Genomic DNA, 69,842 nt, shown 5'->3' on the forward strand with positions numbered 1-69,842 from the left:
GAGTTTCTGAGTAGGTGAACACAGCTATGTGCCAGGAGGGTGGTACACACCAATTCCACAGAGATAGAAGCTCCTGTGCTTAGGACACTTCCAGACCATCTATGTATCTCTTCATATGGCTGTTCATATTTATCCTTTAACATATCTCTTATTATACAATAAGCTGGTAAACATAAGTGTTTCCCTGAGTCCTGTGAGTTGTTCTAGCAAATGATCAAATCCAAGAAGGGGGTCATGTGAACATTTGATTTGCAGCTAAGCCAGACAGACTTTGTGGATAATGCTGTGATACTGTGCTTTACAATAAGAAATACATAATTGATCTTTGTCCATTGTTCCTGGCACATTGCTTGTAAAACCTTGCAATTCCCTGTATAAGATCTGTAGGGGCATCTTTTGCTATAATATTTGGCCTTTTGTCATCGGTTCCTGAAATAGCTCCAGAGCCATAAAGGTGAAAGAAGTGTCTTGTTATTCACAAGCCCCTTTCAACTTCATCTGAATTTGTGTTAATTAGGTGACTTTTGGAAATCCCCTAAGGATGGGGACTAGTTGTGAGGGGAACTAACCATGATTAGGCAGTTGGAAGTTTCAATCCTACTGCCTGAGCTCTGGAGAGGGCAGAGGGGCTGGACTTTGGATCAATCACCAATGGCCAATGATATAATCAATTGTGCCTGTTTAATGGAGTCTCTCAGAAACTCCGCAAGCCAAGAGCATGGAAGCTCAGTACCCTTCCCGCATACCTTGTCCTATGCCTCTCTTCTTTCTGGCTGTTCCTGGGTTATATCCTTTTGTAATAATCCAGTAATCTAGTAAGTTCTATGAGCTACTCTAGCAAATTAATCAAGCCCAAAGACAAGGTGGTGATACTCTCCAACCTACAGCCACTTGGCCAGCAGCACAGGTAACAACCTGGACTTATGATTGGCATCTGAAGTGGGGGCAGTCTTGTGGGACTGAGCCCTTAACCTGTGGGTTCTGACACTATCTCCAGGTAGATAATGTCAGAACTGAGTTAAATTTGTGGGACACCTGGTAAGTATCTGCTGAGAAATGGAGAATTGTTTGGTGTTGGAAAAAACACACCAAACAGTAACCTGGAGACCTACTACTTGTCATTGGCATCTGAAGTTGGGGGCAGTCTCATGAGACTGAGCCCTTAACCTGTGGAGTCTGTGCTAACTCTGGTTAGTTTCAGAATTGAATTGAATTGTACAACACTGAGCTGGTGTTGGAGAATTTGTTGCTGTGGGAAAACTCCACACGTCTAGTGACAGAAGTAGTGTGGTTGTATTGTAAGAGCAAAGTAGAAACAGGGAGTTTCACCTCTTTGCAGGATTTATTTATCCAGATGTATGTATTTTGAATGTCTTCTCTCAATCTGTGACTTCACTTTTCATTTTCTTAATGATGTCTTTGGATGAGCAGAAGATTTTAATTTTGAAGTTTACATTTATTAATTGCTTTTAGGTTAGGGTTAGTGCTTTGGGGGACTTTTATAAGAAATTATTTTCCTGATTTGTTCTTTAGTTTAAAAAATTAACAGTTAATAAATGAGAATATATTTCAATTTTAAAGATATTAAAATTCAGTAAGATATTATTTCTCATAGTTTGCACAGTTTCATTAAGTTTCAAATGTAAACCAAAGTGGTCACAAAAAATGGCAGAGCTGAAGTAATTTAAGTTCTATTTCTTTGACTTCAAATCACTATTTCTTTTAATTCTGTTATTTAAAGGACTATGTAGTATCACATGGGTTATGAGTTGCACCTGAAGAAAGCTCGAATGATTTCTAATCATAAATCCTAAACCAAGGGTTGACAAGCTTTTTCTGTAAAACTCCAGATAGTAAATACTTTAGGCTTTGCAGGCCATGCATAGTCTCTACTGCAATTGCTTAACTCAGCTGTCCCAGTGCAAAAGCAGCCACAGACAATATGTACATGAATGAGCATGGCTGTGTTCCAATAAAACTTTATAGACACTGAAATTTGAATTTCATGTATAATTTTCACATCATGAAATATGGTTCTCCTTTTGATTTTTTTCAACCATTTAAAAATATAAAAATCATTCTTTGCTCACAGGCTATACAAAAACAGGCAGCAGGCAGATTTGTCTTGAGATATACAGTTTGCTGATCCCTAACCAAGGGAATTAATATTCCTTGCTGTTCCCTTTTGTGGGACAGGTTTACATCTAGGCTCACCCTTACACTGAAGGTATAGCCCTTTGAGGACAGCTCTGTTTACAGCAGAGGTTTCTTATTGCTTTACTTTGGTAGGCTGCAGAGTTTGTCTGCTGCACTCAATAGTCCGAGTTGTGCAGATGAAGCTCAGGGTCAAAATGCTTTTGCATAAATCCCTGGGACAAAAGGTAGCTTGAGCACTACTTTAGCTCTCTGGGCTTCTGTATTCATTTTGCTTTTGTCCTGTGAATTTTTAAAATTTGTCAACTCAGTTATACATTTACCAATCATTTATTGCTGTTATCAGTAGGAGGGCTAGTCAGAATATTTTGCCATTCTGCAGAAACAGAGATCCTCTTCCTAGGGGTTATACTTCACTCCAGGCTAACAGCTCTTAAGAAAGAGTGTCAATACTGGTAAAATAGATTTAATGTTGTTTGGTTACTTAAGGTATCTCTAATGTAGGCAGAAACCTTAATCAAGATTTAATTCCTGTTTATAAACAAAATTTTGATGTATTATATATGGTAAAAATATTAAATTCAATCAGTAAGAAATACCAAATGGAGGAAATAAATCTTTTTCAGGGAAGATTTCTTTGTCTATTCTATCTAGTTTGTTTGATGCAGAACCTAACAAGATTTCACAGACCATCAGCTTTATAAGAAGGATCATTCAAGTTTTATTCTCTTTATACGCTCTTAACGTACACATTAGCACAATTTCTGAAACATATTCTCTAAACAAGGTGTAATCTAATTACACCTTGTGTAATCTAATTCAGAAGTAGCTCCTAATTCTGATAAATTTTTCTTGTATGGACAGCTTCTAACAGACTTTGCCAAATAGAAATTTATGCTATCACTTCAGTTTTTAAGTGACATTAAGACTTTTAACCTGTACATGAATGCCAAATTCCTTGCCCCACCCCCTTTTAAAGAACATTTAAGTTTACTCTCTTAGCAAATTTTAATTATACAATACAGTGTTATCAACTATAGTCGCCATGTTATATATTAGATCCTCAGATGTTATTATCTTATAGCTGAAAGTTTGTAACCTTTTACAACCTCTCCCTATTTCCTGCCATCCCCAGACCCTGGAAACCATTTTTCTACTCTGTTTCTATGAGTATAACTTTTTAAAAGATTATACATAAATGATACCATGTAGTATCTGTCTGTCTCCATCTGACTTATTTCATGTAGCCTAATGCCCTCAAGGTCCATCAATGTTGTCACAAATGGCAGGATTTCCTTCTTTCTCATGCCTCAATAATATTCCATTGTGTGGAATATATTCATATACACGCACACACATACACTGCATCTTCTTTATCCATTCATCTGTTGATGGACACTTAGGTTGTTTCCATATCTTGGCTATTATGAATAATGTTACAATAAACACAGGAGTGCAAATATCTGTTCAGTATTCTGTTTTCATTTCCTTCAGACCATGGTCCTTTCCTGGTATGATTAAAAGGACAGATGAATACAAATTCTAGATTATCAATATAATTTAGGTTTTGCACAAGCTTCATTTCTGGTGGCCAGACTTGTTTTAATTTTAGATGGTCTAAGACTATTGGCTAGAGAATGTGGCTGGCCTTTGTCCCCAGTTTCTGTGAGGTAGCCTCTAAATCCTTGGAATTTTTGATTGGAGTGGCTTTCTTATTCACGGTGGCTTCTAGAGTTTATACTAATGAGATGACTCAGGATGGGAGAGAGACATGCTAGAAAGAGCAATCATGTGATTAGAAAACTGGGACCTTGAGCCATATAATATCAGCACAACCTCTGGGAAGGGGTGGGGGGGATGGAGACTGAGTTCAACCTTATAGCCAACGATTTAGTCAATCATGCTCACGTAATGAAACCCCAGTAAAAATTCTGGACACTGAAGCTCAGATGCACTTCCCTGGTTAGTGATACACTAAGCATTGTCACACATCGGTGTAAGGTGGGTAGCTAACTCCATGGGGAAAGGACACGGAAACTTCACACTTTGGGCCCTCCCAGACATCACCTTATGAGTCTCTTCTTTTGGCTGGTTCTGGTTTGAATCTTCTTTGCTATAATAAAACTATAATTTACATTTGGTGCCTTCCTGAATTCTGTGAATTGTTCTAGTGAATAATCAAACCTGAGCGGGTCATGTGAACCTCCCAAATTTGTAATCAGTTGGTCAGAAGTGAGGGTAGCTGTGGGAGTTCACAAGCTTGCAGCTGGTGAATGAAATGAGGGCAGTCTTGTGGAAGATTGTGCCCTTAACCTATGAAATTTGGCCTAACTATGGGTAGAGTCAGAATTGCATTGCAAAGGCTCTACCATATTTATTGCCACTTGTATTCCTGAGCTACTTTCCCTTATCTCTAAGTTCTTTGGTTCAGAGAGGAACTGTGACCATTTTTAAAGAGTAAACTTGTTATGCATTATGTAATTTTTAAAAAAAGAACTGTAATTGTAGATAGCAGTGATTATTTCTGAAGTAAATCAGACATCAGACATTTTTATCCAACAAGCTTTTATTAAGTATATTCCATAGGTACATTCTAGTTAGCAGGATACAAAGATAATACATAATTCCTGCTGCTAGGGAGTGTAGGTCTAGGAAAGACTCAGACAAACCATTACAGTAGAATTAATCAGTGTGATAAAAGAAACATGAATAGGGAACATGGCAATGCCAAATGAGTAGGTGAGAAAGAAAAGCAGAGGCCTGGAAGAAGTGCTGTTAGGATTGAAGTTTGAGAGCTGGGCAGGGAATGGCCAGAAGGAAGGGTAAAAAGGGGAAAGAGGACAGCGTGGAAGGTGGAGAGTGGAGTGACCTCTGGGACCGGACACAAAGTTGAACTGCACATAGCAGAGGTAAGAGTTGCAGCTAGAGAGAAACACTGGGCCCAGAACATAAAATGCCTTATATGTACTACGCTAAGAAGTTTGGAGTTTATCTTAAATGTAATGGGGAAGCACTGAAGGATTTCAAGAAGGGGAATAAAATAATAAAAGATGTGTTTCAGAAAAAAAAAATTGAAGCAGTGTTATAAATAGAATAAATATCAGATGAGATTGGAATCAGTCTTAAGAAGTGATGAGGTAATTCTGGCCAAAAACAGTAGGCTTTGGAATTAGGATAGAAAGATGGAATTAGAATCAAGAGACAGTAAGCAGGTAAACTTGGCTTAGCCTCATTTGATTTTGAGGGGGGAAGCACTTAGGGAGGCATCAGGGTTTGGTCTGGATGGTGCTTCTCTTCATTAAAGGGAATCCAGGAAGAAAAGCATCCATGGTGGGAAGAGTAGGGTTCAGTTCTGTACATACTGAGATACTGTGAAACAAGTAAGTATAGCAGATATATGGCTGAATATATGAGATGGCAGCTCAGGAAGGTTACTGCAAGTGAAAATACAACCACTGTTAAAGGTTATAACTTTAACAATGATTTTGGAACTACAGGAATGAATAAGATCATCAAATTGGAGTCTGTAGAGCAAGGAAAGAATAAGATCAAGATAAGAATCCCAAGAACACCAACATTTGAGGAGTAGATGGAATCAGAATATAGAAATTGAAGAGAAATGGTGTCACAAACCAAGGAAGGATCAACAGAGCTACAGAGATCCAGCAGCAGAAGGTAACACAGGTCATTAAAGACCATGGTTTCATTGTAGAAGGGATGAAAAATCAGATAAAATGGATTAAGAAAATAGCAGGAATGAGGAATTTGAGATGACCTCTGGCTATTTTTTCAAAACATGGTGTGTGAAGGGAAGAAGTATTGGATAATAGCTAGATGGGGCAACAATTAGAGGAAGGTTGTTCTGATTATTTTTAAGATGGGTACACTCTAATATGCTGAAGGGAAAAAGCAAGCAGTGAAATTAGGAAAGAGCATAATGGATGAAGCAAGGGCTCTGTGAATGTGGGAGAAGAGATTAAGAGAAGGGGTAGAGGGATACATGTTCAACAAACAATATGAGGAATACTGTATTGAGTAGGAAAAAAAAAACAATGGTAGGGATGGCACTACAAAGAGAAAACTTAAGTTACAACTCAAACTACTTACAAGGACAGGAAATTCACTAACAATGGCTCCTATTGAGCCTGCTAATCTTTCAAAATGATACAAAATAGGCAACAATTTACATACATTCTCTACAGAGGAATGCTATGCATAATATCAGCCTCAAAGAATAAGAAGTATGTTGTGCCATGTTTCATTTTCTTGAGGAAGCCAGGAATTAACTATTTTTTAATTAATTAATTTTTGGCTGTGTTGGGTTTTGTTGCTGCGCACAGGCTTTCTCTAGCTGCAGTGAGCTGGGGCTACTCTTCGTTGCGGTGCGTGGGCTTCTCATTGTGGTGGCTTCTCTTGCTGCAGAGCACGGGCTCTAGGCGCACGGGCTTCAGTAGTTGTGGCTCACAGTCTCTAGAGCACAGGCTCAGTAGTTGTGGTGCATGGTCTTAGTTGCTCCGCAGCATGTGGGATCTTCCCGGACCAGGGCTCGAACCCGTGTCCCCTGTATTGGCAGGTGGATTTTTAACCACTGTGCCACCAGGGAAGCCCAGGAATTAACTATTGAAATAGATACATAAGTGGATATTCTGTTTCTGCTGAGTATGCAGAATGGATGGCCATATTGTTGAGGTGTATTTACAACACTTTAAACTAGTAATCACTAGTACTCATTTTTCTATGAAAAGATTCATAAAAATAGCCCACAAAAACTGACTGAACTCATCCTATAACTGAAATTTTTCAATAGGATTTTGGCAGTTTTCATGCAAACAACAACAACAAAACACTCTGAAATGATGGTGGTACTTAGCTGTTTGGAATCCTCACAAGGTGAGTCACTCATTTCTGCATACCAACCCCTCAGGGCAACTGATTCAAATTTATGTCCTGGAAACAGGCTTCAGACTGGGAACTTATAAAAATGGGACTCACAAGAATCCCATTATGCCTGTATACTGTGTGGAAGATTGCTACTTCCTTACGTCTTCCCGGAATCTAGGTAAATAATACTCACTTTCCTGTATGGATTGTATGGTCATCAAGTAACCTTCAAGATGGTATCCAAAAGAAGGAATGTCCAAATTAGGAATATACATCCCCTACCTCTCCCCAAACACTAACAAAGTTGACAAAATGACACCCATATTTTTGTATGTCCGAAACAGATAAATGTAGTTAGTTTTAGCCCACTGCTAAGAAACTGGTATTCTGGGTAACCTGGAAAATCCAGTTAATATGTTTGCAAGGCTGAAGTTCATCTGCAACTAGCTGGGCTCCCTGGACAACACCCACCAATACAGTCTCCCCGAAACTGTGACATAAATAAACTCTGCTTACCTGGAGACCCGTCAAGGATCCAGAAAGAGCTTCCTTGTGTTACCTAGATATTATAAAAAGAACAGAATTAGACCAAGCTATTAGAGCAGTATCCAGTTTAATTAATCCCTTCTTCCCTCTGTTCTCCCACTGTACACTGCCTGTGCCTTTATTATAGCATGTGTATCACTGCCTATTATCATGTTATCACTATGGAACATAGCTATTTATGCTGTTTTTCCCACCTGAATATAATTTCTAGAGAGCATGGATAGTAACTTATGCTTTTCTTTTTCCCTAAGAATACAGGACACATAGCCTTACACACAACAGACACTCAATAAATATTTGCTATATTGAACCAGGCACAATTAAGGTCAATTAGGTATTATAGGGCTTCAAATTAGTTGTGAAAGGAATTAAGCTAAATCTCTGCATGTGATGGACACTCATGAATGTGCAAGAATCTGTCAAAAATGTGATCCTCCAGATATGAGTAAGTCTAGCTCTTGGGGGCTTTTGGGGAGAAAGGCATAAAAGTATTCCAAATAATTTGCCAAAATGAGTAATAATCTCAACTCTCACTATGCCTATTTATTTCTGTGTCCAGCTGGTTACAAGTGGGAAAAAAAATCCCACAGCACATTCTGGTTTTGTTGAATTTCACAAAAAACTGGATTTCATATTTAAAATAATCAAATGTTAAGACAGCCTTAGAAAGATTAAACAAAAGTTTTTTAAGGATACATTTCTCGGTGGTTTTAACCATTACTAAAGTGAATGCAGAGTACTGTTAACTTAGATCTGAATTTATTTTTATTCTCCTGACATCTGACATAAACTTCTAAACATAAGAAACAGGTTCCAATTTGCATCAACAACAGATTTTAATCAATCCCTGTCCTCCCCTCCCTCATTTAATTATGTTCATGGTCATCCACATTGATTTATATAATCAGTGCATCTCAACTTATTTTGCCATTGAGTAGACTCAAGATTGATTATCACCTCACATACAAATCACTACAAGAGTTTACCAAATCACTTCCCTGCTTCTAGCCTCTCCCCTCTCAGTTCCATTAAGCATATCTACTTGATGGCTCTTGTTAAGTGGCAGTCTCACCAAGACACTCTACAAATATTCATTGAGCACCTGTTATGAGCAAAGCACTGATATAGGTGTTATAGAGCAGATAAAGACCAGTAAAACACTGTGCTTGCCCTTCAAATCTACAGTCTAACTAGAGAAGTAACATGCAATCGTAATAAAACATTAAAGGAAATCAGAAGAGGAAGAAAGGAAAAATTGCAGCTCAGGTGAGATACTATAGATGAGCAGCTTCTAAACTACAATTTAAAGGATGAGATTCCTATGGGATAAAGGAGAGGAGTGTTCCAGGTGGATGCAACAGCACTGAGCAATGAGTGGCTGTGAAAGTTGAGGCAAGTTAACCAGAAGCAATATACAAAGCAGATGAGATCAAATAATTAAAGACTACAAACACTGGGCAGGAAAATCAGCACATGCTATCTAATGAAGACCACTCTTTAAAAGTGCTATTCTATCTAGTACATAATGATATGGCATATAATATTACTTTAAAACAAAAACAAACAAAGAAATCACATAATGCAAGATTCAGGGTACCTACCCAGGCAGGGGCATAGCAGGTGAACAATAGTTTAAGAAATAGAAAACTGGTCACTGGGCCACCATGTGCAGTTGTACAGTTGTATGTAGTCTATGTGAATGGCACTTTCTAAAGTTGTTCAGTGCACGACCTGTTCAAAAGTACTCAGTAACCCTGATGGTTTCAGACAGGTGAGTAATTAACTTTGCCGGAGTCTAGCTTTGCAAAAGGGAACTCATTAATGTAGAGATGGGTCAGAGGGCAAGAAATCAAGTCTCTCAGAAGACTGAAATCAGTTGTACGGTTCAAAGTCTTGAAACAACAAGATAGAGATGCAGGTCCTTATACCTTAGGAACAAGATATAAGCAATGTATCAAGACAGTATGACTCTGAGTGTAATTTCTATGTAAGAATTCTTATAGCTTCTTTAAGAAAAGGATTGGCTCCAGAGTCTCGCACCACAATACCCCCAAACACCCCCAACTTACTGATGGAGTTTAATTGGCCATAGAACAAAGTTATTAGGAAGGAAAATATGTCATCACATCATTATTTAAGAAAAAAATGTTTAAGCCTTTATTTATTTTTATGGTTATTAATACCATGTTTGCTTCCTTTCATTACAAATCATATTTCAGCTATGTTATAATTTTTAAAAACTTTGAGCTTTAGCCTAGAAATCTGTATGTTTTCAGAGTATAAATATATTAATGGCACATTCACTTTTTGGGTGGGGGGAGGGGAGAGAACGGTCCTAAAGTGCAGTTTTACTTGGACACATAGAAACTGTGTAAAATCGGGCTTCCCTGGTGGCACAGTGGTTAAGAATCTGCCCGCCAGTGCAGAGGACACGGGTTCGAGCCCTGGTCCACGAAGATCCCACATGCCACGGAGCAACTAAACCCGTGCACCACAACTACTGAGCCTACACTCTAGGGTTTGCGAGCCACAACTACTGGGCCTGCGTGCCACAACTACTGAAGCCCACGCGCCTAGAGCCTGTGCTCCCCAACAAGAGAAGCCACCACAATGAGAAGCCCGTGCACCGCAACGAAGAGTAGCCCCCACTCTAGTAGTCTAGTAGTCTAGTAGTCTCACTTCAAAGCCCAAGCTCTTTCTTACTCACAGCTTTCTACTGCTTCTACAACTGGTATTCAAGGAGTAAATAATATCTTTGATACTACTGTTAGAATTTCATCAAGTGCATATTATTTAATGAATGTCCAAAGAGGAGCAACAACCAGAAGCAAAGGTAAGATTAAAATAGATCTTACTTGAGTCTGGATCCCAATAAGCAAATTATTTTCAGAAAATTTAATGGGCTTTGATAGTGAGGTGATGAAATTGCTGAAAAGAAACAATGATACTCAGCTACAGCAGAAAACTACTGTAAAACAAGCAAAAAAACAAATAAAATAAAGTAAAATGCAAGGAAATAAGGTTAGGGTGAATCATGTCCTATGCCTGCCTAGGATCTAGAAAATGCAAACCAAATCTATTCCAAGAAAATTAATTTTGTGGAAATTCTGCAACTTGATATAGACAGGGGTTTAATTTTGTTTTTTTTTCTTTTTGTTTATTTTGCGGTACGCGGGCCTCTCACTGCCGTGGCCTCTCCCGTTGCGGAGCACAGGGTCAGGACGCACAGGCTCAGCGGCCATGGCTCACGGGCCCAGCCGCTCTGTGGCATGTGGGATCTTCCCAGACCGGTGCACGAACCCGTGTCCCCTGCATCGGCAGGCAGACTCCCAACCACTGCGCCACCAGGGAAGCCCCAGGGGTTTAATTTTGGTTCAAAAAGTTTCTAGATTTATCATAGGAAATAAAAACACTCTAAGTATCATAAGTGACCGTATTACTAAATTTGAATAACTCAATGTCTACATAGTTTATTAGTGTACACATTTAATAACAACTTATATGGTTTTTAAAAAATTTATATTCTGGTTATGCTAATTTCCAGGCTTAAGGAATTACTGCATTGCTCACTGTTTTATATCAGAATCTGTTAAAGGAGGGAAGGTAGGAAAAGAGTACGATGACAAAGAAACTTACTGGGGTTTAGAACCATGAAATGAAGCAAAGGCCCACAGGTGCAGAGCCCAGGTTGATTCCTGGTCTAGTATTCTTTCCATTCTAACCTGCTTATTCTACAAAAGGAAGTTTCTGAATCCTGGAGTGTGTCTTAGAAATCATCTAGCTAAAAACATCAATTTCACTGAGAGCAAAACCAGTCCAGGGCTTCCCTGGTGGCGCAGTGGTTGAGAGTCCACCTGCCGATGCAGGGGACACGGGTTCGTGCCCCGGTCCGGGAGGATCCCACATGCCGCGGAGTGGCTGGGCCTGTGGGCCATGGCCGCTGAGTCTGTGCGTCCGGAGCCTGTGCTCCACAGCGGGAGAGGCCACAACAGTGAGAGGCCCACGTACCGCAAAAAAAAAAAAAAAAAAACAGTCCAAACTCACATAGTGACTGGCAACAGAGCCAGAGTGAATGGGCATCCTGACCACAGGTATTCTCTCTGGGAATAATTATATTTAGGCACGCACAGTCATTGGTGCACACATATTCCCACTGAAAAAAAGTATCTTAGTTTATAATTGGTTTACTAACTTACAAGTACAGATTCACCACTTAAATAACATTGTGATGGGGGAAATAAATACTTATGCTTTAAAACAACAAGTAAATTTATTGTACACAAATTTACACAATGTTATATCTCAACTATACCTCAATGAGCTAGAAAAAATATTGCTTGTTTAAGTATAGCAAGGAGATTAAAAAAATGACAGTGTTTATCTTTAAAAATAAATAAACTTGCTTAGAAATGTTTTCAATTAATACTGTCTTTAAAAATACTTTCATCCAAGGTGAATTCCACACTGAGTCTTCAAGGGTAGGTAGGAGTTAGCCAGGTGAGGGAGAGAGGAAGTGGGAGTCTCAGGGGAGGACAAGAGAGGAAGCTGTTCCAGGCAAGTGTTCAGTATAAGCCAATGACAGCAAAGAAAGAAACAATATAGTGTGCATGGAGGACTTCTTACCAAGTTTGGTATCACTAGAGACTAATGTTCAGCACAAGAGATGAGGCTGGAAAATTGACTATTTAAAAGCTGAAGGTGAAATATATAAACTATAAAGAGGATCTATTTTGATTTGTAATACAATGTTCCTCCTTTCTCTTTCAAGATCACATTTTCTATTTTTTCATGAGCAAACTATATTTACCTACTTCAGTTTTTAAATCAGCTTTTTACTGAAGTATAATTTACATACAATAAAACTGATCAATTTTCAGTATACAATTCAATGAGTTTTGACAAATATACAACCACCACCACAATCAAGATATAGAGTATTTTCATCACTTCAAAAAGTTCCCTCATGCCTCTTGCAGTCAATCCTTTCTCCCATCTTTGGCCCACTGATCTTTCTGCCACTAACCTTTTACCTCTTATAGAATTTTATATAAATGGAATCATATAGTAAACAAACAAAAAACCACTTTCATCCAATACAAAAATTGATATTGTTTTAATATTAAAAAATAAACAGGGAAACAGGGACTTGCCTGGTGGTACACCTGCCAATGCAGGGGACACAGGTTTGATCCCTGGTCTGGGAAGATCCCACATGCCATGGAGCAACTAAGCCCGTGTGCCACAACTACTGAGCCTGCACTCTAGAGCCCACAAGCCACAACTACTGAGCCCATGTGCCACATCTACTGAAGCCTGCACACCTAGAGTCCATGCTCCACAACAAGAGAAGCCACTGCAATGAGAAGCCCGCGCACCACAACGAAGAGTAGCCCCTGCTCACTGCAACTAGAGAAAGTCTGTGCTCAGCAATGAAGACCCAATGCAGCCAAAAATAAATAAATAAATACATTTATTTAAAACTATTAAAGAATAAAGAAATTAAAGAATGACTCAAGAAAAAAATTACATATGAGGTGATAAACATCTTAATTATCAAGGAACTGCACACTAAAACCACAATGAGATAACAATACACACTCACCAAAATTCGAAGGACTCACCATACCAAGTATTGGCAAGGAAATGGGGGAACAGGAACTCTCATCTCTTGCTGGTGAGAATGTAAATTGTACAAACACTTTGGAAAACTGTTTGGCACCATCTACTGAAGTAAAAACACATGCATCCTATAACCTAGCAATTCCAATTCCTGGGTATATACCAAGAGAAATGAGTGCTTATGTCCAACAAAAGTCAGATACAATGATCAGAGCAGACTTATCAAACTGTACACTTAAGATTTTGTGGACTTTGCTGTATGTAAGCTATATCCCATTTCCAAGGTACTCTTTTACTTATCCATGTTGAGATCCTGAGATTCATCCATGTTGTTTTATGTAACAGTAGTTCATTTTTTTCATTGCTGTATAGTATTGTATGAATGTACCACAATTACTTTTTTAATTGTTGTTGAGTATCTAAAATTTTTAAAAATTGTTTCAAACCCAAGTGAACATCTTCTCTGCTCACCAGTAGATTTTGTTTACTATAATACTAAGAAACAAAGTCCATCTGCATGCTAGCCATCTTCTATTTTAAGTATTAACATATTGCCAAGCAACATTTATTTGGTGCCAATCAAGTTTACAGTGCTAAACTCAATTAAATGATAGAAACAAAGTTTTTCTCAGAAAGCACCTCAGAGTATAATAATAATGTTTGCTTAAGATGACCCTTTGTGAATCAATAAAATAGTCCATCTAGAGGACTGGTCTATAATGAACTATGTAATGATTTCAGAGAACTATTGTGAATGAGGAAAAGAATGAGAACCAATCTAGGTGGGAGATAAGGGCTGATTCTCATAATCTGATGGACACTGTAGATTACTATAAAATTAATTTCAAACTCCATATCTGCCAGTGTTGATTGAATCTTTACTAATTGCCTGACACTATGCTAAGTCCTTAATATGTATTCTTTCATTTATCTTCACAATAATCCTATGAGGGATGGTATTATTATCACTATTTCCACAGATGAGAAAACTGAGGTTTAGAAAGGGAATGAACTACTGAAACCACATACAAGCCCCTGTGTCCCTGTCCTTTGAAGTAAAAGGCTTTTGCTTTAGTTTCCCAGGCCTCCCTTGAGTCTCAAAAGGCTGACTCAAGAGTTAATGATTAGGAAATGTGAAGATGTGGAGACAAATAGCCATTGGGCTGGGAAACTGGTAACAGTTTAGACTATAAATCTGCCACATGGCAGAATCACCGAACTCCAAGTTCCCTAAAATATATAAAGGCCTGACACACATTCCTAAGTTGTTTTTAGAGGAAGCAGACCCCCATCAGATGTAAAAACACTGACCACACGCACATAGACCCTAGACCCATTGAAACCCAAAGGTTGATGATGCTTGAAACTTTACCTTGATGCCAACAAATCTGAGAACTATGCATGAGCTGATCATGTACCCTGCAGTCCCCTCCCTCACAGTGCCTTTAAACCCCTTCCTTGAAAGCCATTGGGGAGTTTGGGTCTTTTGAGCATGAGCTGCCTGTTCTCCTTGCTTGGCACCCTGCAATAAATGCTGCACTTCCCATCACCACAATTCATTGTCAGTAGATTGTCTTTATCGTGCGCAGGTAAGCAGACCTAAGTTTGGTTCAGTAACACTACTGAACAGAAAACACCTAAACTTAAACCAAGGTCTGAGTGACACGAAAACCTGAGTTCTTAATAATTATGCAAACTTCTCTCTGCACAGTTCTTCCCTTATGAATAAAAAATGTATTTATAATATATTACCATATGTAGATATGCACTCATTCATTCTACATACATCTATTGAGCATATGTGCCAAACACTGTTCTAGGTATTTCCTTCACATTAGTAAATCAAATGGAACAACAAATCCCTGCCCTTGTGGTGCTTATATTCTATGACAACATGGACAATAAACATAATAAGTAAGTAAATTATACAGTTATGTTAGAAGATGAATATGTGCTCTGGGGGAAAAGAGCAGATGAAGTGATTGGAAGTATCAGTTTTATACAGATTAGGCCTCACTGAGGAGGTAAATTTGGGGCAAAGACTTCAAGGAAGTGGAGCCAGAGCCACACAGATATCTGTGGAAGGGATGGTGGTGGTGGTAGGGAGAATAGCAGGAAGTGAGGTCAGAGAAATACAAGAGTAGTAGAGTGAGGGTGTGTGGGGGGGTTGATAGACTACTTTTAAGAACTTTGGCTTTTGAGTGAAGGGGAAACCACCCTCCTTCTCCCACCAAATCTTGGCTAATTGAGATATGTTTCCCTAAATAAATCTTAAAAGGGCAGGATGTAGTTTTTTAAGCGTAGAAAGAGTGAAACTATGTATCCCTGATTCTACCTTTTTAGCAATATTCTTTGGAGGAAGGAATTGCCAAGTATAAAAATGGGTTAGAAACGAAGAAAAAAAGTTTACACACACAAGGAAACATCTTGGGGAGTTACTTTACACAAAAATATAGGGTTGTAAGTGATTTTCTTACAATCAGTCCACATGGTTACTCTTTCAATCTATTAAGTTAGGGTTAAAAATAACAGTAAAAATTCCATATTTTTCACAGAAAATCACTATGGATATGGAGGTTTTTTTAAAAAAATATTATTGTGCATTTTACATGATCACATCATGTAAAATGTGTAGATGAGCAAGATCACTGAATAAACAATTACCTTTTTTCCCCCTGAGTAAGCAAATGCACAATAATGTAACTTCAAAACTTTTCTTGATCTTAGTAAATATAACTCTGTCTTCTGAAGCAATGCTATCTTTAATTATAACTTATTTGTGAATTGTTAGAAAATAATGACAATCAATTCAGGGTTTCTAAGCTCTACGAATATTAATCAAAATTTCCTCTAACAAAGAGGCAATCTCTGGGAACAGCTTCAGAGTAAAATAATACTCTCTATTCACAATAAGGTCAGATGGAGTTTACTCAGTAGCCCTGATATCTTCTTTTCAAAAGACACACAATGAACTCAAATAGGAAAATTGATGGATGAGTCCTTTCAGATGTAAGGTAATTACAATTTGTTCATAATGTAATGCAGTGTCTCAACTATGTGTTATCACTTTAATATAAAACTACTATATGATGTGTTTATGACAATGGAATGGAAAACCCATCAGTATTAACTTCTTATGACTATCTGCATCTCTTTTTCACATTTTATGACTACTGCTTGAAGGTCTTAGATTAGCTATAAGAAGAATTTCTGACAGTGAAGGTACTAAAAATGAGTTACTAACAAAGGTTACGAAAGCATCTTAAAGACCTTTCAGGAAAGACCTGAATGTTTACCCTCAGGGATGATTTGCTATTGTCCTACATGAAAGCAGAAATAGAAAGCAGAAAACTCTTCAGGCCCCCCATGATCCTTGTTATTCTTTACACTAAAAAGGCTTTTATCCCCCCCTTTTTTCCCCTAGAATAATGGTTCTCTATAACCATGCCCCTGTCTTCTGCTACGTATGAAATTTCATATTTGCTATGACGTTAGAAATAAATATTCTATTTGCTTTCATTATCATCAAAATAATGTTACAGTGTTGATTAAAAACTAAACTGTTTTAAAGCAAAATTCTCAAGGCCCTGCTGAAATTAGATGAAGAAATGGTATCATTTAATCAGCTATATGCTTAGATATGTATGTTTTGTTAATCTGTTACCTAGATGAGGGGTTTATCTTTCACGCAAAATGCAATCATATGCGTGCTTATGTCTGTTACTCCCTTGGAAATGCAACAAAATAATAACATGGGCTGATGGCTGAGTGGGTGGATAAATGTATGATTGAAAAAATACAGCAAAATGTTAAAACTGTAGAACCTAGGAGGTCACTGTATGGACACTTACTGTAAAATTGTGTTAACTTTTCTATATATTTGAAATTTTTAACGATAAATTGTTGGGGAAAATGCAATCATACTTGAAACCTGTTTTACGTGGCAAGGGAGAAACCAAATCACACAGAATAATTCTGCAAAAAAAGATGAGACCAGTTTTGCCGCTTATATTGAGTTGAGGAGGAAAATGACTGCCATAACACCTTCATCAATCTACCTCCAGAAAAGTCATCCAAATTCACACTGTTATTGAGAAATGAAGGCAGGCAGAAAGCCTGGTTTGTTCAAGAATTCTATAGTGAAAGTAAGTTCCTTTAACTGAATTTTGAAAAGTAAGACTTGAAATTATTTGTGTATCTAAAAATACAATATTTCTTTACCTACTCAGAATAACTTCATTTTCAATATAGATTTCCTGAAAGGAGATAAAGTATACCTTCCTTTGGATTACTAATTATTCTTTTTTGTCAATGCCCTTTCCCTATGAAGCTGTTTGAAATCACTCAAAGAAAATAAAAACAAAAACATGTTAAAAAATGACCAGTAGATTGGAAAATTTACATACTAAATATGATATCATTTAATCAGCTATATGCTTAGGTATGTATGTTTTGTGCATATAAAGTATATATGATATGTGTCATAAGCCTTTCAACATAAATGACTTTCTAAAGTGTCATAAGCAAGGCATCTTTATGTTTGATAATTCTATCAATGATTTTTTGGTAGTCATCAAAAGCATATCACTCCCTGCATTTCGTAAAGACAGAAAAAGACATCATCTCAAAGAAATTGCTCAGCTAGTAGTGGATAATGACCTATTTAATAAAGATTTATTGAATACCTACCATGTGCCAGACACTGGGCTAAGGCTTAGGGATGAGAATATAAATAAAATACAGTCCCTGACTTCATGAAATTTACGGTTTGGTAAAGAAGATACACAATTACAAAACATTTAAATTGACCAATAAGTATATGTGTGGAGTGTTACTGTAAGAAAAAGGAGATACCTAACATAGTTGGGGGATCTCTGGGACTGCTTGCTGAGTTTAGTCTTAAAGAATGGGTAGCAGTGATTTAGGCAGGAGAAAATGGGAGAGGGTATTCTATGCTGAGGTGGCCGCCTGACTAAAGGCACAGAGCAGCATGTTGTGGGCACAGAACTGTACTGCTAGAGAAAAAGCTCATGGTATGTAATGGAGACAGATGAAGCTGTGGAGGTAGGCAGTTGTCATATCATGGATGATCTTGTGGGATATATAAAGGAGCCTGGACTTTCTCTTGGCCTGATAAGGATTTAGAAGTGGAGTGACATTTTCAGATTGTATCTTAGCTAGATCTCCCTGGCTCCTGAGAGAAGGATGAATGTGAGGGAGACATGGTGACCAGCTGCAGGAGTGACATAATGAGGACCTGAATCAAGATTGTGATGGTAGGTATGGTTTCTACTGAGAAAGACCAGCAGATTGTCAGATTAAAATGTGAGGTGATTTCCAGGTGTCTGGATTGGATAAGAGTCAATAGATAACAAAGTCTTCCCATCAAAGTAGATAACACAGAAGGAAAAGCCAAGTTGAAAGCTGATGGATTCAGCTTTGGATGTGTTGGATTTGACATGCCTCTGGGTTATCTAGGTGATTTCCAGAAGGAAGTTAAATACAGGATGCTGAGGAGGAGGTCTGAATGGGAGGTTGAAATTTGAGTCAGCAAAACATAGAGATATTTGAAATCGTGAGACTGAATATTCAGGATTTTGTTTTTGTTTTTGATTTTAGCCATTCTAATAGGTGTGTAGTAGTAGCTCCTGGTGGTTTTATTTTTTATTTCCCTAATGATGTTTTGCATCTTTTCAAATGTTTATTTGCTATTCATATAACTTCTCTGGGGATGTGTCTGCTCGTAATATTTCCCCATTTAAAAAATTAATTTGTTTTCTTATTATTGTGTTTTGAGAGTTCTTTGTATGTTCTCAATATAAGTCTTCTACCAGATATATGCTTTGCAAATATTTTCTCCCTGTGTGTGGTTTCAGTGTTTTCTGAAGACCATAGTTATTATTTTGTTTACGTATAATTTTTTCATTTTATCTTCTCTGCATCATGCTTTTGGTGTTGCACCTAAGAAATCTTTGCCTAAGTAAGGTCACAAATATTTTCTCCTGTTTTCCTTTGGAAGTTTCAAGTTTTTCACTTACATCTATGAGACATTTTGAGTTTATTTTTGTTTATTAGGGAATGGATTGATATAATGTGAGTGGATAGAACCAACCACTAAGAGTGTACACAATAAGAAGGCCAAAAGGTGGATGAAATTCGGGGAGAAAAGATAAGCCTAGGCTAAAGGAAGTAGAGTTGAGCAAAAAAGACACAAGGCATTGTCAGAGAAGCACAAGGAAAACTGAATAATCAACACTGTCTACTAAGATAAGCAATGGAACTTGTCTTCTGAACTTGGATGAGGTCATTAGTGACCTTAGGAAGAGCATATTCAGTCAAAACAAATCATTTCGACACTGGAACTTCATTTAACCAACCACTTTAAGAATTCCCCCTGTGGAAGCATTGGGACGAGGTCTGAAATGCCTGAGCATTCTTAAAGGTCACTTCTCGGGGCACAGGAGGGTTCTGGCCTTCCCGACACTGACGATGACTGAGACAGATTCCCGTCACGCCCCTTGGGGCAGTCCAGAATGAGGTCTTGGGGACAAGCCCAAGGAATCACCGCCCCGCTGGGAAATCTGAACTAACACTCACCAACGGGTTCGCCAAGCTGGCAGCTCACGAGGAAGGCAGCTGGTGAAACTACGGCCGAATGAAAAGGCGAGGATGGGAACGTGCGCACTTGGGCAGACTAGGGAAACCCCTTCCACCCGCCACCCCCTAGCGCGTCTGGAGGAGGAGAGGGGGAGGGCACGGGGCTCCTCGGGCCAACTTCGCCGCCGGCTCTCCTCGCGGGCGAAGAGCTCAGGCACTTAGCCGGTCCCAGGCTGGGGGCTTAAACATAGGGGGTCGCGGGCAGGCCTCGTCCGTTCCCAAAGATCATGCTGTGGGCACTGGTCAGACTCCCTCCGACTTGCTGACCTTTCGCCTCTCCGCCCCAGCAGCCTGGGTATCATTCTTAGTCGCGGTGGGACAAGGGCGCCCAGCCAGGTGCCGGACCGAGCCATCACTTCCAGCTAGTCGTGAAGTGCCGCAAAGCTCAGCGCCGGCGCTTTACGGCACCGTAGGTGAGGCTGCAGCGTGGATCCTCGCTCCGCGCAAATTCTCCGGGTGGGCAGCTTCTTCTGGGAAACCGCGGCAGATAGGAGTTTGGGGAGGACGGTGACCCAGCTACGATTCTCTCAAAGGGTAATTGATCCTAGGTTTGTGTAACAAGAGAGAAAGTGGATAGGGTTGTTTATAAACAGTACAGTCCTTATTTAAAAGCCTTGAAGTAAGGTTCTTAAACCTCCCTCCTTGTGACATGCCGTCCCTCCTCGTGCTATTTTGGTTTTCGTCTAAGTGTTCATCACTAGATTTTAGGCATCCTCCATGTAGCTGACACTTGATTTTCTTATTCATTTCGTCCTGCAGTCGCCCTCCCCCTGGACTTTGAAATGCTTTACATGATCGGTTTGGGCCTGGGAGATGCCAAGGACATCACAGTCAAGGGGCTGGAAGTTCTAAGACGCTGCAGTCGAGTGTATCTGGAAGCCTATACCTCAGTCCTGACTGTAGGGAAGGAAGTTCTGGTAGGTGCTTAAGGCTTTCCAGCCTCCTGGGAAGAACGATATTTAACAGCTGATTTTTATTACACCAAGCTGAGCCGAATTTTTCAGGTCTGTTGGTTCAAATCTTTTAAAACATATGCCCTGCTTATTATTAAGAATCTGAGGAGTACAAGAATGGAAATAACACACTAACCAAGTGACTTGGAAAATGAAAGGGTGCTTTTTCTTACTTTACAAGTCTAATTGTGTAGCTTTCTCCATTAAATAGGAAAGTTATTTTACACTCCTGGGGATAATTATCAGAATCCCGTATTTCATGAGATAGACAAGAAATCCTTTCTGACACAGCCTTAATGAGTTGGTAATGTATTCAGGAACCAAGCTGAAAACCTCCCCCCTTTGAAGTATTTCCATAGGGAATGGTAATCGCCTTTCTGTCTGTATCATATCCAGAGAGATCTAACCTTTGAATAGACATCTCCCAGTAAGGCTTATACCTATACACTTGGATGTGTTGAGTGAGCCTGGAACTTAGTAACCGTAGAATTTGCTAGTATATCATACATTTACCTGGCTTTGGTTAAGGGCTCAGTAAATTTTGGAGGAGGGGTCAAATTCAGGTTCATTGTCAAATTTCAAATACAATGTAAATTAAGATGAAAAGATTCATGGACATGTTATAGGAAGAGGGAGAACATTTTAGGATTGTCTGGTCTATCAAGTCTTCCAGAGAAAAAGGTGACCTAGAGAATTTCAGGTCTTCTGGCCTCTCAGATTCACAGCCCAGAGAATTCTGAAGGTCTCAGAGTTTCTTTAAAATCTTAAAGAAGGGCTGCTACTTGATTGGCCATGTGTTGAAATAAAAGTTGTGTCTAATGAACAGCTTTGATTTGTTGGCTCCAGTTTATTAAGATGGAGCCAGAATATCCAAGCTCAAGATGATAGAAATGTTCCTCTGTAATTAGTGATAAAGGGCAATTAGAATGAACTTAAAATCTTTTTAGAGAATATAGACAAATCAGTAGTTTTATAGAATTGGACGTGGTTTTATGTCTTTGCTCTGTCACATGTTAACATGTGACCTTGGACAAGCCCTTTAACTGTAGTTTCTTACTTTGTAAAAAGAGGACAGAAATGCCTACCTTATAGGATTTTAGCATAGCGTCTGGCACAAAAGCGTTCAGAAAACATGAGTTGTTAACAGATACATTTCCAAACGTCTCTAAACCTCAATTTCTTCATTTGTCAAATGGAGATAATAATCAGTTGGAAGGCTATTAAGATTATATCATTTATTAAGATGATGTATTTGAAAGTGCTTTGCAAATTTAAGTGCTAGCTAAATGTTAATTTTGGCTGCTATGTTTTTTTTAGGTATTATTTTTTTTTTCCAAAAACATATTTGTAGAGTTACTACATACAGGGTCAAGATCTGGGGCTGAACTCAACCTCACAGGTAAATTATATGTACTTTGTTAAGGTACTAGAATTCTATTCCTCAACAATTAAAAGTGCTAATATTTTTAGAACACTTATTATGCACTGTTTTAAACACTTTACATGTAGAACAGGATTATTACTCTTTAATTACTGTTCGCAGTTTTAGAGGCACAGAGAAACTTGTCCAGGGTCATACAGATAGTGAATGATAGAGCCAGAATATGGGCCAAAGCAGTCCTCAGTTGAGATCCACCACTTTTGACCATACTGTGTCTCTGTACTCTTAGGGATAGATAATAGCTTCACAAAATATAACGTCACAGAACACCTACAGAGAAGTTAGAATTCAAGTAAAGTGGTCAATCCTGGATCCCACCCGTCACAAAATTCTACTGATCTGCTCTCCGTGAGCCCCTCTGGGTCTTCAATTCATGTTCTTCCCTGAACAACTTTCCATACATCAGCCACCTTAAATGAATCCTTTCTGGAATAAAGTAAGGTATGAATAAATACAATCATGCCTTATATTGCCCAGTAAAATTTTAGAACCACTTTATCTTCAGCCGCTTTCTTCCTTTAATTTCTACCTTTTCTTTCTTTTTTAAACAAATTACTTGAAAAGTTGTTAAGATGTGATCGTACAATCTGGTCTCAATAACTGTAGATAGTTATTATACAGTGGAAAAAAGATGGGAAAATTCTGTTTTCTGCAATGAATATATGCTTCCTTTTATCACTAATTACACAAAATAATTTTTTTTTAAAAAGGGCCACATGGATGTTGCTAAAGAAATCTAGAATTTATCTGTTCTTACACTGAAAGCTATTATTTTCAAATTGCCAGATGGGTAGTATCGTTTATATATTCCCTATTATTCAGAAGTTAATTAAACTAGAGACAGTGAATCCAGGAAAGACTTTTAGTTTTGGTATATACAGTTTGGATTTCTTTAGGCACTTTCTGTGGCTAAATTATTATCTTATGTGCTGATTTGATATAACGCACCTATATACGTTATACAACGAGATATAAGCTATGATCTTTGTTCTTAAGTGGGTCATGATTCATCTGTGTTTACCCAGGAAAACTTAAACAATACTGGAAGATGTAAATAACAATTCATGACAGTAGTGGAAGAGAGAAACTATAAAATTATATTGCTGACAAGAACTTGATTATTTTATTTAAGCCAAAACTTTTTCACCAATTAAGTAGTAGAAGCTATCTCAAATAGCTACTAGGTATTAATTACAATTGAGGTACATGTAAGAGAGAAGGTCACTTCAGGCTGTGCTGGTCAGGGAATACTGTGGAACAGATGGAATTTGAGCTATGTTTTCAAACGACACATCTCAATTGTTTTATTTTGTTTCTTTTGTTTAAATCATGGTCCAAATACAAAATGGTAATATTTGTATAGTTCTTCAGGATAAATGGAGGAAGCTGCTCATGGCCTGCGAGGACTAACTTTGGGGCCCTAGCTACCCTGCATAAAGCAGAGATCATTCATCTCTGCTTGTCTATGCCCCATTTGCAGTTCTGTGAAGTCCTGCAGTCAACTAATGTTCTGTGTCCTTGGGCAGTCATTTAAATTTTCTTTGCTCTTTTTCTTATCTGTAAAACAGGAATAAAAATAGTGCCTATGTCATAAATTGTGGTAAAGATTAAACGAATTCATATGCACAAGTTCTTAGAAGAGTGCCTGACCACAGAGTAAGCCCATTGTAAATGTATTATTACAGATATTGTTATTATAGATGATATTTGATAAGGGGAAGAGCAAGAGACAGTTATTACTATAGATAAGATTTGGTAAGGGGAAGAGAAAGAACATTCCTTGCTGAAGAAAAAATAATAGTGAGCAAAAGCAGGGAGGAGAAAAACAAATATTTGCTATAACTTGTTCTTGGGCAACACCAAAATAACTTTCATTTTCCTCTGGTGTATCTTTTCCCTCTTTTTTTCCTTCCAGTTTTATTGAGATATAATTGATATACAGCACTGTAAAAGTTTAAAGTGTATAAGTGACATAATGATTTGACTTTCTCACATCATGAAATGATTACAATAACTTTAGTGAACATTCATCATGTCATATAGATACAAAGTAAAAGAAAAAGAATTGTTTTCCTTGTGATGAGAACTCTTCGGATTTACTCTCTTAACAACTTTCATACGTAGAGTACGGCAGTGTTAATTATATTTATCATTGTTCCTTCTCCTTTCTTCCTAACATATTTCACCTCTGTATACCAGCCAACTCTGTTTCCTTGTCCTCCTATCTAACTGCTGTGGATTGAGATTGGAGGGATAGGAAAGAACAGTAAAGAACTTTGCACTGAGAAAAATGAGGCCATCATCTATGACCTTTATTAGCTTCCTATTTATCCTTACCCTAAATCCAAATATGCCCTCCCTCCAGTCTTAGAAAATGACTTGTAAGATGAGGTTCTCTTCCTGTTCAAGTCTAATGCCATCTAGATGGGTTTTCTTTCAAACTTCTCTCCATTCCTTTGGAACCTTACTCCTGTCAATTATTCTTTCTTCTTTATGTTCGATCTATATTAATATCCTTTTGTCCTCTCAAGGGTCAAATACAGTTGACCCTTGAACAACTTGAGTTTGAACTGCACAGATCCACTTATATTTGGGGTTTTTTTTCCATAGTAAATACTACTGTACTACTTGATTCGAGGTTGGTTGAATCCACGGTTATGGAGGAACGACGGATATGGAGGGCTGACTATAGGTTATACTCAGATTTTTGACTTTATGAAGGGTCGGCACCCCTAACCCCTGCATTCTTCAAGGATCAAGTGTATTTTCCATTCCGAAAACTCTCCTTTTTTAAACCTCTTTTCCCCATAGTTATTATTCTGTTTCTCTCTCCTTTTTCCAAAGCTTTTTGAAAAAGCAGTATACTTCTCTTGTCCCCCCACGTCCCCTTATGTCTCAAGACTCCTACAAGCTGAATTCCATTTCTCTGAAGTACTTCTCTGTTTATTGAACAATTATTTAGTACCTGAGAACTCCAGAGGATAGTTTTGAATTTTTGTCTGTTTTACTTCTTTTGACATAGTTGACTATTCCTTGAAACCGACTTTCAAGACATGGCTCTCTATTGGTTTTATTCCTGCTTTTTCATTTTTCTCAGTCCCCTTTGTAAGCTCCTTATTTTTCCATTCCTACTTTAAATGTTAGTGTTTTTGTTTTCTTTTTAAGATTTTGTTCTTGCATTTGTTTCCATATGCTACTTTGAGCCTTTACTCTTCTACTTTTTGACTAAGTAATATGTTAAATAGTTTGAAACTCAAAGATACTAAAAGGTATATATACATCAAAAGATTTCTATCACAGTTCTTCCTTCTGGAGGCAATCATTACTAATTTCTTGTGTATCCTTCCAGAAATACCCAAAAGTAATTTTAGCTGTTAGTTTTTACTTTCTTCCCTATATACAAAACCCACCAATGGAAAACTAAGAACTAATTTTGAGTTTTACCTTCATTTTCACGAGTGGAGAAGATTAGGGCTGAGATACGAAAACTGTCTAATCAATCATTGGATAATATATAGTATAAATTTAAAATCATTTGTTAAATGGTGCTGCTTGTTTTTTAAATTTTCCTTTCCTGACCCTGACTAGCTTTGATGTTCCTATAGCACATATAATGTGGTAGTTAATTCCCCGCTAGACATTATGCTCCATAGGGCAGAGGTCATGTGTATCTCATTCACACTGTTTCCCAACATCATGCATAGAGCTCGGCATGGAGGTCGTACACAGAAATATTTTTCAAATGAGTGGTTGAACGAATACATAAATAAGTGGTTAAGATAAAAATAATGTAGTACCAGTCTATTTCTGCTTTAGCAATCTCTTTCTTTTTTTAAACATTCTTTTTAAAGAGGATCAACCTTTGATTATATTGAGGTGTTAATGTGTGTTTCTCTTTAAGGAGGATGTTTTAAAAAAATAAATAATCTGTTGTTTCAATTAGATAATGAAATATTTCTTGGGTTAGGGTAAGTGATAAATATGAAGTGATCATGATAAAAGTCTTGAGGAGAGAGTGGGTTTTCTGTTGTTAAGTCATTTATAAAATATTGGATAGGATTACTGCCAGCATTAACCTAGTAACATGTGACTCCTTGATTTTTAAGAAATGTTAGAAGTTCAGAAAAGAACATTGTTTCCTTCAGTTTTCAATAATCATATGTGTGTTCTCTTACATATGTGAATATAAATGTTCCACAGCTGTTTTTTGTTTGTTTTGTTTTGTTTTTTGGCTGCATTGGGTCTTTGTTGCTGCACACGGGCTTTCTCTACTTGCGGCGAGCAGGGGCTCTTGGTTGCAGTGTGCGGGCTTCTCATTGCGGTGGCTTCTCGTTGCAGAGCACAGTCTCTAGGCGCGCAGGCTTCAGTAGTTGTGGCACGTGGACTCAGTAGTTGTGGCTTGCAGGCTCTAGAGCACAGGCTCAGTAGTTGTGGCGCATGGGCTTAGTTGCTCCACAGCATGTGGGATCTTCCCTGACCAGGGATCGAACCCGTGTCCCCTGCATTGGCAGGTGGATTCTTAACCACTGCACCACCAGGGAAGTCCCCTCTACAACTGTTAAGTTTATTGGGCTTACAAAATAAAAGTAAGTTGTATAAAAATGAAGGATTTAGAAAAAATATGTGGTACAAATGAAAATAAAACATTTTCATCTCTGAAAACATCAGTGTCATTGGGAACTTCTGGAACGTTATCTCTAAGAAGATATTCAGAGAAAAGGAAATAATCTTTTTTCACATTTGAGGAACAGATTCTAGTTAAGTATTAGGAAGTAATTATCACAGTTGAAACTGTAGCCTTTATCTTCAAATGCTTAATCATTTGTTCATTTACTCATTTGCTTGACAAATATTACTGAGTAGCAGATACTCTTCCATTACAGCAATCTTATAACTTTTGACATATGATATAATCCTTATGACAAAAATAAACTTCTCAGCATGTAAGAAATAGTATTATTTATCTGTGCATCCACTTTTACTATATTTGAGTTATATTCAATATATTACGCCACAGGAAATCTGTTATAAGATTCATGATCTTGCATAATAGGTTGTAACCACTACCCCATGACAACTAGCACACTCTTACTTCCATGCTGCCATTCCAGTTAAGGTCACCCTCCTGGGTTTGTGCTTTAGAGTTGAACTTCTGCGGATTCGTTCACAAAGCAGTTTGTATGGAGAATTCTTATATATTTAGAATTCTTTTCTTGCTCCTGCAACTCTGCCTTTTTTAGCAGGAACTAGGAAATACAGTTTTAAATTAGTCTTTCCTGCAATTATGCAGGAATGTTTGCTGGTTCTGTAAACAACTAAATCTTAATTTTCTACTGTTTCTCATTGAAATTATCTTCTTTTTTAGTCAAGGTCTCATAGATTTCCCAAGGAAAATTTAATCAAACCCAGCTACCATGTATGTGTATAATTAGTGTTTAATATATTTATTCTGCAGTACTGTGTTTCTGAAGTCAGGCTCATGCATACATGTTCTCTATTCATCCTACAATGTTTGGCCTGGTCTATTAGACCCAAATTTAGAGGTTAATTTAAAATGCAAAGAGCCTGAGGTGTAAGGAGGTCTACCTCCTCTTGGGATATTAAGATAGCCCCAAAGACAGAGTTTAATTGCAACATGATACAGAGGCCTAGCTCATTGAAGTGTTGTAGTCAATGATCTGTTTGGATGGCTGCCAAGATTTGCACAGGCGCCAGACAAAGACTGTTTTGTGTGTGTGAGAGAGGGTGTGTGTGTGTGTGTGTGTTGAAATGGTCACCTGTGTCTCATTTTTATATTGGACTTAAATCTATAGGAAGAGTTTTATGGAAGAAAATTGATTCTCGCTGATAGAGAAGAAGTGGAACAGGAAGCAAATAATATTTTAAAGGATGCTGATATCAGTGATGTCGCATTCCTTGTAGTTGGTGATCCATTTGGGTAAGTCAAAGGAGATATTTTGAGTTTTAATTTATTTACTTTTTTAATCATTAAGAATTCTTTTATTACATTTAAAACTTTATCTTCCAGGTCCTGATAGGGGACTGTTTACCTAGGCTCTGTCTAAAATTTTGTAGTTTAAACTTTCATTGTCTTTGAGATTAATGAAGAAAATTTATTGGGGAAGGATGTCATCATGTATCGCTTACATTGATTATCAAGTGTCAACTCTAAAGTTTATATCGTTGCTTCAGCTATTTTTTTAGAAAGTCACTTAGGGCATCAAATAACCTAAACTAGTATATCATTATTAAATAAGTATATTACATTATCAAGAGTTGTACCTGCCATTTATTTTGCAGGTAAGTGCAAGTATCTTCTGCTTGCTTTGTCCTCGGCTTTTTTTTTCTTTTTTAATCATCTACTATTTAGCAATACTGTTGTCACTTTACTTGCCTTGAATTTATCGTTTATCAAGCCTCAGATTTCAATTTCTTATACCCACTGGGAGCTCTGTTCTTCCCCATTACTAAAAAGATGGGCTTATACTTGTCTAGTCAAGCATCATCAATCTCTAATGTCAAGCCAAACAGAACAGTTCTTTTTCTCCAGCTGGTGACCCAGGATTTATGTCACAGGTTTAAGGAACATAAGGACAATTAAATCACTGTGAACCCACCACCAAGGATATTTTTCAAAACAATTACATGTGCATGTAATTGTTTTGTGCATGTTAGTTACATGTGCATGTGTCTGTCAAAAAGAAAGTAATTTATATCAATATGAGGTGCCAGAGATTATGTATCATTATGATACTTAGTTGCAAATGGTATCCGGTCACTGATGAAGTCCAGTAAACCCATGCTACTTGAAGTGAGATTTGCAGGCTATTGCCAGCCCACAAACTTACCAGTCCATGATGAGATAGCTACAGAAATTGAAAGTAGGCATTTAGAAACTTTTATAGCAATTTTACAAAATAATTTTATCTCTGCTGAAACTAATAATATAAATTTGGAGCTTGTATTTTGTATTATTTTATATTTTATTTTTCTAATAGTTATTTTTTTTGCATTTTACAAAACTAATGTTCCATGACAATTTAGAACTTAAAAAATATTGGCCTTTCACACAGTTTGAGAAGCACTGCTGTTGACTTTTGTTTTACCATGTTTTTCATATCCTTTCATTCCTTTCCTCTGTGGCAGCCACTATTCTACCTAATCCAAGCTCTCATTATACTAATTTAATATAGTAACCGTTTACCTGGTCCAGGTGTAGATTCTTAACTCATTACCTATGCTGTGATCAAATTCATGTTTGTAGATCCACAATTTTAAAATCTCACCTGGGCTCAAAATTAGACTATTATTAGCTCCATCATTGGCCAGACATGAAAAATACTGTCTAGCCTGCTCTTCTACTGGTGTCCTGCCAGTCTTGTACTGAAACCCACACTCACGCCAACCAGTTTGCCCTTCCCTGATCGTCATGCTTTCTCACCATCATGCATTTGTTCAAACTGTTTTCCTCATCTGTAACGCCCTTTGCCCTGTTTCTGACTGTCAGAAACCTACTCATTTTTCAAAGCCCAACTCAAACATCACATTCTCTGTGATATAGTTCCTAATTAACGCAACCAGAAGTTATATCTCTTCCTAACTGCTGATGTTAGTTTTCATATATTACCTCACAAAGTATTTTTTTATTTGTATATTTACTCTTTAGATTTGTAGGCTGCCCTTCACATTTTTATCTCCCTAGCTTCCTTCACAATACTGGGCTTATAGTAGACATCAATTAAATATTAATTGAAAGAATTGTTAATATTTTGCCTGAGGTCATGACGAAGGAGGACCAGGTGTATTTGGACTGACATCCATTCAGCAAATATCTTTTGAGCACCTATCTCATGACAGGCATTCCTATGTGCTGGATATATATTAGATGATAACTCATGGGGTTTACAGTTTAGTAAGGGAGACTGACATTAGTTGAAGAAAAATAATAAATTTAAAAAATCAATAAATCTGTAAAGGAAAAAAAATAGAGACTAACAGGAACAGACTTATTTATGCAGGGTCATATGGAAAATCCTTCATGTGGAGGTGATATTCAAGCAGGTGTCTAAAAAGTAAAAGGAAAAGCAGAAGGGAAGAACATTCTAAGCAGAGGGAACAGCAAGAATATATTCAAGTAACTGAAAGGCCAGAGTGGTTGGAGCTCAGTGAGTGAAGGAAAAAGGGACCTGAGAAGGAGTTAAATAGATAGGTGGGATCCAGACATGTAAGGCTTTGGAGGGAGTAGGGATTTTGTTTGAAGTACAGTGGTAAACTTTTAGAGGATTATAAGCAGCAAATAATCACAATCTCATTGACATTCTTAAAAGATCACTCTAAATGCTTGGGTGAATGGGTTTTAGGGAGGCAAGGGTGGCTCTAGTAGAAGAGAGAAAAAGACAAACTGGGAAAAAATTAGAAGGAAAAATGCTCGGATGTATATAATAGATGAGGAAAAGGAAAGAAGTAAGTCTTCAAGGATTCTGGCTTTAGTAACTGAGTAGTTGATGATGCCATTTTTTGAAATGATGAAAACCAGCAGGAGAAAGGGCTGGGAGAAACAAGAATTGGTTCTGGAAATGTTTTAACTTTTGGATGTCATATAGACAGTTTGATATCTGCTACTGGAGCTCAAGGGAGGATTTGTCCTAGTTATATGACTTTTGAAGTCATCAGTATCTAGATGGTATTTAAAACCTGAGTAGTGGATGGAATCACATTAGGAAGGAACAAGAGCAAGAACAGAAGACCTAGGATGATCAATCCCTAGGAAACTGGCATTTCATGGTCTCTCAAGAGCAGAGGAGGAGGAAAACCGATAGAGTGTGCTGTCACAGAAGCCAAGAAAAGAGAATGTTTTAGAAAAGAAAGAGTGGTCAGCTTTGATGTACTGCTGAAAGGTTAAGTAGAAGATGAGGATAGAAAAGTGTGTGTAAACTTAAAGGCTTTATTTTATGGAGGAGTTGGTGCTTGAGCAAGGTCTGGTTTAATAGTTGAAGATTGTGGGGTAAGATTGTGGGGTAGGATGGGGGGGCGGGGTTGGGGTGGAAGGAAGGAGGGATGGAAGGGAAACTTCAATGTAAATGAAAAAACCGAGGCCCAGAGAAAGTGCTGTGACGCTACTCAGAATCCTTCGTGGCCTTAAATCTTTTAACAGTTTATCTACTTCTTCCTTTGGCTCCTCTTCTTTTTGACTATGGTAGAGCCAAATTGTATAACTTTGCCATTTTGTAAATGTTTTACAGTATTCGCTCTCCATGTCTTTGCTCGTGCTTTTTCCTTAAACAGACTGTTCTTCCTAGTTTTTATTTAGTGAAATAGATTCTTTAAGACCCAGCTTAGATGCCACCTCTTCCATGAATCCTCCCTTATTTTATTCAGGAGTAAGTGCTTTTTTTTTTTTTTAAACTTCTAGCCAGTTAATTTTCCCTATGTCAGTGACTAATCATATATAACCTTGTATTTGGATTTGTATAATATTTACTGTAACTGTAGTTATTTTTCATTTATCCACTGGATTACTGTTGGGATATAGTAGCTGGAGACAGGGTGGTAAGGAAGGTGTAAATTTTAATTGGGCCTTGAAGAATTAGAATTTGAATTAATTAAATGGATAAACCAGGAAGGGAATACAGAATGCAACAAGGCACTGAAATTCTTCCATGTATATATATGACCAAAAAGTTGTACTTTGTTTAATTTTAGGCCCCTTTCTACTTATTTGAATAAAAATTTCAAAAAGAAGGGAAAACTGTTTACTCAATCTTAAATTCTTTTTTCTAATTTTTAAAAATTTTCTAATATTTTTAAAATATTTAAAAAATTATTATTTTAACCATTTTTTAGTGTACAGTTCAGTGGCATTAAGAACATTCACATTATTGTGCCTCCATCAGCACTGTTTATCTCCAGCAATCTTAAATTCATGGAGAAGGTAATTGAAAGTAAGTTAAGTCAGTTGGTGTAGTTCTCATCTTTGCCCTTTTAATCTAGGTTATTAAAAGGAATGTGGAAGTTAATCACATAAATAATGTAAATGACTCTAAAAATGTTCTGCATCAGTAGATCTGACTCAGTCATGTGAGAGATGACAGTCTTAAGCTTTCTGTCCCCATAAAGAGCAGTTGAACAGGGTCATCATTAAACACATTCCTTCTGGACTTCACTGGTGGCACAGTGGTGAAGAATCTGCCTGCCAATGCAGGGATCATGGGTTCGATCCCTGGTCCGGGAAGATCTGACATGCTGCGGAGCAACTAAGCCCATGCACCACAACTGTTGAGCCTGCATGCTGCAACTACTGAAACCCATGTGCCTAGAGCCCGTGCTCCGCAACAAGAGAAGCCACCGCAATGAGAGCCCATGCACTGCAGCAAAGAGTAGCCCTGACTCACTGCAACTAGAGAAAGCCCATGCAACAACGAAGACCTAACACAGCCAAAAATAAATAAATTAAAAAACAAAAAACAAATTCTTTCTAAAGATGGTTCTGTTTTTATCCATTCGCTATTTTAATATGCTCTGTAATATGTTCATGGTACATGCACACACATACACACACACAAATATACCTTTATTCACCTGTCTCCTATGTGCCTTAATGTGGATCATTTAATTGCTTCCATTCTGCAAATTAATGTTATTATAAAATAAAATTTAAAACAGACATACTAAGCCTTATACAAATTGTCACCTTTATGAATTTCATTTTATTGATTCCATTGATCACAACATTCTTTTTTTTTTTTTAAATAATATTCTATTTTCTTTAAACCCCACATTTGTTTATTTATTTATTTTTGGCTGTGTTGGGTCTTCGCCTCTGTGTGAGGGCTTTCCCCAGCTGTGGCAAGCGGGGGCCACTCTTCATCGCGGTACGTGGGCCTCTCACTATCGCGGCCTCTCTTGTTGCGGAGCACAGGCTTCAGATGCGCGGGCTCAGCAGTTGTGGCTCATGGGCCCAGTTGCTCCACGGCATGTGGGATCCTCCCAGACCAGGGCTTGAACCCGTGTCCCCTGCATTAGCAGGCAGATTCTCAACCACTGCGCCACCAGGGAAGCCCAATCACAACATTCTTGAATCTCCTTTTTTGAAATTGCCTTCAGAGCAATTCCAAGTATATTATTAAGAAACATTTACTATTTCTGGGCATGTGGCTCTATCTAGAACTATATGTGTGTGTATATAAGTATATATGATTTTAGATAGAGCCACATGCCCAGAAATAGTAATAAATTTGTCTTTACACACGGCAGTGCACACGCGTGCACATGCACGCACACACTTTCCCAGTCACTACAGTGAAACGTTTTCATGAGCCACGGACCTGGAGGAATGCCCAGTATAAGGGTGTTAAGCCCATGGTTCGTACAGTTCTTTTGTTTTAATGAAGCAATATAATCTAGGTAATTGTGATGATAAAATACCAATTTTATCACAGTTTTTCATAGCAGAAATCTGAAAGGCTAATTTAATCACATTTATATCAGTTTCACAAAATCAAATCACTTTGCCAGGTCATTAAATCTTCATAGTACACCAACCACATCCGGTCGTTTTAAATGAACTTGTGATAATAAGAGAATAATTTTAAACAGTTTTTTCTTTCTGCTCATCTATTTAAATAACTCACCAAGTAACTGATTCAGTTTTCCCTTAGCTTAGTGTTAAATAGTGAAATTCTGTTGAAAGTGATATTAAAAACTTATAACTGGCATTTATATTATTTTTTAAAAGCTTACTTTAAATCAAATTAAGGATTATTTTTATAGTAGTTTGTATTTTATGTGTGTGATTTAAAACAGACTTCCCTGGTGGGCATTCTTTAATCTGTTTCTGACTGCCTCGTGGGGTGAAAGCCCTTGATCTTCCTACTTGGTATGCATTGACCAGTTGACAGGTTCTGCTTGTTTGTATGTAGTTTCTCAAACATGCTAATGTTGCTTTCCCCAGTAGGGCCTGGAGTTTCCATCAAGGGGGAAAAATGCCTTTAATAATGCAGTTCTAAATTGATATGGGGTTAAGTTTCACAGTATCCATATATATATTTATATGTATTCTCTCTTACCCCAATCTATCTAATTATAATCGTTAGATCTATCTCAAAAAAGGGAAGGCAGCAGGCAGAATAGGCACACCCTTACACATACTAATTATGCACAGTAACAACCAGGCTAAAAACAGTTATAAATAAAATGACTGCTAGACAGATAAAATCCAACTAGGAATATATCAGTCAGAACTCTGATCTACAGGCTGTGAAAATGTTCTGTAAATTGTGCCTTATACAGAAACAAAGCCTTCAAAATAGAGCAGAAATCAAGGAGGAAGTCTAGTGCCATAATTTGGAACTCTGTAGCAGAAATTTTAAGAGTTTAAAGGGACCCTAAGACCAAAACATTTGAGAATTGCTACTCAGGAGTTCAGTTGCTGAGTAATATTCCACAGATGTCTTTTGCAGGTGTTAACAGGAGGAAAAGAGCAAGTTAAAAGTTCCCTTTTTTCTGTAGCTGCCAAGGCTGCTTTAAGAGGGTTAAAGGTGCAGTTCAACATTGTACAGGGCCTGTGTAAACTTACACTTTTCTTGCCCAGAAACCCAGATGAAAGTGTTATGCAGGTGCCTCGAAATATTTGAGGGAAAGCAGTGTCCTTGACCCTTTGATTGACTTGAGCTCATGAAATGCTGTGGCTTTACTGTCTTAAAAAGTCAGCCGTGGTTAGTTTAATCCAACCTGATCTTTTCTCACTACAGAGCTACAACACATAGTGATCTTATTCTGAGAGCAACAAAACTGGGAATCCCTTACCGAGTTATTCACAATGCTTCCATAATGAATGCTGTAGGCTGCTGCGGTTTACAGGTAATACTACAAAAGAACGGGTTTTTTTTTATGGTATTTAGCAAAAATGTTTTCGTTTTCTACAAATTTCCATAGATTTTATTGTATTTCATGAATTATAAGACATTATTATTTTATATAAGACTGTGTATTAAGTTTTTTAATACTAGATATTTTTATAATAATTTTCCCATAGCTTAGACTTCTTTTCCCCTCACTGGAATAGATCATTGAAATTTAGCTAGAGAAAGATTTTAATTTTATATCCAAATTGTAATATACAAAAAAGGGAATATAACCAAATTAAATTGGTTAAGTATTCCTAAAACCTTTTAAAATTATTCCAGATGACTTACTCTGCATTGCTGAGACCCATGTTTTTCCACCCAGTATTGTTTTCTGTGCTATTAAGAGCACGGTGATGCAGCATTTCTTAAAATAATCCATGAAAGAGCTAAAAGCCAGTGATATTAGGCTTTTAAGCCAGCTTTGCAATTATTGATATGTAAAGTTAGTTGTTTTTAACCCAGAAATCTTGGTTCTGAGGAGTTAAAGGAGCACTCCATAACTGTGTTTAATATTTTCTTCCAGGCTGCTGACATTCATTTTACAAGTTTGATATCTGTGTTCTGATGTTCACACATATATAATCCATGACAATTGTGACTGCTTGTGGCCAACAGTAGTTTTAAGACTTTATTGATTGTTAAGACACATTCCTATTTCAGATGTATTATAACAGGAAAAAATTTGCATCTTAGAATCTATGAAGTAGGTATTTCCCAGTATATCTTCCTGGAATGCATAATTTAAAATGGCTGTTTACAAAGTAAGGGACAGCATGAACTGAGAACTATCGGCCTGTATTGGTTGGTTTCCTCTCTGGGAATATGAAACAGGCATTTTATTTTAATGAAATCTTAAATATTTTGATCATATATATGGAGAGTCCATTAGAAAAGTAGTCAAGAGTCTCTCAAATATTCTCAAAATCAAATAAAAGAAAAAATAGTAAAGATTTTTTGGGAATCATTTATGTATTTCTAATCTCTTGGGAAATATAAAGATAGTTTGATCCTTTCTACACAGGTATTTTAAAGGAAATATAATCCCATAAAATTTAATTAATACTTCTATGCTTTAGTGAAGCCCATGGATAAGAGCTACTATCAGTTATGAAGTACTGGCATGATTATTCTGATAAATGCAGTTTTTAATTTTCTACACACTAATTAGATGTCCCAAATTAAAGGTGTGATACCACACAGAATAAGAGCTGCTGATTATTAGGCACAAAGAGACAACTCATAGCCAATGAATCACCTAGACTCTGAATTCAATTGCTAGTTGTATATATAGGAAATCTCAAAAAACACTTTTTCTTTTCTTTTGTTCTGAGGGTCAATAAAATGCTATTTAATTCATCCATTAAAAAAAAAAGTAGTTGTTTACAGCAAGAAGCTACATTAGCTTTGGTACCTAATGCTGTGTCTGTGGCTTTATAGGGACCTGTATTTTCTGTATTACCTATGAAGAGTAGCTCACTTTAATTGACTAATCCTGGCCAGGCATCCCAGAAATACTGCCTTTGGTTCTGAAGAACCAGAGAAAAAGTATAAATGATTCACCTTTCAGTATTCATTACTTCCTCTTAGTTATGACTACGTCTAAATTGGCAAAGAACTTTGCTGTCTGTTTTGTCTTCTAATAAAATGCATACTTAAAAAAAACCTTGCCAATTCAAGTCTTTTTTACACTTAAAATTTTTTCCCAACATTTCTGTGTTGGAATAAATTGAATTCTTGACTCTCATATTCATGAGTGATTCTCAGTCCAATATTCTTTCCTCTAGACATGCTATCTTTTAATCATTTAAGAATGATTGCCATGAGAAAGGAAAAAAAGAGAGGAATAAATTATGTGATAGACAAAAATGTGTAAATCTTAAGCTAATGGACTATATATAAGGGACTATATATATTTTTTCATATTGGTTTTAATTTTATTTCTGGTGAAGAAGGTTAGTTAGCCCCTTTCCATCATATTTTGCTCTAAATTATCTTCTAATAGTCTATTATTTAGAGTTTTTTGCTTTTTAAGTGTACTTTTTTTTTAACATCTTTATTGGAGTATAATTGCTTTACAGTGTTGTGTTAGTTTCTACTGTATAACAAAGTGAATCAGCTATATGCATATGTATATCCCCATATCCCCTCCCTCTTGAGTCTCCCTCCCACCCGTCTAGGTGGTCACAGAGCACCGAGCTGATCTCTCTGTACCATGCAGCTGCTTCCCACTAGCTTTCTAGTTTACATTTGGCAGTGTATATATGTCAGTGCTACTTTCACTCCGTCCCAGCTTACCCTTCCCCCTCCCCGTGTCCTCAAGTCCATTCTCTGTGTCTGTGTCTTTGTCTTTATTCCTGTCCTGCCCCTAGGTTCATCAGAACCATTTTTTTTTTTTAGATTCCATATATATGTGTTAGCGTACGGTATTTGTTTTTCTCTTTCTGACTTTCTTCACTCTGTATGACAGACTCTAGGTCCATCCACCTCACTACAAATAACTCCATTTCATTTTCTTTATGGCTAAGTAATATTACATTTTATAAATGTGCCACATCTTCTTTATCCATTTGTCTGTCGATGGACACTTAGGTTGCTTCCATGTCCTGGCTATTGTAAGTAGTGCTGCAATGAACATTGTGGCACATGACTCTTTTTGAATTATGGTTTTCTCAGGGTATAAGGCATAAATATTTTAAAAGATCTTTGTCTTTATTATGTAAATCTGTTATCCAGACTGGGTAAAGGTAGACTAGGGTGACCCTTTCCCTCTGATCCCCACACTGATAAAGAAGTACAGTATTATTGTTCTCATATTTAAAATGGGTGAAGGTATTTGAGAGGGAATTTACTATGAGAATTGACAGTCTCCATACATATAAGCCCCCAAGATCATATCCACATTTACATATATTATTATTATTTTAAATTTAGCTTTCTCTCAGTTTTATATGGGATTTCTCTAAGCAGCCACAAAGTACTGTTTCCCCATCTTGGTTCTGTTCCCTAATCTGGATATGAAATGACTTACTACTAGTGTGAAAAACAGGAAGTACCTTTCTATTTTCTGTCTTTTGTATTTATGAAGTCTCTATGGAAGTATAATTCTTGTACCACCCAAGGTATTCATATCCCAGGAGAAGGAGGTAATTATTGATTCCTTTGTATAGTTTTCTAAGATAAAAGACATAAAAAAAAGTCATATGCATAGCACACTTAAATTTTAAAATAAATGTATATGGATATCCTGCATAATGCAAAAATTTTGGCAAAGTCCCCTTATAATAGCTCGTCTTTTTCTTTTTACTCTTTGGACTAGCATTTATGGAAAAACAATAACCTATACCAGTGGTTCTCAGACTTTAGTATTCATCAGAATCACCTAAAGGGATTATTAAAGTTTCCTGGGCCTTCCCTTCAGATTTTCTGATACAGTGTATATCTGGAGTAGGGGTCTGAGAGTTTGCACTTCTAACAAGTTCTCAGGTGATGCTGAAGCTGCTGGTACAGGCACCACACTTTGAGATTCATCAACCTAGGCAGGTAAAAAATTTCTTAGAAAGTTAAAAACTGCACTGTCATTCTTTTAGCATGGCAGAATTGGAAAAGTACGTTTTAGTTCCCAGAAATACGCTTGCTAAATGTAGAGTGTTAACAGGTTACCTTGCCATGCTCTCTTGCTCAATTTTCTAAAAGGGAAGTGGGCACCCCTTTCGAAAGGCATTCTGTCATCTATGTGAAAGAGCTTTCCTATGAATTGAAAAACAGCCATCGAGTTGTTAAACAGAAGTTCTGCTTGGGTAAGGTTACAGACCTGAATGGTATATACTTTTCCAACATCTTTACCTTAGGTTAAAGAGGAGTAGTATGAAATTCCTAACCTGAGAATGGGTACAATTTTTTTAGCAATCATTTATCAGCTCCTTTTGAACTATCTTTTTTGTTTTTTTTTGTTTTCTAAAGCAGCATAGTTCAGAATCCACCACTGAGTATTTTTTATTAACTTCGTAGTTTATTAACCAACAGAAGATTCTTGATTATCAGTATCTATGAAGGTAAGTAGTTGCATAGACTAACACTTCTACACACACACAAACATACACACAAACACACACACACACAAACACATACATAGCCAGTTGATATGCATTCTATTCTAGGCATGCCGTAAATATACTTCCTTACCACAAACCCCATATACCTAATGAAATTGTTGTTTTTGTTATATGGAAAGTATATTAGAGGTTGCCAAGTTAGACATCATTAAGAGGAATAGTGATGTCTTTATTCAACAAATACTGTTTTTCTTTTATTGTTTGCCTACTGAGTTTCTTTGAATATGGTGGTAAACCTGACCAAGAAGGTCTCTGCTCTCAAAGAGTTTACATTCTAGTAGGAAAAAGAGGCAATAACAAATTTAAAAAATAAAGTCAGGTAGTGGCAAGTATAAGAAATTCAAGTAGACTGCTAGTTTAGAGAGTGACTAGGTCACTACTATAGTTGGGTAGTCAGGGGAGGTCTCTCAGGGTGGTAACATTTAAGATTAGATATGAATCAAGAAGGAACAACCATATCCCAGTCAGAAGGAACAACCATATCCCAGTCAGAAGGAACAACCATATCCCAGTCAGAAGGAACAGTTTGGACAAAGACCCTAAAGCGGAGATGAGCTTGGCTTGTTAAAGGAACCAAAGGAAGGCTTGCTGGAGAGTAGTAGGCAAGGAGAGGAGTGATCTGAGGCTGGATAGGTGGGTAGGGTTGGATCACTAGGCTAATACACTGTCAGGAATTTGGATTTTATTCTAAGTGAAATAGACTAACTGCCTTTAGAGGGATTTAAACAGAGCAAATACTTTATCTGGTAAGTGTTTTAAAAAGATATCTCTGGCTGGTATGTGGAGATTGAATTTCTGCCAGGGAAGACTAGAAGTGAGGAAATCAATTAGTAGGTTTATTGCAGTCTTTTAGAGAAGAGGTGATGGGGGCTTGGACTTCATGGAGAGGGTAGGGTGCAATAGACGATTAAAAGAAGTAGATACATAGGAGCAGTGTCTATTAAGAGAATTGAGATTTAGGGAGATGTAGAGAGCCATTTGTGCCTTACTGATAATCCTAGGAAAGGAAACGGACTCTGTATGCTAATGGATCCTACCATCTCACTACCACAGTTATCATGGTCCTTACCCCCATAGACTTGTCCATGGGGCTGGACCCTTCTAACACCATTGCCCAGGTGTTTTCTCATTTTGGTTGGTTATATTAACTTGTCATTTCTAGAGAAGTTGCCTCCTGTCCTAAGAACCCTGTGCCAGTCTTCGTATGCTTTCAGGACCATTATCAATCTTAGAACTGATTATGTAGAAGAATAGGATTGGGTTTGTCTTACTCCCAGACTCTCGAAGGCATGATGTTTCCCTGAAGTATCTCCTTTTTTCTTATGAACAATTGGTAGTCCCAGCATAGATAATAAGTGTATGTATGTTAAGTGAAAGAAGTGAGACATAGAAGACCACATAATTTATGATTCCATTTACATAAAGTGTCCAGAAAAAGCAAATCTGTAGAGACGGAAAGCAATTAGTGGTTGGCTGAAGCTGGGGATGAGAACAGGATTAAGTATAAATGGACATAAGGGATCTGGAGTGATAAAAATTCTCTAAAACTGCATGTAGTGATGGTTGCACAACTTAGATTTACTAAAAATCATTTCATGTACACTTGGAATGGGTGAATGTTATGGTATGATAATTATACCTCAATAAAGTGGTTTAGAAAAGGAATTATAAGGGGTTTTCTAGATGGACAAGAAGTTAAAAGACATTCCCAAAAGAGAGAAAGGTAGAGTTAGAGAGTCATGGAGGCACTTTGGGGCATCTGCAGGGTATTACAGAAACACAAATGAATCCATACATACATACCACAGAAACCTTGGCTATCTAGAGATAAGTTAACACAAGACTTACAATACGTATGTTGGGTAAAAACTGACTACATATTGGGAAGAATTAGTAAAGGAAAGGTATAATGGATATAATGGAAAAGGTTTAGAGTTTAACTGTAAATTAAAAGGTTTTGGTTTTCTTTTTGCTCAGGTGGTAACTAAGGAGTCATCTAACTGCTCCGGATCTTAAGTTTCTTAACTACAAGGGAATGAGGTGGGAACAGGGAGGAATGTTGAACAAAACTAGTGGTTTTCAAAGTGCACCATGATTTATGAAGATGCTTTAGGGTTCTGCACATAATGAAGTAATTGACACCAAAACACAAAGAATAAATCCCTGAAGAGCCAGGTCATTATCTTTAACTCAATTTTTAGCATCAGTGATGTTCTATATAAGAATTCATTTGGAAAAAAGATTTGTCACTAAAAAGTATGAAGAATACTAAACTAGCGAAGTTCTAATATCCTGTAGTTTTGGAAGCCAAAAAGCTGGACTGTTGGGACCTCCCTGGTGGCGCAGTGGTTAAGAATCCACCTGCCAATGCAGGGGACACAGGTTTGAGCCCTGGTCTGGGAGCAACTAAGCCCCTGCACCACACGGGCTTGTGCGCCACAACTGCTGAGCCTGTGCTCTAGAGCCTGCGAGCCACAACTACTGACCCCACATGCCACAACTACTGAGCCTGCGCGTCTAAAGCCCGTGCTCTGCAACAAGAGAAGCCACCACAATGAGAAGCCCGCGCACCGCAACGAAGAGCAGCCCCTGCTCTCAGCAACTGGAGAGAAAGCCCGCGTGCAACAACAAAGACCCAATGCAGCCAAAAATAAATAAATAACTTTTTTAAAAAAAGATTTATTAAAAAAAACAGCGGGCCTGTTTTCCAGTTTTAGTCAAAGGATACATAGACCAAGATATGTTAGATACTCAAATTTTCATTGAGTTAATTTTAAGATTTTTTTGCAATTAAAATATTAGTTATAAACATGTATACTTTAAAATCATGTTACCTGAAATTCCTAAGTAACAGATATTTCTAACACTTATTTGTATTTTGAGGATTTTTCTAGTCAAAGAAAAATCCATTTATTTGTCGAGAGCCAGGCAAGGTGGTTGTATTTAGACATTCCTGATAATGAAAAATCAGGGATTTTTCTCAGTACACAAAAGACAAGAGGAACAAGTCCTTCTTCTCTTGAAATCTTCAAGTTAGGCATTTAGCAGCTTAATCATGCAGAATCAGAATTGCTTTTATTATTGTTGCTGCTTTTGAAGAGCCACTTACAAAATAACGTTTTCTCTTGATAACAAATGACATATATACGCATAGAAAATCAGGAAAATACAGTAAGTATAAAGAAGAAAATAAAAGCATCCGTAGTCTCACCACCTGAAGGTAACCATAGTTACCATTCTGGTATGTTTTCTTTCAGTCTTTTTACTTAGCACTTACTGTGTGTACATTCTCCTGAATCTGACAGGCTAAAAAAGAATTACAGATCCTAAAATAATTTTTTTGCATGGTACTTCATTTATTGTTAGCCATTTGGGTGATAGAATATGTTAATTATTTTGTAAAAGTTTGGTGACTGAAATGATCTTGAGACATTTTTAAAGGAAAGATAAGTAAGACAGTTTGAAACCAGGTAGCAATGATTTCTGCATGAAAAACTGCATTATCAGTTGTGGCTGACTTCAGGGAAAAAGGTTGTATAATTTTCTCATCATTATGAAGTGCTTCCACTTTCGCTGACTGTTGCATGAGTGACCTTGACTATTGCCATATGTTCCTCTGTTTATATAATACATATCTACTTTGGGGAAAAATGTATATTACTTTCAAAAAATAAGAACTCATTTCCTTCCTTTTTTTTAAATAACACAACACTCATTGTGATAGTCAGCATTTTTGACCTTGTAGTAGTTCTTACTGTTAGTTTTCAGAAGCGTTAAATTGCTTTCATTGTTGTCCAGGCACTATTGTAGAAATGATAAAACCTAATGAGTACAAAGAACACTTAACTGGGTAATAAAGGTATTAGAGCTCTACATTACTATGTAACCTTAGAAGAATTCATCTAATAAGTTCTCTGTTCTTTTAGTCACTTTGGAATTCTTTTTGACCACCTGTTAAATCATGAGCATGTTAAAATTTTTTTCCTTCCTTTCCATTTCCTTTTTTTAGTCACTATTTTAATAGCCACCTTCCCATCATTCTCTTCCACTTTATAGTTTTCTGCTTAAATCATAGATCTGATTGTGCCGTTCTTCTACTCAAACAATCCTGGTAAATCTCTATCCTATAAGAGTATTCAGTTGCTTGCATATGTTTATGTGCTTACCATATTATAAACTCCTTAATTTACTTATCTTCACATCTTCCATGGTACTTTATTGCAGTGCCATGCACATATAATCAATGTGTAACAAATAATGTGTAACAAATATTTGCTGAGTTGAATTGCTTATTTATTTCCCCCTCCCCACCCCCTACCCCAAGTTGAATCTTGTCTTTGGAATTGTATGCTTTAAGTTGTAATTCTATCACTTAATTTGTATGTGGTTCTCTCATTTATATGTGAAAATATAAATCTAGCTGCTCTTCTGTCTACATAGTCATTCAGCTTTATCTGTGTACCTAGTGTATAGCCATGTGTATAATCTTTCTTACTGTTAGCAAAAGTCAGTGTTTTATCAATGTTAAGCAAAATGCATGTGAAGATTAAAAACAGCAAGTATTCTATATAAAAAACTAGTAACTTTTGATTATATGGTTTTGTAGTACATTTTTTGACAACTGCTGGCTCAGCTTTCTTTTACCTCACAGATTTAAGTGATCTGATTAGGATATACATATATAAAAGATACATGTGGGACTTGATAGAGTTCTTAGCAAGTTAAATTTTCTAATTTTTCCATATCCAGAAAAGATACTTTTTAATCTAAAAATCACAAAATATTTTCATTTCAATATAAAATACCAAAGCATTAAAATCTAATTATAAAATGGAGTTTTCATAGCACCTGTGCTTCTGAAAGAAAGGAAATACTGGCAGCGAGATGAATTAAGACTATTAAGGTCATTCAGGCAGGTGGTACTGAGAACTCAAACTAAGGTAGAGGAAAAAGAAATTAATAGTTTCTAGATAAACTGTAGAGCTAGAATTGACAGGAATTGGTACCTGTAAGGTGTCAGGAATTAGACATACTTGTTAGAGGCAAAGTCAGGCAATACTTATTTCTAGATACTTGGTTAATGCCACTGTAAATACTGCCCAGGATTTCCCACCTCTGTTACTTTGTTCACATCATCTCATTCTTCTGCATGTTCAATTTCCCCAGGCTAAATCTTACCCATCCTTTAAGGTCCAGCTTATATCCTGTCTATTCAGAAGTTACCTTCAGGTGTGCTCTCGGTGGGGGAAATGCTGAACTCTTATACAATTTATATCTAATTTTTTATTAGTATTTATTACCTCATATTTGTCTTTCTTGTGCATCTTTTCACTCTTAACTAGTGCCTTATATATAATTAAGTAAATCATTTTGAATTGAGTTTTTGTCTTCAATTGATAAAAAACATGATCCAGTATCAAGTTAGATAAACTGCTTTCCTTATAACTTACTCTAGGTTAAAACACACACAAAAAGCCTGTATTTACCTACTGTTTTTGAAAACAGTACTTTTTGTAATCTTTAAATGTAGATCTGCATCAATAATGGTTTGGGGGAAAATGATCACAAGCACAAAGGCTTACATTTTTAGGATGGTAGGTGCTTAGGCTTCTGTAACCTCAGTTCTCGTCACTGTATGATTTTGTTCCAGTTTCTTTTTGTAATTTACTGGTAAGTCCTTGAATTGTGAAACACAAAGGAATTGGCCCTTCTGTTCTTTGAGGTACTGACATCTAAATGGCGAAACTGTTTGCATAATGTTCCAGAATTCATTGAAGAAGTTTGTACCACAGCCATGGAAATGGTTACAGTCTATAAATCAGGGTCCTAGGAAGCAGTGCTTATGTGAGGTTTTCTTTAATCCCCCAAATTAGACAATTGAAAGACGCTTTTACATAAAGTGTTTCAACTAATGTTTATATGTGACTAGCATCTCAATTCTCTTTTAAATCATCTATCCCCTTATATCTGAATGAAGAATTTACCTCCATAACTATATTTTCATGACTCTTAGAATATTGAAAAGCTATTTAAAGTATTTATATATGGTTGCATATGAAATTTTCTTTAATGGTTTTCCTTTAAAGTTTTTTTTAATAGAGTAATGTTAATATTTTAAAATCTGATCAGAGATGCCAAAAATCCTTTTAAGAATGTAAACGATTGAACTTGTCAGAATTAAATCATAAACATAGTTTCAAATGTTTGTTAATGTTTTTGAGCTCACTCCAGTAAGGAGAGCAGTTGGATTATAGCACAACACAGCATTTTAGAACATCTTCATATCATCATTATAAACATTATCATTGTTATATTATCAAATTCCTAACATTTATTGAGTCTTTACTATGGCACTAGGCACTACATACAGTATGTCATTTAATCCTTAACAAAACACATTATTAGGTTTATAATTATTATATCCATTTTGCAAGGGAGTTCCTCCTGAAAGTCACCGAACTAGTCACCATGATCATCCAACTAGTAGGAACCAGAGCCATGACTCCAGAGCTTTTGCCTGCTATGTAAGGTATAAGTGAGACTGCATACTTCATGAGGACCGGAGCTCTGCTTTGCTTCTCACTTTATGCCTGTGCATAGCATAATGCCTGGCACATAGTGGATGATTTATAATAAATTTATTATAAAATATTTGTTGGACAGATTTGCCTCTTATAGAACAACAACAATAACAGAAGCCCTCAACAGAGCTAGGCTTAGTCCTTGTAGCTTGGGTGAATGTATTCCAGGGATCTTACATTGGCACTCTAAATACATTTATTACAGAGAAACCATGTTAGGTGTGGCTGGAAGGTTTATGACTGAATTCTGAGAGTTACATGGGTCTTTGTACACTATGAATTCGACTGCCACTGGATAGCATGGCTTCTATGGGGAAATACCTTTTCAGACAATTTTCAAATGGACTTTGGGAATAAAGCCTATTGGTAGGTAGGTTGGAGGTTGTGGCCATATGAGGAATACGATGAACCTTCCCTTGGGATCTCAAAGTCACCATTATGAATATTGGTGATAGTTTTTAAGACCTCAACATATAAAAATTGAGAAAAGTTGAGGTTCTTCAGTGATGGGGGGATGAAGGACTTTGTCCTAGCTTCTCTCTTTCCTCCCTATATGCGTCTTGCAGCAGCTTCTGAAAACTGAGAAGCCTGGGGACAATAATCCCTTCTCCAGACCAGTTTCTTCATTTTTCAAATGAAGAACTTTAGACTTAAAAAAGTTAGGTGATTTCCTGAAGTCACAGAGCTGTTTCAATCACACAGCTAATTTACAGTAGAGGACTAGATGTAATTTCCAGCATTTAGTGCTTTCCAGCTCTACTAAAAATGCTTTCAGGCACTCTTTAAATTGAATAATTAAACCTTTACATAACAACTTCAGTGTTATGTTTTACCATATATTAAGTCTTTGAAAATAAAATCCTTTGTGCAGTACCTAGATAAGAACTAATATAAGCATATTATTCACAGTTTGAATAACTTTTTACATGTTATTTGATTCATACAGCCGTGTGGGTTGGAAGGGCATATGTTATCACTGTTCCTATTTTAAGGATTAAGACTTAGAAAGAATAATGTCACACAGCTAACAAGTTGAGGAACCAAAATTCAAAACTAGATTTTCTCAGCATAAGATTTGGAGTTGGACTCACTTAAGTGAGATGTGCAGTCAGCCTGGAAGCAAGTTGGAACAAAGCAAGCTTCTTGGTTGTGTGGTGGTCAGGTGGAGTGGGTGAGCCTCTTGGGGGGAAAGGAGGAGGTTTGGGAAAAGGCCTATCACTGAACTCTATAGTGAGGGAATAAACAGTGGGTAAAGTAAGGGAGTAGATTTTGGGATATGGCTGCAGTGAGTATACAGTGCATGAATTTTACTGAGACGTCATGGTAGAAAGGAGCTTTTCCTCAGACCTAGGTTTGAGTTTCTTTTTCACTACTAACTAGCTGTGTGACCTTAGGCAAGTCAGTTGATCTTGACAGTGGACTCATCTGTAAAGTGAGGATAATATTAACTTTGTGAACTGTGCTCTGACTGCTCAAAAGTCTTTTTTTTTTTTTTTTTGGCTTCCTTCTGGTTTCTTTGTATTTCAGTATTTTTAGCAGCTACCTAGCTAAATCATGAAGTAGTTACATATGTTCCCATACTGAATGCAGAAATACTAGAAATATCCAACTGAAAGGGCATCAGAATGACACCAGCTGCTGTGGATCAAAGAGAATTTTTATTACCTTTTTTTGTGTGTGTGTGACAGTCTTGATACCCAGTCCATCTCAAGTTTGGTTCTCGCTTTTTATTTTTATTGTTGTCTATGAAATAGTAGTTCGTGAATTGTTCCATCATTAATTAATTTTAGTTTTTATTTTTTCTAGTTGTATAGGTTTGGAGAGACAGTGTCTGTTGTTTTTTGGACAGACACTTGGAGACCAGAAAGCTTTTTTGACAAAGTGAAGAAGAACAGACAAAACGGCATGCACACATTATGCTTACTAGGTAAGGGCTGTGGAGTTTCTTTAGGGTGACAATGTGGAGTTGTCATATTGTTCTCATTTTGATTTTGTGTGAAGGTGAAACTGTTCTGTGGGATACAGGCTAGCTACTCTGCATGGCATGCTCTCCCCCGTACTCTGTGGAGAAATGAATTTTCTGTTCCAAATACGACATGGCTACTCCTACATACGTGCCATAGTTCGTGCTGCTGCCTACGTACGCCCTAATAGATCCTCGCCAGCATTCCATCTTTTACCCATTGGTCCAGTAAGACCCTGTTCTGGTCAATTTACAGCAATTCAGTAGACGTATTGAGCATTTATTCTTACCACGTTCCATCCTGTCTTCCTTATGGTGTCCTTTGAATACTGCAGTATTAATGCTATCAGAATCACAGAATTATAGATCTGAAAGAGACTCTTGACATCATCTTACTGAAGCCCTATTTTACAGATGAAATTGAGGCCCAGAGATATTGAATCATTTTCCCACTGTCACCCAGATTATTAGTTGCAGAATTCGTAGAATCCAAATAGCCTGTTATTCACAGCTCTTTTCACTGTATTATGCTGCCAAATTCTGTTTCCTACCTAGTGTGGAAGTGGCTGGGATCACTGTCTTTGTACACTAAGCTGGTGGTACTGATAGAGCTTCAGAAGGGATGGGCTGCGTTTGTCAGCAGAGGTACTGGAATTGTACTGATTCACATTTGCTATCAGTTCCTATTCTACAGTGTGTATTGTAAAAATGCTATAACCAGAGCTTTAATCTGTGGCTAGTCAACAGAAAAGAAATAACTGGCATCTTTGATAACTTTGAAATGACACTTATACTTGGGATCAGAAGACAAAATCTGAGTGCTACTATATACTAGCTAGAGAATATTGTCAACAGTCCTTACCTTTGCCTTCATTTTTATCAAATAGGAATAATCTTTTCTTGCCTCATGGAAGTGTTTAGAGCAGTACTTCTCAATTTGTGGTGAAGGACCAAATTTTTGTTCTTTTATTTGTATGTGTGTGTGTGTGTGTAGATATGTGTGTATATACACACATACATAAAATAAATATATGTAAAAATACATATATTTATTTACTTTTAAGTTTCTAATCTTTTGTGTCAAAGTCAAATTACTGTAGGTGTTTGTAAACACTTATTCTTACTCCTGTAGTTTTTTTTTTTTTATCATTTATTGGGAACAGAATTCTCACATAGTGGCATCAGTCCTCGGATCATACATTGAATTGCACTGTTTTAGTGATACTGTGTGTGAAGTCACAGCAGAAGAATGTCTGCCACATAGCACAGAATCAGGGCAAAGAATGAACCCATGGGTTTGGCCTCTGTAGTAAGTACAGATATTCAGAACATTAGAAAAGACTTCTATTTGCCAAAGGCATTTAGGTTATTTGTATAATATAGACAGTTCTCTATTATTCAATGATATATAATTTGTACATTATCAGAACCTCAATCAATATGTCTCTTTTAAAAGAGAAGACTGTAGAAAAGTTTTACTAATGGTTAGCATTTCTTATAGGGTAGAAATCAGAAATTATCCAGCAGGGGTTAGCAAACTAGCACCCGTGGATCAAATCTAGCCTACTGCCTGTTTTATAAATAAAGTTTAATTAGAACACAGCCATGCTACTTTATTTTTGTATTATCTGTGGCTGCTTTCATGCTCCACTGGCAGTGATAAGTAATTTTGACAGAGACCTTGTGGCCCTCAGAACCTAAAATATTTACTACCTACGTCTTTACAGAACACGTTTACTGACTCGTGATCTAAAGTGAAATTCTGCCTAATCGGATGTGGTACACCCTGTATCCCCCAGTGATTCTCTTTCCCATTACCTTGTATTATTTCTTTTAAGTCTTACCATCCATCTGAATTATTTTATTAACTTGTTGGTTTTCTTCCCTACTTCATAAGAGCAGGGACTTAAGTCTTGCTAGCTCATTCAGTTCCAGCTAGAATACATTCCTTTTACTCCATTAACATTGACATCTAATTAATTCTAGATCTAGATCAGGCCATGCATGCTTCTCTAACATTTTTTTGGCTTATGCCTATATCCCACAATTAACTGGTATAATAATGTTTTCTTATTTTAGTTTATTATCAGGGCAGTTTAGTAATTCATTATTAATTAGCTTTATAGTTTTGTGTTTAGATTTTCCATGTGGAAAGATACTAGTTTTCCTTTTTTTGTAGTTCCTACTGGCAGGCCAACTGTAACACACTTGTTAATTCATGTGGAATATGCCATTAGATATATCCATGTTATCTTAAACTTAGATCCAATTAAGGCCAGCAGTATGGTAGAAAGTCAAACTAGAAGGATGTGAGAAGGACAGCTGTTAAATGGACTTTTATTAAAGGCAGATGTAGAAGTATATGCAACTGAGGGATAAAAAATAAGGATTCATTGGAACTCAGGTACTAAAAAGCATGTGTGTGTGTGTGTGTGTGTGTGTGTGTGTGTGTGTGTTTTACAACAGAACTGAGGTTTTAAAACAGAACGGGGAGAAAAGTAGTCTTAAGAGGCTACCTGATAACATCTTCATGTATCATAAAAAATGGGGGAAAGGAGGAAAAATAGGATTTATCTTTTGGAAACTTTGGAAGGACAGAAAATCAGTTTACAGTATTTATTGAGTATTTACTCTATGCCCAATGTGGAGTTAGGTTCTTCTGGAACACTAAGGAAATATTAGACATGGGTTCTGCCCTCAGGGTTTTGAAATCTAGTTGGAACTAATGTGCTGTGTACATGAAAGTTTATAGAACAGTTAAGTTCTATTGTATGGAGAGGCAGGAAGGACAGACCAGAACTTTGGCTCTTGAACTCTCTCTAAGAGCTGCCTCTTTTCTTGGCTTTCCTGGGAAAAGACAAACAAGGTTAAACAATATATCTTCCTTGCTCCATTAACAAAAACAGGAACAAGGTGTGAAGTATAAGATATCATGATTCCAAATTCTCAAACCATAGATCTCATCATTTAATCACCTGGAATTCTCATTATTCAAATTAGTACCTATTTATTGAATGCCTGCTATGGGCCATGCCCTGTAGGGATTATGTCATGGTATGAAACCATAGAGAATTTAAAATTTACTTGGAAGGATAAGACTGCTATATATAATGTAATTAGAGATTAATAAAATACAGCATTAATTGTATGGCTATTTCAGAGGACAAAGAGCATTTAAGAGGAAGTCAGTAAAGGCTTTCTGAAGGAGCTGGGACTTTTATTCTACTTAAAGGGTAGATAGTTTAAGATGGGCTGGTGGTAGTAGAGCCATGTGAACAAATTTATTCAGTAGAATTTATGGAGTATCTACTAGGTACTTTGCATTATGCTAGGTGCTGGTACTAAGATGAATAGGAGAAGCTTACATTCCAGCAAGTAGAAGTAGAAAGGAATAATTATGGCCTGTGTGAAGACAAGGGAAAAGTATCAAGATAGGTCTGGCTTGAGATTAGTTCACTAATGCAGTCTTATGTTCAATTAAAAAGCATTTGCCTGCAAAAATTCTTCCCAGCCCTCTTAATTTTTAAAATCAAATTCTGTAGAGCATATCAGTAAAAAAGTAAAACTATTGAAGATATTAAATTAAAAACTTAAGTATGACAACATTTCAGAAGCTCAAGGTGAATACATTAATAAATGTGTTTAATTTTTAAAAAATATTACAACTACTGTGTAAAGGAGCTCAAAGTCGACTTATATATCATTAATTGTATTGCAGGCCATATTTCAGTAATAGATATACATTTTTTTCCTATATGTGCCAGACAACTGGAAATATTAAATAATTAATGATATTTCGAACCTGAAAAATATATTCACTGCTGGTTCCAAGAACATTTAGAAATACATGTAGGGATTATCTCTGGAGTATTTTCCAAGCAAATACTTAGTATCCTTTATGAGAAAAACTTTTATAATCACTTGGGAAAGCTGTAGAAGTCTATCAGAAAGACCACTAAGTTGCACTATATTTATTTTTGCAAAAACAAACTTTGACTGAACCATTTGTTTTCAGCATGTAGAACAGGAAGCAGCTGTCGCTCTTGCTGTTGTGTGCTGAGTTCCTGTGAGGATGTAGAGTGATTCTGCTTTTTTACCTTCTACCGAATTGTTTAGCTGAGCATCAGTGATTAAAAAGCGTAAAGGATCAAATCTTTGTGATGCTTGCATTGTCAAGCTTTATTAGAGCAAAGACTACGTGGGTTTTGGCCGCTGTGGTAGCCCTGTACCTGGCTACCAGTCAGTGCTCAGGAAATCCCAATTAAAGTATGAATACTTGGTATTAAAGTATTCATAAGTTATTAGGCATGTCTTACCATTCACAAGAAAGCAAAAGTCTCTTTTCAAAATGTGGTAAGAATTTTCTTTTATGTATGTTACATGCATTGAAGCTTATATTCTAGTGCCTGAAAAATAGGTAAGAAGAGGAACATAACAAGACTTTTCAGTTGGTTCTATGCAGTTACCACCTAATAGAAATGAACACAAAAATTTTGATTAGCTGTTTGGTAGTGTATATGCCAATATTTATCTAACTCTTTCCTGTGTCTTCTTTTCCAAGAGGAAATTCGATCCTTTCAGGATGATCTCAGGGCCAACTTCATGTTTGTTTTCTAACTAATGACGTTTACACAACCACAAGCTTCCCTTCTTCCTCATATTTCCTTTAAAAAGTGGCCAGATACAAGTGTGAGGACCGATTGTCATAGACTCAATCAAATTAGCATTTTGGAGACTTGAGAATAATGTCTACCACAAACTTAGGTGACTCAGTTGAAGTTTACACGTAGGATTTTGGATAAAGTAGTTAATTAAAAGAGAACTATTTTTTACTTCCTACAGACATCAAAGTAAAGGAGCAGTCTTTGGAAAATCTAATCAAGTAAGTTCTTATTCTGAGAATGCTTACATCTACTTTAATTCCGTGAACAATAAGTTCTACTTAAATAACATGAGTTCTAAAGATTGTTGAAAATCAGTTTTCAGTAATAGTGCAAAATTAAATACTTTCAATCTTATGAAATGATAAGCAGTGTGATAGATAGAGTGGAAATAGCAATAGATTTCTTGGGTCAGTACTGAGAGCAGTGGTTGGCACCCGATAGGCACTCAGTAAATATTTGTGGAATGAGTTAATTGGGAGTCAGAAGACACAGGTTTGAGTCTTGAGTTGGCCTCTGGGCAAGTTATGTGCTCTTGGGCAAGTTACTTCCATTTCTGAGCTGTATTTTCTTCATTTGTATAATGCGAGTACTAACCCCTTTTGCCTATAGATGCAGTGTCCCATACAGTAGCTGCTACCCACATGTAACTAATGGGCACTTTAAATATGTATGGCTAATGTAACTGAGGAACTGAATTTATAATTTAATTTTAATTAAGTTAAAACATACTCAACTTAGTTAATAGAAAACATTTAAGTATATTTAGAACAATTCAGTATGTAAATTTACTTTTACAACCATGAATTTTATGAAATCTAAATACAGACCAAGTATTTCCAATGAAAATTTAACATTTGAATTAAGATGTGCTAATATATAAAATACATTCCAGATTTCAAAAACTTAGTACAAAAACAATCTTTAATAATTTTTATAGGAATAAATGTTGAAATATAACATTCTGGATCTATTGGGTTAAATAAACATACTAAAGTTAATTTTTTCTTTTTTTTTACTTTTATTAATGTAGAGACTATAGAAAATTTAAAATTCTGTTTACTGCTTGCTTTATATTCCTCTTGGAGAGTGCTGACTTATAGAATTGTTCTGAGAGTCAGTTAAATAATCTATATGAACTGTTTTGTAAACTGCAAAAGCAGTGTTTTTATTTTGATCATTGGGCAAATGTGGTAGGCTTTTGAGGCATATGGAAGTAAACATCTTATCCTCTAAGATTTTGAGATATTTATCTCTTTAGTTTACTTTTTTTAGAGGAAGATGTGAAAAGAGGGATATGTGGTTTAAACATGGTAATAAAAATGAACACTATAGAACCTGATTAAACTAAGGTATAGAACAAATTGCCACTTATTTTGAATTATTTTTGCCTGAAGTATCACTTTGAATAAAAGTAACTTTGATCTAAACATTACCTTTTAAGTTGTTGGACTTTTATTTCTGCCAGCATTTCAGTGAGATGAGAGGGCATTTGAAGTAGAACAATGAAAAAAGCATAAGAAACTTAAGATAAATGATCACTGTATCCGTGCTTTAATGTATACTTAAAGTGGGTAACAAGTGACTGCTTCAAACATAATGTAGACTATGGTAATTGAGTATACCTGGGGGAGTAACTGTGTTAAAATGTATTGTATAATTTCATGGCTAAGAACAGTGGCATCTAGTTTTACACTTACAGGGGAAGAAAGATCTATGAACCTCCTCATTATATGAGTGTAAACCAAGCAGCCCAGCAACTTCTGGAGATTGTTCAGAATCAGCGAATACGAGGAGAAGAACCAGGTACTGAAGAACCTTAAAAGGGCTCTTGTATTCCCCTACTGTTACACCGAGATGTGTATGTAACGTCTGACATACACACACATATATATACCAACACCACTGAAGTGAGAGTCAGTGTGTTTGCATTGCATTTTTCCATGTCACTTTTTTTCAACATTACCTTAAATCTCATAAGCTGAATGTTCTACTGAAAAATAATGGAGTTCCTTCTAGTAAAATTAATATCATTCTAGAAAGTAAGGATTTTTTACAAATTAACTATAAATCAGCTTTTATGTAAATATGTTAACATATAAATATTTTGGTAAAATACAGAACTTCCATTTTAGCCCAAGTCTATGGTAAACTCTGTCCTGTAAAAGTATACTTATTCTACTTTTTCTCATTTTCAACAATGAGACCAGGTATAGTTTTCTTCAGGATAAAGACAAGAGAATTTATCCTTATATTTCTAATATCTAGACATAGTATTAATAGATGTGGTATATCATAAAATGTTCACTGTCAGTAGGTTTTTATTGAGACGTTCTTAAATGAATCTGTCATTATATTCTGTTGTAAGGTGCTGACTGGCTTTGAGCACCTATTTCTTGATAGAAAAGATACATGAAGAGATTCTTGAATAACATTGGCCTCAGTAGGCCTTGTTAAAGTCATGAAACAAATAATCTGCAAGGGTGCTCTATATCCATACCTATGCACAGAGTTCCTTACATGCCTGCTTGTCCTTGTAGAAATCATTTGCCCCATTTTGACCATTTTTCAATCAGGACAGCTTTCCCAACTAAACAAAACCACAAGAGCGTCAGCCCTTCAGCTGTCAGGCCAGAGTGAATAATACTAAAGTTCACTAATGTTGGTCATTTTGAACTTAAAAGCATAAGGGGGCTTCCCTGGTGGCACAGTTGTTGAGAGTCCGCCTGCCGATGCAGGGGACATGGGTTCGTGCCCCGGTCCGGGAAGATCCCACATGCCGGGGAGTGGCTGGGCCCGTGAGCCGTGGCTGCTGAGCCTGTGCGTACGTCCGGAGCCTGTGCTCCACAATGGGAGAGGCCACAACAGTGAGAGGCCCGCGTACCGCAAAAAAAAAAAAGCATAAGGAATGTCATAATGCCTATTATTTGTTAAGGGCTATGTAGTTTACCAAGTACTTTCATATCTGTTATCTTAGTCCTTAAACCACCATTTATGACACTAAAAAAAAAAAAGAAAAAAACTGAAGTTTGTCACATAGTTAGGTGGCCAAGCACAGACTCAAATCTGTGTATTTAGCTTATAATCCCCTGGTTTTTCCAGTATATCTTGGCCAGTGTAATATATCTCAAACGTTTTATTTAAAATATAAGCATGTAATAAACATTGTTCACTCGGAACTTAAAGACAAACACTATGCAATAGAGTATGGATACAGGAATTATTCAAGTCCTAAAAATTTTTTTATTTTATTTTTTTTTTTGCGGTATGCGGGCCTCTCACTGCTGTGGCCTCTCCCGCCGTGGAGCACAGGCTCCGGACACGCAGGCCCAGCGGCCATGGCTCACGGGCCCAGCCGCTCCGCGGCATGTGGGATCTTCCAGGACCGGGGCACGAACCCGTGTCCCCTGCATCGGCAGGCGGACTCTCAACCACTGCGCCACCAGGGAAGCCCTCAAGTCCTAAAAATTTAAACTAAGGTAGGTCTTAGGAATTCTGAAAGGGTAAAGTTAGGCAGTACTACTTTACTTTATATGTCAGGTAGTGCAAATAATTTAGAAAAGCCTTAGATAAATCAGTAGATAATGAGTGCTACTGATCTATCTACTGATTATCAGTAGATAATCAGTCCATAATGAGTGACTAAGGAGATGTAATATATTTGGGTCTTCTTTAAATGTACTTTGGTACTAGTGTTAGTTTGAATGGATTCAGGATAATGCATTTGCTGAATTGAATGGTGGTATCTTTTTCTTTTTTTAATAGCAGTCACCGAGGAGACACTCTGTGTTGGCTTAGCCAGGGTTGGAGCTGAAGACCAGAAAATTGCAGCAGGCACTTTGCAGCAAATGTGTACTGTGGACTTGGGAGGACCATTACATTCCTTGATTATCACAGGAGGCAGCTTGCATCCACTGGAGATGGAGATGCTAAGTCTGTTTTCCATCCCAGAAAAGAGCTCAGAATCCCAAAGCATTGATGGACTCTGAACATAGGCATTTTATTGTTAGATGTTAATTTCAGTTATATATGCACATACACATATTTGTATAACAAATCAAACAGGTCTTTTGGTTTACCTAGTATGTATAAAACGAGTGACCAAGAAGAAAGATGCTGACTCAACAGTGCTTGGTTTCCTTTGGCAATGAGTTTTTTCCCTATGATGTCATCAGTTTTTGCTGCTACTTTGGCAGTTTTTCAGGATGTACATACATGGAGCAGACCATGCTGGAAAACTTAGAGATAGACATCCATCGACAGAACCATTTAAAAGCAATTTTTGTTTATGAAATCAGTTGATACAAGGTGGAACTTTCTTCTTTCTTAAAAAGTCAGATGTCCTGACTGCAAGATAAGTTGTCCTGACAGCATTTGGTATTAATGCATATAAACAGAGGTGGGAAGAATAAGTCCCCACCCAACAGTCCTACTTACTTAAAGCTCAGCTGAGCACATGCCACAACATGACATCCTTTTGAATTGCCTTGTCTTGTTTAGCTGACGTCCTAATTATGTGCCTCATATTCTGCTGTATTTTGGAGGTTATATAATTGTTGAATTATAAATGTTCAGCCAGCCATGTACAGTTGCTGTTTGGTTTTAAGTAGCATCTTTCACATCCAAGCTGACAAATGGAAAACTTGCTGACTACAAAATAAAATCTTTAAAAATTTACGTTTGAAAACAACAGTGGATTGGTCAAGATTTATCATATCTCTTAACAGTTAATATGCCTCTGTATGTATGCAAGTAGCCACATTCTTCTTCCTAGCTGTAAATCACACTCCATTTATTATGTTTCATGACTATGAAGTCTCATACTTTTGTCAGTTTATAACAGAAATAGCTTTGCTACATGTTAGTTTAGTTGGTCTAACTCTGAGTACCATTGACCCTTGAACACAGGTTTGAACTGTGTAGGTCTGCATATACGCAGATTTTTTTTTCACTAAATACATACTGCAGTACTACACAATCCATGGTTGGTTGAATCCTCAGATGGTTGAATCCATGGATGTGGAACCAGGGATGTTTTCAACTGCATGGAGGGTCAGTATCCCTAACCCCAACATTGTTCAAGGTCAGTCAGTTGTGTTTTCATGGCCTCATCAACTTATCTGAACTCTTTGTTCAGTAGATTCATAGGAAGTTGAGCAACTACTTCCCTACTTTCTGAAAGCATCAACTAAGAAGAGATTATTTTGAGTTGTTTCATTTCATTTGAGATAAAAGATATTTTAATATATGTGAAACATTCTGTTTTCACTATGTTGGATGAAAAAGAGGAGAGAAACAAGGGCATTTAAGTACCAGTTCTGTATTGTTTTTTTCTAAGGTGTTAAATTAAACAATGAAGAATTATAAAGTGAAGCCCTTCTGGTTTTGGTAGTGGTGGAATAGCTTGTAATGTACAAACCCTCCCAATTATAAACTCTGGAAAAATGTAATAAATAACTGTCTAAAGGCACTGGGGAGTGACCAGAAGCAGCCTGAGAACTATGCTTATATGACTTTTCCCTCAGGGCATTCACCAGTCTGTCTGGTGAGGGGGTGGCTAGAACTGAAGAGAAAGTTGCAGTCTTAATGACTTGAGGTATTGGAGGAATTGGGGGCTGCTTGAGGAGCTGTAAATTGAAGGAGGAAATTCTAGAAATGAAGGTGGCACTGATGGAGGAGACTTCCAATCTGCATATGATTTCCTCTTAAGTCTTTTGACTAACTCCTGCATTGTGCATGTGCAGGGAAGATTCTAGTGAACCAGGTGGAAAGCCATAGCTGGAAGGCTGAAAAAGCTGAGCAGAGATTGTTGCTCTCAGTTGCAAGAGAAAACAGAGTTTGAATCCCAACAAGCTAGAAGGCTTGGTAAGTACCTTAGGCTTTCCCTCAAATCCCTAGAATGGTTGTGTATTATCAGAAAAGGCTGTGCCCAGCACTAAGGATTTGTGCTAAAACTAAAGACAAAATCTTTAACATAATGTAAAATCAAGCTTCCATAAAATCAAGGTGATTAGCCAATAATTTAACTGCCTGCTAGAACAAAGCTTATTACTTCCGGAGCATAACAAAATGAATCAATCTATCAGTATGCCTAGAATACTATAAAATATTATGAGGCATGCAATGAAACAGGAAAATATGACTTATGGTCAAAAAGAGAAAAGCACACAGTAAAACGAGATCCCAACATAATCCAGATATTGGAATTCGCAGACAAGGATTTCAAAGCAGCTATTAGAACTATGTCTGAGGATGAAAAGGAAAAGTGGTTGTAATGAATTAATATAAATGGTACGCTCAGCAGAGAATTGGAAACAAACAAAAATCCCCGAACGGTTGGACTTAACAACAGAGTGCAGGTGATAGATGAATAGAAATTATTGATATCTATCTGAGGAATAAGGAAAAAAGGTTAGAGGGAAGAAAAAAAAAAGCACAGAACCTCAGTGCCATGTGGGGCAATATCAAGCAGTCCAACAAAGATGTAACTGGATCCGCAGAAGAAGAACAGAAAGGAAATAGGGTAGAAAAAGTACGAGTAGGTAAAGGCCAAAATTTACCCAAGTTTGGTGAAACTATGAATATACAGATCCAATAAATTTAGTGAACTCCAAGCAGAATAAATGTAGAGAAAACCACACCTAACACATCATAGTTAAAACTGATGAAAACCAAAGATAAGAGAGAATCTTAAAAGCCACCAAAAGTGGTATTGGGGAACCCACCAGGGAATAACAAAAACTGACTACTTCTCATCAGAAATAGTGGAGGTCATAAGACAATGGAAAGACAAAATCTTTACACAAATTCAAAAGCAAAACAAAACTCTTTATCAATCCAGTGTTGTATATCCAGTAAAAATTTCCTTCAAAAATAAAGGCAAAATAAAGCAATCTTCATGAAAACAGAATTTGTCACTAGCAGACCTGCACTACGAGGAAAGCCGAGGGAGAATTTTTGGGCTGAAGGTAAATGACATCAGCTAGAAGGAAGGAAATAATAAGTATGTAAGTATAAATGACTATCAGGTTTTCTTTGCTTCATGTTTTTAAAAGACAACTGACAACATAGCATTGTGGCATATATGTAGCTGTAAAATATATGCAAACAATAACAAGTTGCAGGGGGTAAGGGAATTATACAGTTGCATAATTATAATTATGCAGGTTGTTACATTTTATTTGAAGTAGTAGAATACTAACTGTAAGTAGACTGATAAGGTAAGGGTATGTATTATAATCCCTTGTCAACTACTATCAAAAAAACACACATGGCAGAAGTAAAAAAAAAAATTAAGGAATTAAAATTGAATACTGAGAGATACATGGTTAACCAAAAGAGGGCAGGAAAGGAGGAAATAAAGGTCAAAAAACATAGGACAAAGAGAAAACAAATAGTAGAATGGTAGAGTTAAATTCAAACAAACCAATAATTGCTTAAATGTAAATTAGGTAGTCTGATGAAAAGGACTAGATTTTTTTTTTAAAGGCTCAACTAAATGTCTCTAAGCATTAAACTTGAAATATAAAGACAGGATGAAAGTAGAAGAATGGGGAAAAAATAGACCATACAAACAGTAAGCATAAGAAAACAAGGGGCTCTATTAACATAAAACAAAATGGACTTCAAAAGAAGGAGTATACTGGAGATAAAGAAAAACTTTTCATAAAGAGGAAAGGGGCAGTTCATGAAGAAGACATATCCTACATGTGTATGCATTGAATACCAGCTTGAAAATACATGAGGCAAAAATTGACAAAACTGAAGGACGATATAGACAAATCTACAAAGTTGGGGATTTTAACAGTCTTCTCTCAGCAACTGATAGAAGTAAACAAAACCAGTAAAAATATTGATTGGACAGCACCAACAATTTGGGTCAAACTGATCACTACAGCTAACAGTGGTAGACTAGACATTATTTTCAAGCACATATGAAACATTCACCAAAGTAGACCATATGCTTGGCCATTGACCACAATGGAATTAAATTTTAAAATGCTGACAAAAAGATGTCTATAAAAGTCCCAAATATTTGGAGATAAAACAGTATTTACTTTTAACTGAATAAAAACAGAAACATAAAATGTGAAATTTGTGGGATGCAGACCTTCGAAATTTATGCAGGTGCAGTGCTTAGAAATTTATTGCTTTAGAATAGAAAAGAAAGTTTTAAAATCAATAATGCAGTGGTTACTTATGGAGAGAGTGAAGAGTGACTGAAAGGGGACAGAAACGAACCAGGGTCATGAAAAGTTTCTGTATCTTGATGGGGTTTTGGTTGTATGGGTATAAACATTTACCAAAATTCACTCAGTTATATAGATTCAGGATCTGTGCATTTTTCTGTGTTAGGATTACCAGATAACACAGGGTATGCATTTAAATTGAATTTCAGATAAACAATGAATAATTTTTTTAAATACAAATATGTCCCATTCAATATTTGGGACACATTTATACTAAAAAAAAAAAAAAGATTATTTGTTTGAAATTGAAATTGAATTGAGTGCCTGTGTTTTTATTTGCTAAATCTGGTAACTCTAATCTGTATGTAATTTAACCTCAATTTTAATGAAATTGTAAAATGAAAAATGTACACTATTCATCAGCAGAAAAAGGATGAATGTTATTGGTTTTGGTCTACTATTGTGGAATCCCAGTGTTTTGGTCATTTCAGTTGAAACACCTAAACACTACAATCATTTGTTTAATAGTTGTTAGCCCTTTAATACTATTAATACTATTATTTTTAATGCTATTTTAAACAATCATACAGTGAAATCACTCTCATAATCCAGATACAGAATAGTTCTATCACCCAGAAAAACTCCCTCACCCTATCCCTTCATATTCACCCCTCTACCCACCTATAATCCCTTGTAACCATTGAGCTGATCTTTCTCTATATTTTTGTCTTTTTGAGCATGTCATATAAATGAAACCGGCTTCTTTCAAAACAAAATGCTTTTAAAATTCATCCAAGTTATTGCATGTATAAAAAGTTCATTCTTTTTTATTTTTTATTGCTAAGTAGTAGTCTCATGTATAGATACACTGTAGTTTATCCATTCACTATTTGAACGAGATTTGGGTTTTTCCAATTTTTAGCAATTACATATAGAGTTGTTAAAATATTCACATACAGGCTTTTGTGTGTACGTTAAGTTTTTATTTCTCTAGAGAAGATAGGCAGGTGTGCAATTGCTGGGTCATATGGTAAATGTACATTTAAGTTTATAAGAAACTGCCAAAATGATTTCCAGAGTGGCTGTGTCATTTTGCATTGCTGCAAGCAGTGTAAGAGTGCCCATTGCTCTGTATTTTTGTCAGCACTTCATATTGGCAATATTTTTATTTTAGCTATTCTGTTAGGTGTGTTGTGGTATGTCATCTTAGTTTTAATTTGCATTTTCCTAATGGCTAATGATGTTGAACATCTTTTCATGTGCTTATTTACCATTTTATATCCTATTTAATGAAGCATCTGTTCATGCCTTCTGCCCACTTTTAATTTGAATTGTTTTCTTATGGTTAAGGTTTGAGTGTTCTTTCTTGCTTTAGGCTGCGTTGTGTCTTCGTTGCAGCACATGGGCTCTTCGTTGCACATGGGCCCTTCGTTGTGGCACATGGGCTCTCAAGTTGCAGCGTGCGGGCTTTCTCTAGTTGCAGCATGGGCTCTAGGGCACGTGGACTCAGTAGTTGCGGTGTGCCGGCTTAGTTGCAGTATGTGGGATCCTAGTTCCCCGACTGGGGATAGAACCCAGGCCCCCTCCATTGGGAGCGTGGAGTCTTAGCCACTGGGCAACCAGAGAAGTCCCAAGTTTTCAGTACTTTATAAATTCTGGATACAAGTTCTTTGTCAGATTGTGATTTGCAAATATTTCCTCCCAGTCTCTGGCTTGTCCTTTCATTCCCTTAACCATGTCTTTGGCAAAGCAAAAGTTTTTCATTTTGATGAAATCCAGTTTATTACTTTTTTTTGTATAGATCATGTTGCTGTTACCATGTATAAGAACCTATCACCAAACTCTAGGACATGTAGATTTTATCCTATGTTTTCTTCTAAAATTTTTACAGTTTTGCAGCTTACATTTAGATCTGTAATACATTTTGTTAATTTTTTTATGAAGTGTGGGTTTTAGATGAAGGTTCATCTTTTGTTTCTTTTTGTTTTTGTTTTGCATATAGATATTCAATTGCTCCAATACCATTTGTTTAAAAAGCCCATCTCTATTGAATTGTTTCTGCCCTGTTGTCAAAAATCAGTTGGCCATATTTGTTTTGATCATATTTGTGTGAATCTATTTCTGAACTCTTTGCTATTCTGTCAGTCTATGTCTCTTTCCCTTCTATAATACTACACTGTCTTGATTTCTTAGTTTTATGGTAAACCTTAAAAAACAGCTAGCGTAATTCCTCTAGTTTCTTTCTTTTTTCAAAATTGCATCTGTTTCAGTTCTTTTGCCTTTCTATATAAATGTTAGAATTAGCTTCTTGACATCTATATAAAGCTTGCGAATTTTGATTGTAATTATTTGATTATGTTGCGTTTCATGTGGATATTTTAGGGTTTATCCTTTGAGGGTTTGCTCAGCTTCTTGAATCTGTAGGTTTATGTCACCAAATTCAGGAACTTACCAGCCATTATTTCTTCAAATATTTTTTCAGCAGTGTATGTATGCTTCATCACTGTATGCAGAGTCGTTTCTTTCTGGGCCTCTGAGAACAAAATGTTAAGACATTACTTATTGTCCCACAGGTCTCTGAGCTCTGTTCTTTTTTTTTTTTTTTCAAGGTATTTTCTCTGTTATTTAGTGTGGATAATTTTTATTGATATATTTTCTTTATTTATTTTCATTTTTTTAAACATCTTTGTTGGTGTTTAATTGCTTTACATTCTGTGTTAGTTTCTGCTGTATAATAAAGTGAATCAACTATACATATATCCCCATATCCCCTCCCTCTTGCGTCTCCTTCCCACCCTCCCTATCCCACCCCTTTAGGTGGTCACAAAGGTCCAAGCTGATCTCCTTGTGCAATGCAGCTGCTTCCTGCTAGCTATCTGTTTTACATTTGGTAGTGTATATATGTCCATGCCACTCTCTCACTTCGTCCCAACTTACCCTTCCCCCTCCCCTTGTCCTCAAGTCCATTCTCTATGTCTGCATCTTTATTCCTGTCCTGCCCCTACATTCTTCAGAACCTTTTTTTTTTTTTTTTTAGATTCCATATATATGTGTTAGCATATGGTATTTGTTTTTCTCTTTCTGACTTACTTCATTCTGTATGACAGACTCTAGGTCCATGCACCTCACTACAAATAACTCAATTTCATTTCTTTTTATGGCTAATATTCCATTGTATATATGTGCCACATCTTCTTTATCCATTCATCTGTCGATGGACACTTAGGTTGCTTCCATGTCCTGGCTATTGTAAATAGAGCTGCAATGAACATTGTGGTACATGACACTTTTTGAATTATGGTTTTCTCAGGGTATTTGCCCAGTAGTGGGATTGCTGGGTCATATGATAGTTCTATTTTTAGTTTTTTAAGGAACGTCCATACTGTTCTCCATAGTGGCTGTATCAATTTACATTCCCACCAATGGTGCAAGAGGGTTCCCTTTTCTCCACACCCTCTCCAGCATTTATTGTTTGTAGATTTTTTGATGATGGCCATTCTGACCGGTGTGAGGTGATACCTCATTGCAGTTTTGATTTGCATTTCTCTAATGATTAGTGATGTGGAGCATCCTTTCATGTGTTTGTTGGCAATCTGTATATCTTCTTTGGAGAAAGGTCTATTTAGGTCTTCTGCCCATTTTTGGATTGGGTTGTTTGTTTTTTTGATATTGAGCTGCATGAGCTGCTTGTGTATTTTGGAGATTAATCCTTTGTCAGTTGCTTCTTTTGCAAATATTTTCTCCCATTCTGAGGGTTGTCTTTTCGTCCTTTTTATGATTTCCTTTGCTGTACAAAAGCTTTTAAGTTTCATTAGTTCCCATATGTTTTTGTTTCCCTTCCTCTAGGAGGTGGGTCAAAAAGGATCTTGCTGTGATTTATGTCATAGAATGTTCTGCCTATGTTTTCCTCTAAGAGTTTTATAGCGTCTGGTCTTACATTTAGGTCTCTAATCCATTTTGAGTTTACTTTTGTGTATGGTGTTAGGGAGTGTTCTAATTTTATTCTTTTCCATGTACCTGTCCAGTTTTCCCAGCACCACCTTTGAAGAGGCTGTCTTTTCTCCATTGTATATTCTTGCCTCCTTTATCAAAGATAAGGTGACCATATGTGTGGGTTTATCTCTGGGCTTTCTATCCTGTTCCATTGATCTATATTTCTGGTTTTGTGCCAGTACCATTCACTCACTCTTGCCTCTGTCTTCTCCATTCTGCTGTTGAGTTCATTTTGTATGTTTTTATTTTGGTTACTGTTCTAAAATTTCCCTTTGGTTCTTTTTTATACCTTCAATTTTCTATTTTAACATTTGTTGCAAGGTAAGTGACTGTTCAAGCATTTTTGTAATAGCTGTTTAACGTCTTTGTTGTATAATTCCAACATTGATGTCATTTCAGCCTTGGTATCTGTTGATTGTTTTTCATCTGGAAGTTGAAATTTTTGTGGCACTTTACCAAGTAATTTGGATTGTAGCTTGGACATTTTGAATATTATATCATGAGATTCTGGGTCTTGTTTAGATTCTATGGTGAGTGGCATTCTTTTTGTTTTAGCAGGCAATGAACCTGATTAGATGCAGAATGCAGTCACCAGTCCACCTTCTATGGACTGTGGTTCCAGTGTCAGTTCCGTTTTCAAGAACTGCAGTTCTTGGGATCTAAGATTTATGTGACCTGATCTGGAACCTATGCAATCTGGGACCTAGTCAATTGGATAGTTTAGTTCTGAAGTTCTTTTGGTATGCTAAATAGGATCAGATCCAAGCATTAGTGACTTGAGAGTGAACTTTGGGGTTCATAATCAACTTCACAACGTTGCTTTCCTCCCTCTCTATGATCTCCTCACTACTTCCTGGTTCCCTAGGCTCCCTTTCTTTAGTCCTCTGGCCAGAAACTTGGAGTTCTGTTTACTCTGTTGCTCTGTGTCTCATACCTTCATGATTGGGCCTACATCCTGACCTATATGGAGTGGGGATAGAGGAAAAAAGCAAGAGAGGTTTTCGCTACCCTCTTGAAATCATAACTCTGTCAAACAGAAAAATTCTCATCTCTCAGTTATAGTTCGTGTGGGTTTCCATAGTTGCTGGCCACTACTACAGGATTGTCTAGGGGAAGTCTTTGGAAGCCAATGGGAAGCCTTTGCTCCAAATGATATAACTACAAATGTAGTAACTTTGTCTTGATTTGAAGTTCTGAGGAAGTCAATATGACCTGTGTACAAATTATTGCTCAAGGGGAAGTAGTATGATGCACATACAGGACAGATAACCCCTGTAAAGTTGAACAACAATCTGATCTAACTTAATGCCTAGGGTGGAAAACAGTGATGGCTAATCAGACAGACCTTATTTATAATTTTAGAAGCAGTTACAATGTTTTCAAAAGTCCAGGCCAAATGGCAGGGTTCTAATTGCTGTGAAACTATACCTATGCTTAGATGTGAATCTTAACTTCTTGTTTACTTGTACAGTGAGTGTCACCCTTTTAAAATATTATATGTACCTAAAGTCAGGAAATACTTTGGGGAATGCTTTTGTTTTCATATTATTTTGTTTTCAATCCTTTGACTTTAGCAGGGACTGTCTTTCAAAGAGTACAATTCACTTTAACAATCCATACAGAACCATTTTTCAAAGAGGTGCTAACCTTTATATTGTAAGCATAATTCATCCATTGTTTTCAATAAATATTGATTGTTTAAACGGTGCCAGACCTGATGCCTTTGAGTATTGTCACCCTGTTACCATTATTACTCCTATTGGTTATAGGAATTTATTAGATAAAGTAGAATTATTCATTTACATGTTGGTAGCTTGTGCTAAGCCTGAACTTCATGGCAGATTTTTTTTTAAGTCTGGAAGTAGAGCTGGATGAGCTGACAGATTGTTTGAATGAGATTGAATCCTATTAAAATGATGTTTTCTTTTCTGCATACAGAATGAAAAATACTAAATTGCTGTCATTTTATCTACATCTGTTAGACCTGCTTGCTTCTCTCTGCCTTTGCTGTTTCTCTGGTCTAGAGTAATGAAAAGTTTGCTTATTGCCATATCATGGGAAATGAGATTGAATAAGGAGGGAAGGCAAAGCATTATGAGTTGCTAAAGTTGTTCAGAGGAATTTGTATTTGATGAGCATTTAGGCAGCCACTCGATTCCTGAGCTGAAGGAATCACAGTGGAAACTGGGAAGCTTACTTTGTTAGTATAACACAGGGTGGCTTCTGGGGGGAGGGAAGCCAAAAACTCTAGATAAAGAAAGATTGGGTAGTGAACTATTTTAGTAAATAACTTGCCTAAACCTGTATGTAAACAGAAGAGGCTGCTCTAAAGGGGCGTTGATAGGCCACTGTGGACTTCCACTAGGCCAGAGGCTAATTCCAGAGAACACAGGAAAGGCAGGGCAGGGAGTCCCTGGCAGGTGCTGTAGCTCTAGCAGGTCAAAGTCCACTATGCAGAAGGGCAAGCAGAAGGTAATCAGGAAACCAGGTTAGGGGAAATGTTTATAAAGGGCCTGGACAGGAGTCTGATTCAGCAGAAATTCCTTGTCTTCCTGCCTAAGGGCAGAATTGTTTTTGTGGTGTGTTGTGTGTGCGTGTGTGCTGAAATGGAGGTGGCTAGAGCTGGGCATGGAATAGATGGGAAGTCAGACAGTTCCTCAGAGTGACTCTGCGTACAGTTATCAATGAAGTACTAGAGTAGGGCAGTGGGAATGGAAAGGTGAATTTAAAAGATTTGCAAAGAATTGTTGCAGGGACGGGGACCCCGAGAGTGGGCTGTCGTCTAATACTCGGAAATGAATTGTCCAAGGAGACACGTGTGCTGACAAAGCAAGAGACTATTGGGAAGGGGCGCCTGGGTGGCGAGCAGCAGCGTAAGGGAACCCAGGAGAACTGCTCTGCCACGTGGCTTGCCGTCTCGGGTTTTACGGTAATTGGTTTAGTTTCCGGGTTGTCTCTGGCCAGTCACTCTGCCTCAGGGTCCTTCCTGGTGGCGCGTGCATCGCTCAGCCAAGATGGATTCCAGCGAGGAGGATTCTGGGAGGGTGGTAGGACATAAACGGACTGGCATCTCCTCTCTCCTTTTGACCCTTCCCAAATTCTTCCGGTTGGTGGTAGCTTGTTAGTTCCGCGTTCCTTACCAGGACCTCCTGTATCACATGCAAGTGGTTGCTGTGATACCTGGCCAGGGTGGGCGGTTTCAGTCAGTGGTTCCCCTAACAGAATGAGGAGGACTTTGTGATAGGGATTCAGGAAACGGGGGTGTGGCAAAGGCGACGTTTAGATTTCTAAGAATTCTGTAAGGAATTCTGACAGAAATGGTAGTTGAAAAGAGATCTGAGTGGGAAAGGTAAATGTATTCTTTTCTTTTTGTTGAATTTGAGATGCTGGTAGTTATGCCACAGTTGTGACAAGAATCAAGCCACCGATGGCCTTTGATTAACTCCACAAACTAGGGAGGAGTGAAGCAATATTACTAGGAGCTACAGAAATGGTTAGAAAGGAAGTGGAAGAAGCACATGTAGACCACATGTAAGATGCTTGACAACAGACACCTTGAGGATGAAGCCCTCATTGTGTGGCAAAGACTGATAGTAGGAAGAGGCTGCATTTTAAGAGTATGTTTCAGAAAGTGGGATGAGTGGGATCTGGGGTTTTGTGGAGAAGTTACTGAAATAAAAGAATTTCTTCTGATTAGAGGGAAAAAATTTGGAAGGATAATGGAGGCTCATGTCAGATGGTTTTGGTCTTCATTTCCTATAAGCTGAGATCATAGGGAATGAGGTGAGAGAACAATTTGGGGTTAATGGTAATGTCTGGAAATACTTTAAGACTTGCTTATGAGGTAAAATAATGAGTATGAGGATCCACAACGAGGATCTTCACAATGTCAAGACATTTCCAAGTCTCCTGCCATCTCCTCTTTCCTGATCAACTTTGCTGCTTCTGGGCCCTGAGAATCATTCTTTCCCCTCCATTCCTTAAGTCCTCCAGAATCTGTTCCAATAACTGTTAAATTCACAGTGTTCTTTTCAGTTCATCAAACTAATAGACACAATTCAGGTAAAGATTTTTAAACAGAAATTTTATTGGAAGAATTTTGATACAATAGTTTATCATTCTTTTTAAATACATCTGAGGTTAAACAAAATATATACATGAATGTCTTCAAGTAGAAAAAAGTGAAATATACATTATGAATTTGTTGTGTTGTTCTTAGGCAAATCATAATTGCTCACTTTAGCATATTCAAACCAAATTACAACATAGTCTTTGACATTCCAACCTAGCCTTGTACTCAAACGTTTATTTAGAAATGTTTTGATGCCATACTCTTCACCATAGGAATCAAACCCAAATTCAAACTTGGCCATACGTTTAGAAACCATTAAAGACAGGGAGGTAAAGAGTTGTAGGGGTGTTTAGAATAGGATTTGGCAATTTTTCATTCACAGTATATCTGATATAAAAGACCCATTCTGTGTACTGATCAAAGTCACAAATGTTGGGGCAAAATATCACTTGGGCAGAAATATCACTGAATTTGCTATTAGAGGAAGCAATGAGATGATTACTTGGCAAGCTCTTGACAGGATATGTCTAGTTCAGAACAGAATCTTCATTGAGCCTAATCGATGCATGATATATGATACATAAAACTCAAATACTAAAATTCAAAATAAAGCTTTTTTTTTTTCCACTAGTGAAAAAGGGAAGTTTTACATTGGCAGAAGCAATGAAAAGAGATGGAAAATAAGTAAAGAGAAGCTCTACTGAAATTTAGTATTTAGAGGGGAAAAGACAGAGAAGATAACTATCTTAGGAATGTTTAAATCACTTAATGAATACATGTAGTGTTGTTTTTATAGAAGTACCTTCAAGATATACCTTTGAAAGAGTTTTAGATGAAAATACATCTGGGATAAATGAAATAGAATGTTATACACAGGTCCTTAAAGTAATAGGAATATGGCAACTTTCTATAAAAACAAAGGAGAGTGTGGTTTCTCATTTGGCTGTACAAAATATAAAAATTCAAGTGACCCAGGTTCCACAGTCCCAGTTCTACAAAATTCCTGTCCAACAGCATGCAAAATGGAAAACATCTTGATATTTCCACTGTTCCTGTATTAAAATGAAGGAGCAGCTAGCTTAGAGGGCTACTTGAAAAAAAAAAATGGCCAAAGT

General features: G+C 36.9%; 1 protein-coding gene across 3 annotated transcripts; it reads left to right on the plus strand.

The window, feature by feature from the left end:
• Positions 1–19,740: 19,740 nt before the first annotated feature.
• Positions 19,741–57,121, plus strand: DPH5 (diphthamide biosynthesis 5). Of its 3 annotated transcripts, none has more exons than XM_082666946.1 (8): positions 19,741–19,863; positions 20,617–20,774; positions 28,065–28,189; positions 35,001–35,109; positions 47,656–47,776; positions 52,655–52,694; positions 54,176–54,279; positions 56,239–57,121. In XM_082666946.1, exons 2-8 carry the CDS (start codon positions 20,640–20,642, stop codon positions 56,460–56,462), a joined length of 858 nt encoding a protein of 285 aa, XP_082523072.1. In that variant the 5' UTR covers positions 19,741–19,863; positions 20,617–20,639; the 3' UTR covers positions 56,463–57,121. The 3 variants fall into 3 exon arrangements, with proteins under 3 accessions (XP_082523072.1, XP_082523071.1, XP_082523073.1); XM_082666945.1 differs by lacking the exon at positions 19,741–19,863 and adding an exon at positions 20,260–20,391; XM_082666947.1 differs by lacking the exon at positions 19,741–19,863 and adding an exon at positions 20,261–20,270.
• The last annotated feature ends 12,721 nt before the right edge of the window (positions 57,122–69,842 follow it).

This window comes from Grampus griseus, assembly GCF_964374135.1.
Source record: "Grampus griseus genome assembly, chromosome: 1".
NCBI classification, from domain to species: Eukaryota; Metazoa; Chordata; class Mammalia; order Artiodactyla; family Delphinidae; genus Grampus; species Grampus griseus.

Coding starts and splice junctions, on each gene's coding strand:
- DPH5 (XM_082666946.1), top strand. CDS start 20,640: ATGCTTTACATGATCGGTTTGGGCCTGGGAGATGCCAAGGACATCACA. Junction 52,695..54,175: donor TCTTTGGAAAATCTAATCAA/GTAAGTTCTTAT, acceptor TTACACTTACAG/GGGAAGAAAGATCTATGAAC. Junction 54,280..56,238: donor AATACGAGGAGAAGAACCAG/GTACTGAAGAAC, acceptor TTTTTTTAATAG/CAGTCACCGAGGAGACACTC.